Source organism: Vigna unguiculata, chromosome 7 (genome assembly GCF_037176805.1).
Source record: "Vigna unguiculata cultivar grain cowpea cultivar isolate G323 ecotype 2 chromosome 7, ASM3717680v1, whole genome shotgun sequence".
NCBI lineage: Eukaryota > Viridiplantae > Streptophyta > Magnoliopsida > Fabales > Fabaceae > Vigna > Vigna unguiculata.
This window is the reverse complement of record NC_140798.1, coordinates 13,493,852-13,565,940: the sequence shown is the minus strand read 5'-3', so window position 1 is coordinate 13,565,940 and position 72,089 is coordinate 13,493,852. Positions and strand designations below refer to the sequence as shown.

At 34.1% G+C, this 72,089-nt stretch overlaps 4 protein-coding genes across 10 annotated transcripts; 1 reads left to right on the top strand and 3 right to left on the bottom strand.

Annotated features, from left to right (window-relative positions):
* The first annotated feature begins 10,190 nt into the window (after nt 1-10,190).
* On the top strand, nt 10,191-15,699 carry LOC114191853 (transcription factor PIF1-like). 5 transcript variants are annotated; one of them, XR_003606028.2, is made up of 9 exons: nt 10,201-10,646; nt 10,737-11,457; nt 12,693-12,791; nt 12,869-12,934; nt 13,060-13,125; nt 13,584-13,976; nt 14,427-14,499; nt 15,143-15,243; nt 15,318-15,699. XR_003606028.2 is itself a non-coding variant. In XM_028081286.2 (9 exons), the coding sequence occupies exons 2-9, from the start codon at nt 10,564-10,566 to the stop codon at nt 15,151-15,153; spliced, it is 1,512 nt and encodes a 503-aa protein (XP_027937087.2). In that variant the 5' UTR covers nt 10,204-10,437; nt 10,557-10,563; the 3' UTR covers nt 15,154-15,699. The 5 variants fall into 5 exon arrangements, 4 of the variants coding, with proteins under 4 accessions (XP_027937086.2, XP_085532289.1, XP_027937085.2 ...); XM_028081286.2 differs by having other exon boundaries at nt 10,204-10,437; nt 10,557-10,646; nt 15,143-15,699; XM_028081285.2 differs by having other exon boundaries at nt 10,191-10,646; nt 13,584-13,955; nt 15,143-15,699.
* A 5,412-nt stretch (nt 15,700-21,111) lies between these two features.
* Nucleotides 21,112-28,302, bottom strand: LOC114190453 (HIT-type Zinc finger family protein). 2 transcript variants are annotated; one of them, XM_028079343.2, is made up of 9 exons: nt 28,114-28,302; nt 23,651-23,695; nt 23,090-23,192; nt 22,963-22,994; nt 22,684-22,725; nt 21,986-22,072; nt 21,791-21,879; nt 21,608-21,658; nt 21,112-21,506 (listed from the first exon to the last, which is right to left on the bottom strand). In XM_028079343.2, exons 3-9 carry the CDS (start codon nt 23,161-23,163, stop codon nt 21,483-21,485), a joined length of 399 nt encoding a protein of 132 aa, XP_027935144.2. In that variant the 5' UTR covers nt 23,164-23,192; nt 23,651-23,695; nt 28,114-28,302; the 3' UTR covers nt 21,112-21,482. The 2 variants fall into 2 exon arrangements, with proteins under 2 accessions (XP_027935144.2, XP_027935143.2); XM_028079342.2 differs by lacking the exon at nt 23,651-23,695 and having other exon boundaries at nt 28,114-28,301.
* Nucleotides 28,303-33,540: 5,238 nt separating this feature from the next.
* LOC114190820 (uncharacterized) lies at nt 33,541-36,634 on the bottom strand. Of its 2 annotated transcripts, XM_085675667.1 has the most exons (3): nt 36,396-36,634; nt 34,859-34,985; nt 33,541-34,535 (listed from the first exon to the last, which is right to left on the bottom strand). In XM_085675667.1, exons 1-3 carry the CDS (start codon nt 36,473-36,475, stop codon nt 33,729-33,731), a joined length of 1,014 nt encoding a protein of 337 aa, XP_085531793.1. In that variant the 5' UTR covers nt 36,476-36,634; the 3' UTR covers nt 33,541-33,728. The 2 variants fall into 2 exon arrangements, with proteins under 2 accessions (XP_085531793.1, XP_027935670.2); XM_028079869.2 differs by having other exon boundaries at nt 34,859-36,630.
* Nucleotides 36,635-39,036: 2,402 nt separating this feature from the next.
* Nucleotides 39,037-44,539, bottom strand: LOC114191713 (26S proteasome regulatory subunit 4 homolog A). Its single transcript, XM_028081071.2, has 6 exons — nt 43,954-44,539; nt 42,975-43,220; nt 41,360-41,529; nt 41,010-41,226; nt 40,267-40,407; nt 39,037-39,287 (listed from the first exon to the last, which is right to left on the bottom strand). The coding sequence occupies exons 1-6, from the start codon at nt 44,425-44,427 to the stop codon at nt 39,204-39,206; spliced, it is 1,332 nt and encodes a 443-aa protein (XP_027936872.1). The 5' UTR covers nt 44,428-44,539; the 3' UTR covers nt 39,037-39,203.
* Nucleotides 44,540-72,089: the final 27,550 nt, after the last annotated feature.

Below are 72,089 nucleotides of genomic sequence, written 5' to 3'. Positions count from 1 at the left end.
GATAATAAAAAATAATTAAATTATAATTTTTGTTATTATTTTAATTATAAAATTAAATATAAATATTTTTTATAATTTTACTATAATTAATTTTTATTTATAGTGATTAAGTTTTAAAAAATAATTAAATAAAAAGATGTTAAATTAAACAAATGATCACTTAAAAAATAATATTGAGAAAATAATTATTTTTATTTAAAAAATATTCAAAAGGTAAAATTGAAAAATAAATGTGGACAAGAAAAAATAACTTTTTCTTATGTATTGATATAGATATATAAATTTTTTTAGAATATCAAATATATAAAATATATTAAAAATATTAAATTTTAAAAAATATATTTAAAATTATATAATAAATTATATAAGTATAAAAAAATTTGGGGAGCCATGACCCCTTCATCATAACACGCACGTTCGCCAATGGTCTCTATAGTGAATTTGACCTTAAAAAGTAATATTAGGAGGAGTATGAGTCAATTTAATTTCTAACAATCTCTCATAGTTTAGGGTCTAAAACTTTAACTTCGTGTTCCATTTTCAATTAAACCATGTATAAATAACCAACATGGATCATTATGGTCTTTTGAAGGGTCATAATGTGGCTAGAATATAAAAAAACTTATTTTTTTTTATCACAAAGCTATTAAAAACTTGTTTTTTTATCACAAATTAATCATCAATCAAAATGGGAGCACAACATACATTTCTTAAACCTTACTCCTTTTTTGATATGGTATTTGAACACCTATCTTTTCTCCATTCCTTTCATTGTATGTGGTGTCCTTTTCTTATTTTCTTCACATAATTATGTGCATTCTTTTTAATCTTTGTTTCTTTTTCACTTTTGATGTCACTTGTGTCTTTTAATTTCTTTGTATAGTCCTAAACACCATTGCTTAAAACTATTTTGATACACATATTTCTCTCTCCTATTTTGGATAGGGAGGGTTAGAGTTCAATAATAGACTCGGGGTACATGATTTATTTATAGCTAAGGTTAAAAAAAAAAATAGCAAAGTACTTCTTTCCATATAGGTTAGCTTTTTGGCATTTGGTTAAATTTTGCAACACAAAAACATGTCTTAATCCATTCCATGCTTTTTATACATAATAGCAATAAAAACATCACACAAATGTAATTGAGAAAAACTTAACAAAGGCCTGTTCTCCCTATGCCATTTTTCAAATTTGTGTAAGTTCATGCATTTGCATTTTGAAATTATTGAAAGCTAAGAATGATCTCTTTTCCTGATTTTTAAGTCCTTATAGTTCATTTTAAGCATAGTTCATCAAGTTACATTTGGCCTTTAGTTCTTTTTCCAATTTTTTTTTAGAAATATTAGCATTAAACTCCAAAAAGATATGTACATAAATGCAAACAAATTCTATCATCAAAACATATGATTTAATCAAAACAATTTCATCACTTAAAAGCAAAATAAGTAAACTAAAATCATTTAACAACTATAATTTAAGAAATTAAAAACAAAATTTAAGGGGTAAACATTAAAATGCAACTCATTTTTTTTCTACTTTAGTCTTCATCCTCCTCATCTAACTTCCCTTTTGATTGAATTATAGAGCAAACTACTTGGTCAAAGAATTCTCTATCCCCTATTTCTGATGATTCACCATCCTCAGCTCCTTTTCCAGTCTATGTTCTTTCAGTATCCTCATCTCTTAAACTGATTTGAACATTGGTTGGTTGATCAATGTGAACATCACCTTCAAAAGTAGCTAGTTCCCTTCAAGAAAGATTGGAATGTCCCTTAACCAAAAAACTACTTGTTGGACATGTGCACAAGACATTAAAGGAAAAAGGTCAAAGGGTTGGTAGTGTTGATGAATGGTGAATTTGTAGAGACTATCAAACATGGTTATGTAAGCTCTATGATTGGTAGTCATTACTATTGAATATAAGCTAATTGGGTGACTTTTTTTGAGTAGTAACTTAAGAAGTGTTGTAGGTTACGGTTGTACGATCTGCGAAATTTAATTAATTAAATAAATAATTAATTAGGAAAGGCGGGTAGTGGGAGCCTTTATAACATTTAATACTGACAAGTATGATGTGGAAAAGTACTAGCTTAATTGGTTGAGAGTATTTAGTGGTGTTGAGAGGACTTGGGTTCAAGTTTTATGTATGCCATTTATATGCTATTTAATTTATTATTATTTTAATAATGTGTTGGATCATGATGAGTGATAATATAATCCTAGAATTTTAGAAATTATCACGAAATATGAATTGGTTGAATGGTTGTGCATTGATTTGGCATTGGCATGGTTATAGGTTCAAACCTTGGTAGATCTAAATTAAGCTTTCTTTTTGCTAAAATTAGTTTTGGCATGAATGTAAAAAGGCAGAGAAACCCTAGCTGACAATGGGCAGCCAAGAGGAGCTGGAAAAACAACCACTAATGAACTTTGAATGTTTAGGACTCAAAGATTTGCGCACTTTTAGAGCAAGGAACCCAAGTTAGGGGAGCTATAACTCGTTGTCTAGTGTTATAAACTCTAATTCTTGATATATAGTATCATTATGCATGAATATCCAATGTCTTTAATTAAATTTTGGGTTTTTGGAATTTTTCCAGAAATCACCGAGTTGGCGATGAACTGCCGCCAGGTGACACATGTCTTTCTACGTAATTCTAGGTTGCTGTAGAGGGACCGCTTGGCGGCATGATCTGGCCGACAGGCGACGCATGCTATTCAACCCAATTTTCTGGGTTTCTGGATGAAGGGCCTGGTGGTGACAAACACCCGCCAGGCGACGCAAGCCAAACTGGTTCGATTTTAATGTTTTGGGCTTTTTGGGCGATTTTTGATCGGTGGAAAGGGTGTTTAAGTCATTAATTGATTAAATGGAAGTGAATAATTGTGAAATCATGATGTGGTAAGGGGAAATTTGATGATTATGGCCTATTCTCGTTCTAAGGTTTGAATAATTGGGGATTCTTGGGTTTAGGAATCAATTACAATGTGAATTGGACTGAGAGTGATTTGTTGTATGTTAATTTAATACTCGAGTGCATTTAATTGTGTTATGATCTGCCTATTTGGCCAAATGAGGATGAGGGCAAGTTTAGGGTTTCGAGGTGCAAGAAATTCTGGAGATTTTCCAGAATTCGTATGCGCCGCCTAGCGGCACCATGTTTGCCACCAGGCGCCGGGCCAAAATCATGGCACTATGTTTTGGCGTGCAGTGGGGAAATTGGTAAAATTAACCTAGGACATTTGGAGTATTAAATGAAAATTTGGATATGCTGAATAGGGACTAAAAGGAGAGGTAATGCATGAGATGGGGTTGTGCAAGAATGTTAAGCTATTGATGTTTGGATTCATTTGGATGCTTTGATAGTGGACTTCAGGTTAACTAAACCAGAGTTAGGTTTGGTAGGAAGGCAGATTGAAATTGTAGAAAGCCAGGCTAATTGAGGTTGCCTAAGCTAGAAGTGTGGTGTGAATATGGTTATGTTATAATTGTTATGTTAGTTGAAAATTAGTAGAAGCTCATGTACTAATTGGGGTAAATGATAGAGTATAAGTATTATGAGATTAACAGTGGCAGATTGTGAATTCGAAAGGTTGAACTTAAGCAAGTCTAAGTATGGGTAATCTTGAATTGATGAACCTCAAGGGACATAAATACATTGGTAACAAGTTAAACACATGAGAATTGATGTAATTCACTTAGTGAAGTCAACGTGAGTTTTGATACCTAGCTTAGAGTGTGCAATCTGACCTATGTGCTTGGAAAACCAGTACTGCACGAATATTGGTGTATCACCTAACGATGAGGTTTGCTCTACTAGGCAATAGCTACGAAACAGAGAAAACTTGGAACGCGTGGCGCCTGGCGGTGGAGATCGTCCCACCAAGCGACACTTACGGACAGGGGCATCAGGGGCGCTTGGCGCTTGGCGGCATGTGTCCCCTGCCAGGCGATCTGGAAGCGTGTTGCGCTTGGCAACTCAGGAGCAGCGCCAGGCGATATTGCAGAGGTAGAAACTATGTTTTGCTTGCTTTGGATGTGTGTGGTTTACAAGGCTTTGATGATATCTCGAAGGCCGGCTTGCTGGTGTTCCTTAAGTTGTGGTTCAGAACGTATCTCTTGAGTTGTGGCTCGGGATAGGACTTAAGTACGTGGCATTCCTTGAGTTGTGGCTCAGAATGGCATCTATTGAGTTGTGGCTCGGGATGAAGGATGAACACAAAGAACTCTTGAGTTGTGGCTCGGGTTGGCGAGTGTTGTCAGTATAAGTGTGCGAGTTGTAGGTCGTACGGATGGGTCCAGATAGATTGCCCTCCCCAGTATGTGGCTGACAACTTTGGTAGTCTTGGGACATTACAAACTATGTTCGTATTGGGAACTCTACTTAGCGTTACAGAGTATGGTCTCTAGCTGGTTTCCCGCATGTGCTCTACAAGTTGTGGCTTGTAGGTGTGGCAGCAAGACATCTTGTGATATTCGTCTAAAGACGTAGACCATGGATGACATGGTGGTGGCCATGTGATATGGAATCAAAGGATAGAATTTCTTTGGTGTGGTTGTATGTATATATGTTATATATATATATATATATATATATATATATATATATATTGTTTATCTATTAGCTCATCCTATTTGTTTGTGTTTGGCGATGATCATGTACGTGGTACGCGGGAGAAGATAACGTTGCAAGTGGATCTGGTGAGGCATAGAGTTAGAATGGGGGCTAGACTGGGAGAAGTTTTTTATTAGAGCTTTTAATGTTTTTGAATAAATTTGTAAACACTTACGTGATTGACTTTATATTTTATTTGAGATTATACATTATGGATTTGGTTTATTACGATGTAATAACGATTTGAAATTTCTCATGTTTTTGGGAAATGGAATTATAATACATGAAGTTTTACTCTTATAATTTTATTTTATTATTTAAATTAGTAATATCCGATCGGGATGTTATAATGGTTGCTCTAGTTTGTATGTAGGTTGTGCTCTTGGATGTAATCGAGGTCTTGGAGCAAGACCTTGGACTTCATCCAAAACGTTGGTGTAGTGTGCTTCACAATGTATGATTTGATTAAAGGCAATTTAAACTTTTTCATTGGATGACTAGGGATGTCCACCCCTCTTAACAAGGCTTACGAATCCCAAGGATTTTGTTGTTCCCCTAGAGGCAGGAGAGAAGGGTGAATAAAGCCTAGATTCTTTTCGTACAAAATAAATTGAAATAATTCACAAAAAATAGTTCAGGCATAAAACAAAATTTTGATACTAGTTTATCAAAACTCAAGGGTTGCGTCCAGTTCTCTCTTAAGCACACAACTTAAGAGGTTCCATTAGTAAAATGAAATAGATTTCAAACGAGTATAAAAACCCCTACCAACTTACAAGTATCAACCTATTAAAGTATCATAAGTATAAATCTCTCCAGGTATCACAAGTATAAATGTCTCCAATTATCACAAGTATAAACCTCTTCAAGTATCCTTTTTAATCTCCCCTAACCCACTATTTTCTTAGTCTATACAATTTCCATAAACATTATCAACTTAGTATGTTGAATCATTGGTCTCAATTGCTTCTTGTTTTTCTTCCTATTCAAATTGATCTCAATTTGTATTTGTTGAAAAGATAACCATTGAGTGCTTTGTTATTACTGATATTCGTTTATTTATTTATTTATATTAGCATATTTTTATTCAGTATTTTGTAAGGAAAATCTTGATAGAATCTTCAATACCATCTTCAAAATTCCTTGCTCAAAAGCTTTTTTGTCTTGAAATATCTTCATTTGAAATATCTTCATTAAAACTCTACTTGATTACTTTCTTCTTTGAGATCAGAGAACACTTTGATATGGAATGGTTTCAAATATATTTTTCAACGTTCAAGCATTTTTCACTAGTAAAGGAAACTTTGCTATATATATATATATATATATATATATATATATATATATATATATATATATATATATATTATGTTAACAGTAAAATAAATTAATGATCAAAATAATATCAATCTTATATCAAAGCACATAGATATTGACATTTAAAGCAGTTTTTAGCTCGAGACAAATAATATTGTAAATGAAATATTTTTTATTTTTCTTTTATATTTCAAGATACGTTATTATCTTGCAGCTTTACTAGTTTTATTTAATTCATACATAGAACAAATTATAAATAATCAAAGTAAGAAAGCGAACAATGACACGTTAAACAAGGTCTCATTGTTTAATTGACTATCTATTTAATTTAACATGTAGTGTTTGATAAATTTATTTTTTTTGTTTGATTATTTCAACTTTTGAGTTGTCTTATCTTTATCAGGAATCACTAACACAAAAAAAGTTTTTTATGTGGTATTTTAAGTTTTTTACATCCGACTTAGGTCTGAAGAGGTAGATTCGGGAGACGTAAATTTATGTCTGGCTTATGTCAGATGTAGATTTAGGAGATGTAAATTTACATGTTTTAAGATAACAAATGTAAGTTCACATCTCAAGTATAAATTTTAGACATAAATTTACGTTTGGAGTAGAAAGGTCAAATGTAAATGTTAGCATATCTTTCCTCCAATTTTGTGCCAAATATTATGTGTTATGGCATGAACAAATGTAAATTTTCGTCTTTTTAGTATTGACATACATAAATTTATATTTGTTAATGCCATAACAAATGTATTTTTTTTAAAATTTAGTTGGTTTTGGCATGAAATCAAAACCTAAAAACCATAAAATTTTCCATAACAACATATATATCCAAATATAATGTTTATAGTATATTTTACAAAGTCATAATAAATATATAATGAATAAAAAAGCTAACTAACTTAAAAGAAAAAACTAATCAAAGCTTAATCTTATTCTACTAAATGTTTAAAAAGATAGCTTGTCCATTCCTTTCTTATTTCGAGCATGTCGTTCTTTAATATAGGTGAATGATCATCAAATACCTAAAACAATGATACAATGTTAGCATGTACGGAGTTCCTCAAACTTACAATTCATGAACAAGTTGTAAGTGTTTACACACCTCTATTCAATTTTGAATGATTCCTTCCCTAATGATAGTTTTGATCTAGTGCATGACATAATACCCACATTTGAAAGAATTATTCTGCATATTACACTAAATATCAAAAGGAAAAATTAATATCATATAACTTCTATACACAGTAATTATTTTAAGGTGCGATTTCTATCCTTAGAAGTTATAATTTGAATTGGTTTGTCACAACCACAACTCTGGTTAAATTGAAAACATGTTTGTCATAATTTTTATATACTAATTGAGTGTTATGAAATTTTTAACATCACCCTTGTATAAAGTTCTTCACTTCAAAGTTGAATTTCTTATGAATGGAACAAAACCATACAATTACGAACTCTTCAGTAATGAGGACATTAATTGCCAACGAGACCTACAATGAAGGAGAAATGGTTAGTTGAGTAATTACCATAAGCTAAAAAAAAGGCTAACTAAGTATGACTAACTCTTCAATATATAAAGCCAAGTAAATATGCCTTCGTATGTTGGCAATTCATTTTGTCATATATTTGGTGCCCTTGTGTTGCTAGACTTTTGAATGCTTTAGGGCTAAAAAAATTCATACACCTCTAACCAGCCTAGATCCACACTCATTGCATCCATATACCTAAGACAATAATTATATGTCAAATGCAATAATTTTAATATAGTAAATATATAAGACACATTACTACTTACGTGCACCAAAGATGGATAACAAAATGTTTAACATCTTGTCTCTATCATACACCTCCAATGCATTAGGAACGATAATGTAAGATGGGACATGACATTTGAGACCAAACGAAAGTCCTATTTTATGCCTATTGGTCTTCTCCTTATCTTAGGCAACTCGTCTCCTAGTCTTGAAAGTGGATCATCCCTTGCTTCTATCATTTCCTCATTTTCATCAGTAACAAGGTCTTGCACCTTCTTTTGATGACGAGGGACGTGAAATAAATATATGCGAAAAGTTTAGCTCATGTATCAATAAATTATCTAAAAAAAAAATTTAAAAGATAATGTACTACTTGTTGTTGTGCAACAAATGGCAAGGTTAGTCTTATAGGCCAAGCAACAAATGTGCCTAAGGCCTCTCCAATAAATTGAACCTTTGAAGTTGGTAAAGGCAATTGAGCATGCAGATCTCTAACATCATCAACCATCACATGTGCCTAGTCTAGATGTAGAGGAACACCATGGATGGTTGTGCCACCTTGCAATATTCGTCCTAAGGCGACCAAATGTAAGGAAACTTATTCAAAATATAACTTATAATGAATCACTTGTTTAGCATAATCCATAATAGATCATGAACCTTTTATGCTAATTCTATGTGATTAGGAAATTCATCGGCTTATGCTTCAGCCAGTTGTTTATTCCTAACTATGGATATGAGTTTTTCTTCAAACTTGTGCTCTAGAGATGTCTTCATCTGTTGTAATTCTAAGATATCTCCTAGTGGATTTTTAGATTCTGACTATGTAGGGTGAATATTAGATAGGAAAAGCATAAGTGGAACTTGTCACCTACTTGGCTCAAGCTTGATATCATGGACTAACATGAAGCAAGCTTGTGTGACACTCTCCATAGTTGAGACAAAGTATATAGTAGCTAGTCATGGTCATCACCTTTGCAGTTTTCACCTAACATCCCTAACCTATCAATCTTGTTAAGTCCCTTCATTCCTTTGGTCCTTAAGACTTGGGGACTGCTATAATAATATGTCATCCGAGAACTAAAGAAATGAAATTTTTCTTGTAAAATAAAACCTCAAGTAAAAGGGCTATAGTATAGTACAAAACCTATATGATGTTGTCAACACAAAATGACATCATCTTGAAACTTCTGCATAAGCTTGATCGACACTAAAATGAGATAAGGATTAGTTAATTAATGATTAGGAGACATACTTGAGTTTAAAATACCCTAAGATAACCTAGACTAGGTTTGACCTATCTAACCTAGATCATCCATAAAGAACCCATTAAAATACTATAAAAAGTATCATTGTTCATTAATTTCACTGCTTTTATTATTTCACACACATATCCTACTTAAGAGCAAGAGCATTAGAGTATCTTTGGAAATAGAGAATCCTACATACCTAGAAGATCTCAAACCAATAAGAGGAATCATGATCCAAAACGTTGACCAATAAACACGTGGATTTGACTTGTATATCTCGACTCAACAATAACATAATCAATTATTAAAAGAAGGTTAAAATTTATATTAGTTAAATATTATAACTTTACATTTTATTATTTAAAATGTATGATTTTACTCGTTCCATAAAATCAAATATTAGAAAAGATAACTAATATAATTTTAATGTAAAAGGAATGAAATAAACAATAAAATAATAACTCATATTTGCACGAAGTTCTTTTCTTTTACTTTTCATACCCTAATTCTACGAAAATCAATTAAACTTTAACCTATCTTTAAGTCAAGTTGAATTAATTTATTTAAAGAGCAAGGGTACTCTTAACTGTATATTTGTCCATAAATTTTAAATCTGAAATAGGTTAACACAATACAAGGTAGAAGTATCCCATTAATGTCTGCCACTAATCTGAAACAGGATGAATTGAAATTAATATTTATGAATCTGAACAAAATGGTTTTTCACTTATGTCAGTCACTAATCTCGATATTACCTCAATAAGTGAAAAAGCAAACCCAAAACTGAGACAAAATATAAACATATACTAGTGTATATGATATTATGAGTAAACCGTTACGCATTAACAAATATATATAAAGTTGTGGGGAGAAGAATAAAAAACTAAGAATGTAATATTATAGAAATAAATAAGTATGGGCCATATGTAACAACTCGTGTCCCCACAAAACGCACTCCAGAATCAATTCTCAATTCTCGTATCCAAACATACAAAAGTGTGTTTAAACAATGCTTATGTTCAAGTATATTTTTTAAACAATCCATTCTCTTAATTTGTTGGATTAGTGAATGGTACTACACTCCGTATCTTTAAGCCAGATTTTAAAATATATTAACTTTTAAACAAAAATGACTAATTATTGACTTTTTATTGTTTCTTTAACAGGATCATTGACTGTGTTTTCAAAAAAAGTGAAATAATGTAAACCGTCAAAAATCGCTTTCGTCGTTTAGCTTCTTCTCATTATTCGGAGAAACGCCTTATCTTTGCACAAAGGCAAACAAACAACAACAGCAACAACCCCAGCTCCAACCCAAACACACCGCATACTCTTCCCCACAATAATCTTAAACATTATTATTTTTCAAAACTAAAAAGAAAAAATAAAAAAAGAAGAAGATATACCAATTCATTTCAAGGACTCATTCATTCTCCACAAAAATTAAGTTCCAAACAAAGAAATCTTCACTTATTATGCTGAACTGCTTCAACAGTAAGTTGTCTTTTGCTTCTTCAGTTTCCATTAACAACACCTTCTTCATATTCCTCATCATTTTTAATTTTTATATTTTTCGGAAATGTTTCTAATTTTTTTATGCTTCAACTCAACAGAACCAAAATGAATCACTGTGTTCCAGATTTCGAAATCCAAATAGACGATGACGAAGAATTCCCAATTCCCGTCTCAAAGAAACCCTCAATGTAACTCTCTTCTCTTCGCTCTTATTTTCAATTCCTTTCATTTTTTTTTTTTCTGCGCCGAGTAAGTGAATGCGACGACAATTGAAACAGGCAAAACGACGAGATCATGGAACTGTTGTGGCAAAACGGCCAGGTTGTGATGCAGAGCCAAAACCATCGACCGGTCAGAAAACCGCCGAATACGTTGGTTTCCGGCGGAGTCACTCCGGCGAGGGAGATTCGATACTCTGAAGCAGAAAACTACGGTAACCAACACTTGTTCATGCAAGAAGACGAAATGGCTTCGTGGCTTCACTATCCAATCCAAGAAGATCCTCCTCCCTTCGATCACCACGATTTCTGTGCCGACATACTGAACCCGCCGACAAACGTAATAGCGAGTCAGAACCAAAACAGCGCCGCCGTGCAATCCTCCGTTCGCACCACGGAGCTCCGGCATCCGGCACCTCGGCCGCCGATTCCGCCGTCTCGGCGGCAGGTGCCGGCGGCAAACAGGATGCAGAATTTCGCACACTTCTCGAACCACGCCAATGCGTCGTCGAGTTCGAAGACAACGACGGCGCAGCCGACGGTGGTGGATTCGTGCGAGACGCCCGTCGCGACGGCGGAGCACGCTGAAACTGGTCGCGCAAGCGTGACCCCCGCTGATGCAGGTAAGGCGGCGGAGTCTGGAGGAAGGGAGACGGCGACGTGCGATGTGACGGTGACGTCGTCTCCTGGTGGTTCAAGCGGGAGCGCGGAACCAGTTCAGAGGGAAGTGGACCGGAACAGGAAGGGGAGAGAACCGGACGAATCGGAGTTTCAGAGCGAGGTGAGTGAGTCAACTCGTTTGTTTTATTTCTTCTCGAACTCTCACACGTTCCATATGCGTTAGTCTTGGCTATCGTGCACCGGGGGAGTGACGTGGGTTTACGTGAGCACGCTCCCCTGCATTCTATTCAACGTCTATCTCATTACTAATCATCAAACTTTCCGTGTATGGACATGACTTTGGTGTCGTTTCTCCATCGAAACCCTTAAACGCAACGCGGTTACACACGGTGGTGCCACGTGTATATTGGAAGATTCAAATCTTCATAACCGAGGAGCAGGGTGTGTTTGGTGAACGGAGACTCATGTGCATATTTTTACGATTTTACTATATTACTATATACTATATTCCTTTGATACTTTAAAAAACTGAGCCAAACGAAATATCTACCAGCTAGGTACGGAGGTCAAAATACAAAGGAATTAAGCTGTCATGATGCTGACTGAACGTGTGAGTTTGGTCAAAATATCTTTGTTTGCATAACAGTTACGCGGGAAAGTAGGGTAGAAAAACTAGACAAGCGAAAAACGTGTGAACATTAATTGATCTAGTGAGGGCATGAGGTATTTTCCACACTGAATGCTATCAATTGACGCCAATGTAAAACGAACAAAACGAGTAGAGATCACCAAACCAATGTTCAACACCCCTTGAACAAACTGTTTAATGGCGTCGTGCTTTAGTTATTATCTTTTGACATTGTTTGTTCGAGTTTGAGTTGTAATAGGTATATATAGACTTAAGTAATGGAATGTAAATGGGATGCAATTAAACATGAACTTTTTTCATATTGAAGATGGTACGATGGTTAACTAATTCCCCATCATGGACTTGCACATTACCTCCGTTTTGGAAAACTGTAAACCTTAATATTTCAATTGATCTTATTAAACAAGAATTGTCTTCTAATCTCTCACGATCGAGGAGACTCATAATTATGATTAAAAGATGACTTGGACATGGTTGTGAAGTTTGATGGGGGCAGGGAAAGCTTGGGTTTAAGTTGTGGTACTTTCCAATTTTACTATAAACAAGGGGGAATGAAAATTTGTACGTAAGATTTACAAGATGGTGGCTTCCCATGGAAGCAACGTTGGAACAGATGAGACGGATCGATAGTTTATTATTTAATAGATAATGGCATATTTGTTGACTCTTTTACATTATGTCATATGTATAAATTTATGGTATATGTTGCTTCTATATTCTTATCTCCATTGGTTTCACCGCAAAAGGATGTTGATTTTGAATCTCCGGAAGCTAAAAAACAAGGGCGTGGTTCTACATCTACTAAGAGATCCCGTGCTGCAGAAGTCCACAATCTCTCAGAGAGGGTATATACTTGCATAACTTTCCTTAAATTTCATTCTGTTTTTCTCATTTTCTGAAGTATCATTGCATTTTCATGCAGAGGCGTCGAGATAGAATTAATGAAAAAATGAAAGCTTTGCAAGAACTTATACCTCGATGTAACAAGGTCAACAGAATTATTAAATTTCCCAGTACTTCTTTTTCCTGTTTTTTTGCTTGACATTATTTTTGTTTTACTTGCTTTCTAATAGCTCTTAAATTTTTTTTTTTTTCATTTTCTGAATTTGATAGTCTGACAAAGCTTCAATGTTGGATGAAGCAATTGAATATTTGAAGTCACTGCAATTACAAGTGCAGGTAAATCTTATATATACAGTGAAATATTGAATGAGCATTCTAATTGGTGATAGTTATTTTCCTGTATCCATAATTTATAAAATCTCGTCAAGCTTAGAAAAGGATTAAGGAGGAAAGGCAAGAAAAATTAGGATGGAAAAACAAAGTAATAGACCATTTCATTCTTACTGAAAAGTTTTATTAGGGAAAACTTCACTCGTTTTAAGTGAAAGAGGCATGGTGATTTACAGAGCCAAAGAGATTGTATTTGGAATTATTTTACTTGGATGAAAATTTTAGTGTTGTTGATTGAAGTGTACGCTTGTTTTACAATTGTGTCTCTCTATTTATCACCCATATACTATATATCTATTGGTTATATTATATATTATATACTATTCATACCATACGTATTAACGCTGCATGATAATATACTATCATCATTTGTAACGAAAACTGAACGTAATTTATTCATGCAGATGATGTCCATGGGATGCGGCATGGTACCCATGATGTTTCCTGGAATCCAGCAGTATATGCCGCCAATGGGAATGGGAATTGGCATGGGTATGGGCATGGAAATGGGAATGAACAGACCGGTAATGCCATTTCCCAATATGTTAAGTAGTTCAACTTTGCCAGCAGCAACTGCAGCTGGTCATTTGGGACCGAGGTTTCCCCCTATGCCTCCTTTCCATATTCCCCATGTTTCTGCCCCTGATTCATCCAGAATGGCAGCACCAAGTCTGTCAGATAATAGTATGCTTAACGCACTTGGAACGCAAGGTCCAGATCAATCACGTATCCCAAACTTCACTGATCCTTATCAGCAATACGTCGGCCTCCAACAGGTGCAGTTACAATTAATGCAGGTAAACTTGTCCTTAATGCTATGTTTGATTTCCTCGGTTATTTTTACTTCGGGGCGAGGGTTCTTTGGTGCATCGTCCTAACGCAACGCGGTAGGAAAACTCGGCTGGTTCCCATGGCTCCATCCCAAAGATTCCAAGTATGATCGTAATACCCTTCTTGGGGTGAGATATACTTGGTAAAAATGTGTTGGTTTCCAGTGCAAATCACAAACAGGCCAAATTACTTATTGTACACTTCGTCAGAAAAGTGATATTTTTTATATTTCTGTCATCGACTCCCGATTTTGTTTCTTAGTACCCAAACTGGAAGGTTGAAAAAAAGAAAAGGTCAATAGGGTTGATAGTATACCTCTTTCTTTATATTTTGGTGAAGTCTTTTCGTGTTTTGCTTTTCGAATTTGTACAAAAGTACGAACATTAATGTTAACTTTTTTGCATACGTTGAATCAGGCAATGAACCAACCAAATGTGAGCAAGCCTACTACCAGTAGGGGTCAAGAGAATCCAGAAAAACATCAGTCAGGTAAATTACCATTCTAGTCTTCTAAATATAATTTGTTCTTAATATATTTATGAAAGATACATGCTATTTTTTGAAATCCAATTGGACCGCTCTTAAGCTTTTAGATCAATGTGGTAGTGCGATTTTACTTCATATGTCAGACTAGTCAAAATACTATTTGTCAATAAATTACCCTCTTTCCTTTAACATATCTTTAAATTATACATCTTTCTAATTTTAAAAAATGAACTCCCTTAGTAAAGAAAAATAAATATGAATTACACTTTAATCTGTAAAGAAAAACTTTGAAACAATGATAAATAATTATGTGTCCCAACAATATTCTGTCTATTCCTTCAACTTTCATTGTCATTACTAATTTTAATACTTTAGTGGAAAAATATAAGTTCCTCTACTATTGACTATAAAATTGTCTGTGAGTATTTCAAACAAGTTATTAATCAGAAATAAAAATCACAGCTAGAGAAAGAAAAAAAAAAACTTATAAACCAACCACTAATGTCTAAGGTCCGTTCTTTTTGAGAGAAAGTAATGTGAGTATTTTGAGAGAAATGTAATTTACTATATTTGTTATGTAACTCTTGATGGACATTATAAACCAACCACTAATGTCTAAGGTCCGTTCTTTTTTGTTGATATTCAGACGAAACATGATTGGTTGATATTTACAATCTAGAGTTGACAATTCAATTGTGCTGCTCACTGTTGGATCGCTGGCACAAGTAACTCTCACCTCAGGGGATTGTAAGTCTCTTTAGCGAGAAAATGCACAAGATAAGAATAACACTATCATTGAAACCAACTTGTGCACATTGCAGGTTAAGCTTCACCGGCCCTATCTATACAAAAGCAGCCAAGTGGTGTTTTAGGGAGAGCTAACATTTTAGCAGTTCTCAGTAACAAGTTAATCAAATAGCTAACATGTAAATTATTTTCATACTCTGCACTTTTACTCTGCACTTTTTCCTCCATTTAAACGTTCATACTATTTTAGAAATTATATGTTAGGGGAAGTCTAGTTCTTTATACAGTTTACAATAAACGTAGAAGGTCCTCTCTGTTTAGAAATTACTTGGATTCAGATCCTGTTCTGCTCCCTATTTTGTTTTGTATTGTCAATTTTCTACCGCTAGACATTCATCAGCATATGATGGTGATTATTTGTATGGAAAAATAAGTAAAAACAGTCCCTCCTTTTCATGCCTCTTGCCACTATTCTTCCTGGCCAAGCATGTATAAGCCAGACAAGAATCAACACTAATGAATATACGAGTAGTGAACACAGCAAAATTCTAAAATTTATAAGGTGAGCTATAATGTCAAATTTAAATAAATATTAGCGAAGAATATTTACTCTTTTACATATTAAACTTTGTTATAATTATAATGAAATTTAACATCTTTTAGTTATTATGATTTATTTGTATTGCTACACAAATTGAAAATAGAATAAAAAAGTATGTAAGAGGTATTTATTTGAAGCCTGATAAATGTCCACCATTTTTTGCTGAAATAGAAGGTACATTTTATATTCCTACTGTATTTGTTTCCGCTAATCGACCATTAGATAATATTGTGTTTGTTTTGAATGATATGATCATAAATGCAATGAGAAAAAACTGCACGTGTTTCAGTTTGGTCTGTCGGTGACATAAGAAGAAAGAAGGAGAAATACACGTGGAATATTAGCAATTAACATTCCTGTTTCTGTCTTCCTTATTACTAGCTTCGTGGTTGGTTGTGCTTGGCTCATTATTTTTTCTCATAATTGGTTTGCGAAAGTCATCATTGTTTCATCTGAACTTTGTTTTGCAAAGCTTCTATCTGTTGCTTAGGTGTCATTATTGTTTTTGGTAGTTAATGAGATTAGGGCAATTTTTCAAGAACATAATTGATTATGGGTGTAGGAGTAATCGATTATGTGATTTTTTTTGTCAATATCGATTATAGATTACCATAATGGATTATGATTACTGTGTTTGTTGTGTTTCGTTGGCCATAATGATGTATTGTGATAGTGTTAATGGTTTGCACTGATACTCAAATGGTATGCAACATGAAGGTTGAAGAAAGTTTTACTATATAATTGTGGTTGTCATATAACATAATAAAAATTATAAAGTAATAATAATAATAATAATAGTAAAATAAAAGGTAATTAAAAATAATAATAAAAGTAATTAAATGAAGAAAATACAGCAAAAATAATTAAAATAATAGTAAAATTATAATTTAATATTTAAGTAAAATTAATTTATAATAAGGATATTTTGGTCAATTTATTAAATATATCATTTTATATTTTTTTTCACATTTATTATATTAATTTTTTTTCTTTATTTTTCACTCTCATTCTCTTATCCAAACAACTTTTCTTAATTATCCTAAGCCAAATGAATCGAAAGATTCATGTTTGGTTTGGGAAGAAATCATAAATATTTTGAAATGGATGGAAAGAGAGTCTACTTGTAAGCCCCATTTTCTCAGCTCTAAAATCGTTTTGGGCCTGACCTTTTCGTGGGCACAAGGCCAGTCCATCAAGGGACCCTAATACCCCTTTCTTGCCCCACTCACTCTCACTTTACTCTTTTCCAAAATGTTCCTTTCCCTCACTCTCTCTACTACAACAGAAGCTTTGCTAGGGCACATACAGTTTCCTCATTGGAGTGAATCGAAACCACTTCCGTGTAAGTAGAATCGAAGTTCAAGCTCATTTGTGGTTCCTTTCTCCTTTTAAGCTTGATTTCGTGTGGGTCTCAATCACAATCTCTTTTTGTTCTTGTCTGCTATGTTTTCAACTTCTTAAAGTTGCTTCTGGTCTTGGAATTCCTCTTACTACGTGTTCTCTTTTCCTTAAGCTCAGCTTTACTCAAGGTAATCAAAGCTAGGTTTTTTGCTTTTTGTTGTATGTGATTGTTTTCACTTTGGTTTTATGCATAAAATGATTGGAAAATGCTTGTGCTCGTGTGAGATTGAACTACAATGTTTTGTGGGACTATTTCTGGCTTTGCATGCGTGGAATAGTGGCGAGAACTGATATTCTCGCCCAAGCGAGCTCGTCTTGTCTAGGCGAGAATAGCAGATATTCGCCCTAGTTCTGCTCAAGCATCTCGCTTAGGCAGAGAGTTCTTATTTTGAGCGACGCATCATCTCGCTCAGGCGAAAACAGCTCGCCCAAGCGAGCACTCGAGGAAACCAGTTGCATTCTCTGCGGGAGTCCTCATTTAGACGAGGGACTTCAGTTTTGGGCGAGTGGTAATCTCGCCCAAGCGAGACCTTGCAGAGTGCCACTGTAACGCGCTCGCTCATGCGAGAGAGCCTAGCTTAAGCGACACAGTCCTTGTTGCTTGGTCGGAGGCTTCTAGCCTAAGCGAGATTGTGTAGATTTGTGTTTTATTTTCCTGATTAACTCGTGGCTAGTTGTTTAACTTGAAAATTCATGAAGTATGTGAATATGCATGTGTTATTTGGTTTGTAAGAACTGAAAGTGGTATGCTTGGAATGAATTAAGGCATGAAATTGTTGGTTGGTGGTGTTTTGGCATGAGAATTGGATGTTTGAAATAAAAATGGTGGTTATGGCATGAGGAACATGAATTCGGTGTGAGATAGACGTAATTCCATGAGTCTTATGGGGAGATCTTATGGTGGTGAGTAGTGTATATAATTAAGATAAGAATTCAAGTAAGGATCATATCCCAAAACTCTAAAGGATCAATTAGTCTCACCTAGAGCAAACTAATCCAAGTGGTGAGAGTAGCGAGAGACCCTAGTCTTTGACAGGATAAGGACCTTAAATGCTTGAAGGCTAACCTTGTGTGTGGTAGGGTGAAACCCATTGGCAATGGCTCTGCAGAGTAGTAGAGGCCACCACAAGTGCAAGCGTCTAGTGAATCCGATCTTATTATATGTATCCGGATAATTGAGTCATAGTGTCTTGCTTGTTTGCTATAACATGATTTTGTGCCTACTAGGGTTGCATGCTTGCGAACTGTTTTAAGTATCGGCTTGCTATAACATGTTAAAAATCATTTTCCACTAGCTTACCCTTTCATCTCTGTCTGTTCTTGTTTTGCTTTCTCTTTTGCGATGATCACCTTATTGGTGGGAGCGGATGGGGGAAATACTGAAGGTAGATCTCATTGTGGTGGCAGTGCTATTTAGTTTGGACCGCTCTTATGAGCATCCTTAAGGCCCCTAGGCCTATGTAATTCCTTGCTCTATGAGCATCTCTTTTGCAAAACTATTAAAACTCTTTAGATTATGTTTTGTTCATGGCACCTTTAGTGTGCCTCGGTATCTTTTTAAGTTCATTCATAGATGACTATAATGGTGAATCCCTATATACTGTTCACCTAGTTGCTCTTTTAATATTATAATTTTGTGATGTTTTATTAAGTAGATTTATTCTATTTAAATGGGGTGTCACACTACTTTCATTACGTAATTTATTAGATAATCGAAAGCAAAAAATCTGGAGAACTATTCGAAACTCAAAAGAATTACAGAAAAACATCATTGAATAGGTCGAAAAAGCTTAGGCCCATTTAAGGAAAGTTGAAACAAAAACAAATATGTTTTGGATAAATGATTATTCTGAGATCAAACAAGAAAATTGAATTTAATTAATTCAATTTATATGACTTTGGAACAATTAAAAAATTATAAAAACGAAACTATTGATTTTCAACAATAAAGAATTATTAATCAAAAAGAAAAAAAAATAGCAACATTTATTACAAGATGTGATAAAATGTGATAAAATAGAAAGACATAAAAAAAAGGATGATTATAAAAAGAGATGGAAGATAAAATGTTCAACATTTTGGTTTAGTGGATAGTCACACGAAGTACCTGTGTTTTTTAGTAGATATTACGTTGTATCAGTTTAGTAGATATTATGTTGTATCAGTTTGGCACTTGAGTCGATTAAGGTAAGAAACCAAGTAAATTATTTTAATGGTGTTTTAAACTACATTACGACTTACGATGAATGTTTATCATGAGAGAGTATTGTTAAAGTGAGTGACATGATTCACGGCTCAAAAAATATTGAAAACCTTGTAATTTAATTTGACGCATAATGAGTTAATAAATTAAGTTCATTTAAACATATTTTTGCCTTTCCAAATTGTTTCATACGGTAAGTAAAAATCAAAATGATAACTTATATAATTTAACAAATAAATTAATAATTATAATAAAATAAATCTTAAAAAAAGTTATAATAGGTTTTTATTGATTACATATCAACTCATCTCCGATTCATTGAAACTTGTTTAACAAGTAAATTAAATAACTCGAATTTAATTTTTGACGTATATTAAAAAAAGAATCCAACTTATTTATGTTCAAACCAGTGATGAACAAAAGTTACACATTGGTGGGATGGATACCTTGAACAAACAGTATCATTTGGTGTAAAAAAATATGTGAATCTCTTTAAATAAATTTCACATAAAATATAAATCTAAATAAAATGAATCTCTTTATAAAAAATTTTAATTTCATAGATCTCAATAAATAAGCATAATTCTACTCAAATTTTAAAAAATTATTCAATTATTAACGTTTTTATAAACAAATTTATTTTGATTGGTTGATTCTAAAATATTATTCCAATAAAAATTACAAATAATTTAAAAATATTACCATTAAATTTTAAAATAAATTATAAGCTGACAAAAAAACATAAATTATATACATATGGTAATATCAACATGTAACAAATATTCAAAAATATGGATAGCATAATAATATATATTTTTTAAACTTATTAACATATATATATATATATATATATATATATATATATGGAAGTTTTTTGTATCCGTGCATATTTTCGATTACAAATAAATAAATAAGAATGATAAAAACTTTATGGATATTATTCGAAACCGTACTCATTTTAATAAAAAGATCTTTATATTGACTGAATACAGTAGTAGAAGTATAGTTACTGAGTATATATATACACATCTTCTGTCCTAATACTTATCGTCACATTTACATTTGTTTTAAATTATATACACTTTTAGTTTATTAGATAATCTATCAAATTTATATAATTATCCTAAATCTTATAGTTTATTTACTCTATTATATAATTAGTTGATATTTATACAATTATGATTTTTTTCTTTGATATTCAAAAAAATCTTTCAAGATAGTATCATCTTTATTCCATTGTTATTTTTATTTTATGTTTTAATTGTTTAATTAATATTTGAAACCTTACAATACAAAGACAGGTCCAAGTATGTTTGTTCCTCAATACAAATGAAGACAGGGCAAAAATTTGATATCCAGGACCAAAATACATGAAGATGAGAATAAATTTGTAATTTGAAATAAAAATGACAGTAAAAAAAGAGATAGTGAAACCAGCATCCACATTCACATCGTTATGGAGAGAAAAATTTAAGAAAGCTCTTACAAGAGCTATAATGAACAACTTAATTTTGTTTTTTGGAAAAGGTAACGTAGTACATCTGAGATGGTATCAATCATATGTTTCACTATAATATATCTGAATTCTGAATACCACTTGCTAAATCCACCTCAGCTCAATCAGTTAACTCTTGATTACCAAAATTAACTAAAAGCTTTAAAATTTAAAATTAAAATTAAATCTTATTATTATACTAAATCGTATAATTTTCTCCATCTCCAATTATTAAATAACCAACTTGGTTCACGTAACACATGTCATTATCAATACAAACACTAATTCACCGGGACTTGAAATTCAGTTAAATGAAAACGTTACACGAGATCTCAAGGGAGCCAAAGGAAAATCAATCTTTTTATCAACACAGTGCCACAATGAAGATTCAACATTTTTCATATATTGACGGCTGAATCACAGCGAAAAACTGTGCAAATGAAAAAGAAATATTAACCAAAACCAGCAAAATTGGGGAGGCCTTATCTGCGGTTCCTTTCAGATTGACAAATTCTCCTTTCAGCAACCGGTGCTTGCAGTTAGGGATTGATGGTTGATAAAATCTGGAAATCAATGGAACAAAAGGAAAGGTATTTGACAACTTGAATTTATCTAACATGACTCAACCCTATAGAGATTGTTCAGAAGCAACATATAACAGTACCTTGTCAATGAACAAGCGAAATGCCTCCTCTGCCATAGCCTTATCAAGTTCCTAACAGAGAAACACAAAATTTAAATAAAATTTTTCTATAACTTCTCCTCGATGAGTATTAAAACTAACACATTCAACACAGGTGAAAATTTTAAGAAAATATAATGAGATGGGAAAAAAGGAATTTCTTACATCCTCTGCATTTGAGGAAGAATCAATTCGACAAATTAAATCCTGAAGTGCTTTATCATTCAAAGAATCACGAATCTCACTGGAAGAGGCTGCAGCAAAAATACAATCATAATCATTATAAATATTTAACAAATATGAAGGATCCACCACTGCATTTTGGTACTTTGATCCTGCAAGTTGGGCATTCTTATATACCTATGGCCTCCAGTTGGAATTTTTGCAACACCTCACTTGTTTCACCAACTACTACTGCCTTTTCTACAAGTGATTCTGAAACAGCGGCTGATGAACAATAAGAAACGTTAGTATCAGATCCCCAAAATGCTTACCAACACTGAAAATGAATTATTACATGGACTCTAGTTTCCGAAAACAACAAGAAGTTTATTCCATACTTTAAACATTGCTGATTGCTTTAGTTTGACGTCAAAGTGCAGTGCACTTCCAAGAATAACAAAATTTCAGGAAACTACAAGGAAGATGTCTAAAGAGCAGATATTACACGCCACTTAAGTTTCTGCCGCATGTCAAACTGAAATTTTTGCATAATACTTTAGCATATGAAAGGTAAGGTTGTCATGGAGTTAGCATCTTGCTAATTCCATCACAAGATAAGGCTTCCTAGCATGGACCTTGTGATGGGTTCAACCTTTCCCCAAACCCCATCTATCCGTTGAGCATTACACCACAAGGATGCCCTTCACTTCAACATACACAATCGATAAGGCAGGTAAGAAGAAAACATGAAAAGAGAATCCTCCTCTTAAATGATGCAATGGAATGACATGAACCTATCGATACAAAACTACAAATCCCAATATCTGCTATGGGAGAGGTGACAAGGAAAATCAATCATAATATAGAGACTACCTCGGGAGGTGAATAAAACTTACTTGTTAAGGCCTCCAAAGGTTGCGGCTTGACACATGGCAATTCTGCAACATTGAAGTATGTCTGATCAATTCCAGAATCGAGTATCAAATGCCAATAAAGATCGATATGTAAAAGTAAATAATAAAGAACCATGGAAGTCAGAATCTAGTACTCAAGCAGCACAAGAAGATAGAATAAGATATTTTCCATTCCATTGACTTGGGAACCCTTCCCGCATTACATCAAACATGAAACGTGCATGCAACCAACATGAGGAGCCCATAAATTAAAGGCCATACCTTTGTGTTTCTTGTAACAGACCAGAGAACAACTGCAAGAAGAAGGAACAACCCAAGAATTCTCAAAAGCAAAATTAACAACAATAAGCTTGAAGGAAGAAACTAAAGGTTGGGTTTTTTTGCTTACTAAGGTAAGTAGCATGAAGGGCACTTGTACTTGGACGGAGCTTCGTTGCAGACTTGACACTGTCGAGGACCCATTGTGAAGGAAAATAAAAGGGTCCCTGAAACTGAAAAAGAAGCGTTTATTTATGCTTTCTGTGCAACTGAACCCCACAAAATAGACTGGACCATTTCAATGGAAAAGGTAAAGATTGATGCTATCACTCCTTCATCAGTATGAAAGAAGAGAAAGACGAAAGCGCTAGGTTGCTCAGTGTATATAAATAATTACACGGTTTTGGTTTGGGAATTCAAAGACGAAAGCGCTTCAACCAAACCAACTGCAAAATAACCGATTTAGTTATATTTTACAAATATTTTGCAAGTACTAAAATTATATAAATATTTTTTTAAAGTATTTCAATGTCTATCAATTTTATTTTGAGTACGACTTTTCTTAATCGTCTATACAATAATGAAATTATATATGTAGGTGACAAAGTATTTAATATCTATCAATGAATTTCCAACACTAATTATCTTATTTACTTAATTTTATTCATGGACATTGTTTTAGTTACTTAACTGATACTGGATGATGTTCACGGCTGGTGTAGCAATACATGTGTCCCTGATTAGGGCAAGATGACAAAATTTTATCGTAAGAGGTCAAATTAACATTATAAAACATTAGTGGCAAAATATATGAAAAATAATAAATAATTAAAATGTTCTTGGAGATAATATTATTATTATTTTCTATTTACAAAATTCAACAAACCATTTGACTTATTTACTTGATAAATATTTTAAGGTTTAACAATATTTCAAATTCACGATAAATTTAAGTATTAGAATTAAATTTCTATTAATTTCTTTTATTTATTGAGTTTAAAAAAAATTTATATAATTGTTTTCTTAGTCTCAACATAATTTTATAGGTAACATAACATGGTGACTTTTATTGTTGAATGAAAATAAAGGAAAACAACAGGAAAGAAACAAAAGCTTAAATATAGTGTTGAAAATTTGTAAAACGAGTGTGTAATATCTAAGCTATTACACTTCCCTCTCACTCAATCTCTCTTCAGAAAACTCAGACCACTCTCACCTAACTCCAAGATCACTCTATAGCAATATTCACTCACAAATTCAAAGGAAGATTATAAAGGGTTACACCAAATTAAAAAACTCTCATTATTCTTTAAAAGCATATACAAGATCTATTTATAATTCTGATTCAACAAACATCAGCAGAACAAACACGAATGAGATTGGAAAGGAATTGAAATCGAAAACGTGTTGAAGGAGGATGAGAAAAGAAAAACGAAAACGATATTGGAAGACACTATTTACTCTTCATATATTAAATTAATCAAAACACATGTTCAACGTCTCATTTGAATGCATGTTTTAAAAACTGATTTTTGGTATAGTGCTTACTCTTAGCGAGGCCATGATAATTTGGAATTCGATACATCATATGATTTAGTACAATGGGAGAGAATATATGTTTTTACAAAGAACCAATAATTAATAACTAAGGTTATTAAATTCGAGAGTTAAGGTAAACAACTCATGAGTTCGGTAAATTCAAATCGTAAACTCGTAAGAATTTACTTTAGATAAAAAATATTAAAATATTTATAAATAATATAATAATATATTTTTATCTGATATTATAAATATTTTTTATTGAAATATTATTAATATTATTATTAGTTGAACATATTGTATTTTTAAATATTTTTTAACTATTTTTTATAATAAATTTAAATAATTATATATATTATATTTAATATTTAATATTTAATATTTAATATTTAACATAATACAAAGAAAGTGCCTTGGTATTATAAAGATTTTGAGCCCAAAGGTCACCAGAAGTCCTAACTTTCATGACTCCCTAACTTACCAAAGCACATCAACCTTATGTTATGAGCACAACAACCTTCGAGGACAACATCTAGTAGCAACCTTATGTGCAGCAGGAAGGAAGCAACATAGGAAGGTTGTAGGCCGCGAACACCACCACAGACGTGAGCAATCATGAACTCAAGCTCCCATGTGCGACAAGAAAGGGTTGAACAAATGCACGATGCAGAGTACTTTAGAAGAAGAAATGAAGAAGGAGCTGAATGAGAAAACACTTAAATCCTAATCCCAAAAGAGTTTTCTTCACAAATGCGCACCACCAAGGGACTCTTTCGTTTAAACTTTTTACTCTCATCGAACTCGCCAAATCGTTCCAAACTCGCGAGTTTGACTGAGTCAACAACCAATTTTACCAAGTTCACTTGAAAAACGAGTTTGCTTCCGAGTTAACTCGAAAGTCGTGACTAGAAACGTAAACTCGTCCGAGTTAACGAGTTAGCTCGCAAGTTTGATAACCATGGTAATTACTACTATTGTATTATACTTTAATTAATTCATGTTACCAACTTCATGTCCATATGCAGGATTGGCCATCTATGTTGAGTTGTCGAGGAAATCAACAACCAAATTGTTTCCAACCTTGTTACTGGGGTAAACACTCGTCGTAGTCTATTCCTTCCTTCTACTTGTATCCCTTCACCATAGGTCGAGCTTTATATTGCTCAACTATTCCTTCAACATTTGTTTTCTTCTTATACATCCATTTTATGCCAATAGGTCGAGCTCCTTTTGGCAGATCAGTCAATTCCCATGTATAGTTGCGTTCAGTAATGCATATCTTCCATAACCTTTTGCTATTTCTCCTCCTACACGGCCTCTTCAAAGCACACCTGATTAGGGCTTCGATCTTTTGATATTAAGCCCTTTTCTTCTTTGTTCTTTTGAGCTTCTTCGTTCTCCTGAGCTACATCACCCACTTGCCATCAAGTCATTCTCTCTCGTCGTTACACTCGCCGTCGATCATCATCTCATAGTCGTCCTAATGTCACTCTATGTGGAGCTCCCAAACAGAGCCATTGTCGACGTCGGCGTTGTTGGGTCGCGTGAGCTTCTTCTCCTTTCCACAAACTACGTTTTTCTCCCAGTAGAAGAGGTGTCGGCCAAGATTGTACCTCAACCTTATACCGCTACTTTAGATGCATCTCCAAACGACATGTGCCTGACCTTAACTTTAGATAATTCCCTAAAAAAGTTCACATCTTTGCACATGTGATTACTTGCTCTTGTATCAAGGTACCAAACTGAGTTGTCAAAACAGTTCGAACTTGGCTCGGTACCCGAACTGCTTGATATCATCATTACCCCTTCTTCTTCCTTAACATCATTTGAGAGAAAGTTAGTTTCTTTATGTTTTTTAGATCAACAATCCTTTGTGAAATGTCTGACCTTGCCACAACTGTAGCGCTTCTCCGACTTGCAATCTTTTGCGTAATGACCATGCTTTCTATATTTAAAGCACTGTATGCTTAAGTTGCTTGACTAATCTCCTCTCCATTGACCTCAACCTCGGCCACACAAATTTTATTGACCGAATTGTTCTTTACCTTTTTCATATCCTCCTCTACCTCTACCACTACGACCTTGAGTTTTCTAAGTATAGGGTGCCTTCTTCTCCTTTATGGTTGCCTTTGGTTAAAGTACTTGATTGAGAGACTCATATTTCTTCTTCCTTCTTTGCTGCTCTTACGCCTCAAATGACCTGACAAACTCTTCAACTGAGAGCGCTGACAAGTCCCTAGACTACTCAATAGCGCATACTTGTGATAATTAGTAATCTCTAAAATTATTATGAAATCTTAATTCATTCAAATCTAAGAGTCATGATAATCAATTTTTCTTAACACAAATAAAAATTTTAATTATCAAGTAAGTATTAAACTTAACTTGATAATTAAATTTTAAAATTTTAAAGAAATAAAAATTTTAATTATCAACTTAGCATGATAACTAAATTTTTTTAGTTTTAAATAAGTGACAATTCTAATTATAAATCTCAATAAGATACTTAAAAATTTTCCATATTATTATACAAAGTTTATAATAACAATTTTACTTTTAAAGAAATTAGTATTTATGAAAAAATAAGCATTGCTACTAAAATTGCTGCGTGAAAGAAAAGATTATAAGCCGGGTATTATGAGAATTGAGAACAAAAAGGGGTGTATGTATGATAAAAAGGGGTAAAAAATGAATTGGAGTGGGCAGGCTCATATCCATCTTTTTCTATTTTATTATTTAAAAAAACAATATTCATATTATATTTTTATTATCTTTTAATTCTGTTTTATTTTTATTTTTTTGTTTACTATTATTCTTTAACATGCATCTCAATATAACCCTAATCATCTCCTTCTTCCGACAATATTAGGGATTATAGGAGATTTCGCCGCCGCTTGTCCTGGCCTCGCTCAAGCCACGCCACTTTCAATTCGTAGCTACACCTCGTTTCACCTCCTTTAAAAGGCGCGAGACACCATGGGAGTAAACCTGAGACCCGCTAATGCGCCAGCCTGGACCACAGCCAACTCCGATGAAGCGCTCGATCGGAACCGGCGCCGGTGAAAGAATCGCCATCGAATCGGAGTTCGCCGCAAACCTGGAGACTGGAGAGTGACCCAAGCCGCCGCGAGAAGCATCATCTCTCTTCCTCTTCTATCATGCGTCATTCAGTTCCTTACTCAAACGCCAATCCTAACCAAACTCCGTTTAACCATATTGAAATGTCATCCAGTTCTCTGTTCTCTCTTTTTATTTTACTTTTACACCAATCACATTGAATAGACGAAGAGGATAAAATGGAGGCGAATGAAAGAAGTTTGAAACTAAGTTTTATTTCTAATACAAGGTAAAACAGTTTAAGTCTTATTCGTGATTGTTTTCTCTACATTTCCTATTTCCGTAATTCATGATCTGTTATGTTATGTGTTTCTAAGTTTGTTCCGTAACTGTAAATCGGCAGAAAGGTGCAATAGAGGTAAACAAGAACACAGTAATGAAGACAAGGAAATATGCGGCAGAGTTGTAGGAGAAATGCACGGAAACTAAATAAAATTCTATCAATCATAGCATTAAGAAAAAGAATTCAGAAAAGGAGATGAAGAATTGAGTAAAAACCTTCGTCGTGTATTCTTCTTTCAGCTTCGACTTCTCTTCTCTTTGCTCCTTTTTGCTCTCAATTTTCTTTACTTTGTGTTCGTTCCTCTTTCTCACTTGCTCTCTCCTTGTTCCTCTTCCCGATTTTCCCCATACCACTCTGGTTTTTCGTATTCCAGCACCAATCCCCAAATCATCTAAACTTTGAGATTTATATAGTATCCCCCAGCGTCCCTTCCCTCCCCCGTATTTCACATTAACGTATTGTCAAAAACAAATACGTGGACAGGTATGACGAGTTTGACTGTCACGTGGCACGAGATAATAGCAGAGGATTTTGAGTGAGTGTGAAGAGAAAATGCATATGTGTGAGTATGAAAAGAAAGTATAAAAATAGGGTGTGAGCAAATTGGGTCTAATGAAGAAACAAAAACAACTATAAGAAATGTGTAAAAAGAATAAAAGAAAAGAAAGGTGATGTAAAAGTAATTTGGGCTTTGGATTCTTTTTTTTTCTCCTTTTTTTTATCATCATAACCTTAAAAAAATGGTAATTTTACTAAAATTAAAATATTTAATTAATTTTTTTATTTTTTATTTTTTTAAGAAACTTTTATTTTCATTTTTCTAAAAAAATGTGTAGAAACACGGTTTCTAATTCTTTCATCACCACTCCATTGCGTGAAGAGTCAGTCATGAACGTAGTTGTCCAAAATGATTAGAATGTAATGGAAAGATCAACCATAAAAGCCATGGCTAAAAGGATCCAAGAAGATTAGGCTTCACTAGTAGGCTCAAGTTAATGTTCACTTGGGCTAAGGAGGGTGTGAAGACCTAGTGTAGGATTCCTTATTGTAATATTACAATAGGATATTTTGAGCCTTGTATTATGGACCAAGTAATATATAATTTCATTTCCTTAGGTTCTGTGAGATCATACTTACCAACTCCAGTTTTAGCTATGGACAATTGTACATTGTTGTTTCTAGGTTCATAGTACATCAGAATTAAAGATCTTAATCCATGATAATGAAAAAAGACCTCTAACTTCTACAACAAATGTTGCATTCAAATAAGTGTTCCACCTATGAACATCATCTTCGTAGAATAATGTTAAATAACAATTTCAACTGAAAATCATATCCAACAACTGATACATTTTTATAAATTTTGAAAAAAAAAACTCAAATAATAATTATAAGCATTTCATTCAATTTAATAAAGAATCCCACGAAATTTAAATTAATTACACAACATATAAACTAAAATAACACTTACTTTCAAAATTCCAAGCAAAATCAAAATTAAAAAACTACGGTTTCTTCAGAGCTTACCTACACAACAACAATATTCTTCCTTGCCCACCTTCCCTACTATGCCATTCTAATATTACATACTGTGTATTATATTCTTAACAAAAAAGTAATTTATTGTTTAAAACAAAACTAACCAACACCCCAACAAACAAAATAATAGTAAATAAATGATTTCTGGACCCCACTAACAAATTATGTTTTTCTATCTACACCTCTATAATTCAATTCTAAATTTGTCTAACTGAATCTAGTCACCAATAACTTTGATACATACATATGCTCAATTTTCATTTTTTATAAAGAAAACAACTTTAATATAATGCAATTTTCCCAAATCCCGATCAACACAAGATACCTAACCTAACAATAGCTTCATCGACCCGATTATTTTTACATGTTAACTAATGACACTACTAAAATCATCTTCTTATATACGTCATGTATTGTTCTTACTAAATGATAACGCCATCAATATGTTTTAATTCAAAAAAAGTAATTAAAAATACTTAACGTATGTCATTAATACATAACCATTATACGAGTGAAATAATTACAATTTAATTCAATTATAAATAACGAACAAAATAATTAATACATGAAACATATGTATTCATAGGAATCAAATTCAATTCTTTGATGTATTAATTTGATTTAAATAACGATATTTTTCCTAATATTATAATTTTGTAATGAATTTTATATAATAACTTACATTTTTTGACATTCTTATAATGCATTATTCTATGATTCTCAACATTCATTATTATAAAACATTGTTCAAAGCAAGATAAAAATAAAAGAAAATAAATTATATCGACATTTTATAACAAATTAACATACGTTTCAAATATAGTACTTATCAAACCATAAAAGTCATAATAATATCCTTAATATATGGTTTTCACCTCAAATACTACGGACATTTTCATAATTGAAAGGGGAAAATAAACAAACATTCCCACAACAAAAAAACACAATCTTCTGACTACAGAAAATTACAAACATTCTAAACTTTGTTAACATGGATAATCTTTCTATACTCTTTATCAACCTCTAACTTTATGGAATCTCCATCAACTAATAAGTTATCCTTCACGAATCTTTTCCATCCAGAGCTGAGATAACATTCAATTGGAGTTCTTCCAGACCATTTGATTGAGCATGGTCAATACATTGCATTCCAAACACAAAGTAGGTAATTCTTCCTTGACTTCGAAAATGCAGTAGCAACAAAGCACGATTTCAGGTACTAAAATTGAAAAAAAAAATAGTTAATCAACCAAACATTACAATATAATCGATACACAAATTACCAAAAATACAATTAAAAGAAAAAGACAATTACTAGCGAGGAACCTTCAACATCACAAGGACTTAATTGTTTAATCAATGAAACATCAATGTCATTCTCAATGGTGTTTGTAGGATAATTCACAACACCAGAAGAAGATCATGTACCACCAACATAATCCAACACCATACCTTCTAAAGAAAATATCTTATATAAGAATACATTCTCGGAAACATAGTTCAAATGTAAGTAAACTTCATTCCTCAAATTATAGTAGTTAATCATCTCTTTAAAAGCACCACTTAAATGAAGTCTACCACTAGGCTTTACAAAATACTAAAACTTAAACCTTTTCATAGTAGGATCAATCAATTCCATCTTCCTACCATTTAGAACCTTCTTCTCCCAGAATAAGTAAAAAAATGCATCCAGTTTGATAAATAAATGTTTTGAGAAAAAACACTCAACATTACATTCATAGCAAACAAACTATGCAATAGGAAAAAGTCAATAAAAATCAATTTCAAAAACTAACCTTTGTTGGACATAACTTCACCCTCAATGAAGACAAAAATTGAGACCATACCAAATTTTCCTCAACAACAATAGCACTTGCTAAGCCAGGATATCAGATTTCATCCCAACCCATATTAAAAATCCTTAATCGAAACTATCGATCTCCACAAAATAGAATACATATATAATGCACGTCATTCAGGTCATAGAACTCTTCAAAATTAGACGATATACGAAACAATTTGTTACTAATCAACCCTTCCTCAAACTCCATATAAAAAACATTCTCCATTGGATCTGTAAACTAGTTCATCCCAAATGACAATTTTGACCCCCATTCAACCATAAAATCTTCTTCGAAAAGCTAGATATTCCTATACACATTTACACACAAAGATCACTAGAAATAAATTACATGCAATCAAAGATATAAAATTTCTTATCCAAAACACAAATATCTGAGGTAAAAAATTACCATAACAGTAAGTGGAATCAAAATCAAGAAAAAAACCGTATCACAAAACAAATGAATGAATGACATAAACAACACCATTAAGTAGAATAAAGAAGGATTTTAGATTACCTCACCGGGATGTAGTAAGAAAATTGAATTCTGAAACAGATTCTTAAAACTATATTTACCACTCAAAAAAAAAGGACATCTTCCTTTCTAGAAAAGGATTAACTTTTGTTTATTATACCAAAAAAAACAGAACCAAGGAATGAAGGTAGAAAATGTTTTTACACACTATATATAACCTGACAATAAACTTTTACACAACCCAAAATCTTTATTTTGATATCCGAAAAAATATTCTGCATCAGCTGTTACATAGATATTTTATATTTCAATTCTAAAACAATAAATCAATACTAAAATAATAATTAAATAATAAGGCTACCTAACGATCAAGTATTAACTGATTAAATAATTACATGTCTAACTAAAAAAGAGCAAAACCGTGTCAAAACCCAATTTAATATTAACACAAAATAATAAGTAGAATCAACTAAATAAGGTAACGAAGTAAAATAGCAGTCACATTACCGGTTAATAGAAAACATAGATTGAAAAATATAAAATTATTTAGAATTCAATAGAAAAATAATAATAAATACTCAATTAAAAATACTCAAATTTATTAGGAATTTAAAATGTAATTAAGTCATTTTAAATATAAATTAAGCTAATTACTTTTAAAATTGTGAGATTACATTTTTTTTTTCTTTTTACTATTACAATGACATCTATTTGTCTATGAAAATTCAGTGATCTTGTGGAAAGAATATGTTAATCTGGTGAGAAATGAGTGTGTCTGCATCAAATGAAGGTTGCGAATTTGAATGGAAATGAATATGTGGACTGCAGTGGAAATATAGATGTGTGTGGTTCAACTATTAAAAGTTAGAGATAAGATATAATCCATTATGTGGGTAAGATAATTGGTTACGCTCAAAGTGCCACATAATCTATTATGTGGGTAGGATAATTGGTTATGGTCAAAGTGCCACATAATCTACCATTGTTGAGTATAATGTCAATCACATAATTAATCATGTTTTATGGTGGTCGGTTCCTTGAAACACTTATTTAGGTGTGAATGAGATAATTTTTCTAATCAAAGAAAACTTAGCAATAAAAGCTCATGAAATGCATAATTTATGATAGATCAGATTATATTAGCTTTGTCTTAGAAATTACATTGTATGAATGAGTATAAGTATAAGTTGTTAAAGAATAACATGGGATTAATTTGTGTTGTGGATTGTAGTTTAATAAATAAGATTGTAGTTTTCTGTTTCTGTATCTACTTATAACACTTGACTTGTATTTTAAGTATGATGGAACATTCTTTTAATGTATTTACAGAAATAAATATATTTTAAATTAACATAAAAAAATCAATTTTAAAACACTTGACTTGTATTTTAAGTATGACATACCATTCTTTTATTTATACCATAGAAACACAAAAAGCGGCGATTGACGAAAAAAAGCTCACATTTCAAAATAAAAAAACATGTTAATCAAAACAAATTTTGTTCTAAAACTTTCTTCGCATAAATACAAAAGTTTACAACAAAATAATATATATATATATATATATATATATATATTATAGTGATATATAATTATATATAAATTATAATAATTATAGATATGTATTTTATAATAATTCTATATATATAATTAATTTTTATTTTTTAATAATAATTATTATTATTAAATTTAATCTATTAAAAAAAACTGTAATTTCTAATAGAAATCATAACGCAAAGTTTTACAAGTGTAAAAATGTAATTTTTATTTTATTTGAAATGAAAATAATTGAAAGAAAGCTCTGCATATGATCTGATCAGAAATGTTGCTTTTATCGGGAACGTATTACATAGTGAAACAAATTAATTATGTGAATAATAAGTTGAAGGAATAGTTTAAAGTATTCATTCATTCATTCATCAATCTGATCCCGTGAACAGTGGTAGCTGGTTTGAGCTAGATAGCGGCTTCACTCAGAACTTCTTGACACATAAGATGAGCAAGTGAAGGAAGTGAAACAAAACCACAATCGCAATTATGATTTTCCAAACCGTAGAGAAAGACGCGTTCACGGTACCAACTTTGTGGGCAAGGTGATGTGGTGTCACCAATCGCTGTGCAGAAATGTAGGTGTTACCGATTGAAGAGAGTGCCAAGAACAACACAATGGTCAAAATCCACATCATGGGCTTGTTGTCAACCCGAAGCCCGCTAAGGAGAATCATCACCACATAAAGAGAAGAAAAGAATGAGACACTGTTGAAGGTGGCAAATCTTAGAAACCCATCATGTGCCAAATCATAAGCCAAAACTGCAGTGCCTGCTTTACATGTGCCATAAGAACTGCAACTGAGTCCACCAGAGTGTGTGTCTTCTTGCCAAACCCCACCTGGTGGATTAATTGCTGACTGAAAAGTCATGGAGGCTATCACAGTCGCCACCACCATCAAACTTCCACGTTTCTCTTCGATCCAGTTTGGCCGGTATTGCAGGTACTTTAGCCATAGGGTCTCCCAGAGTTTCATTCTCTTTGATTCTTGTGCTGGTTGAGTAGGGATGATGCTTGGTGATGCTGATGATGCTGATGATGATGATGATGACCCTTGTTGTTTTGCGTTGATGATTTGAACTCCAGCTTCAGTTAGCATGTTTTGGATTTTTAGGGTTATGAAATCTCTTGGATCACTCTCTTCTAACACCTCAAAATTTGTTAAACCTGCCTCGTTTAAAGCTCTAGCTGCTGTTCTCATTTCTGGTAGCGTGAGTAAGTATTTTATGGTCTGCAAAAATTATGGAACAACCTGAGATATAGTATTTTTAATATACTTTGATACATCAAAATCTGTTTATCATTGTATTTTAAAGTACAGCAAAAGTAAAAAAACAGAGGAGAAAAACTTAGGGGAGAATTCAAATTGTGAACATAACATACTAAGTGAGATAGAAAGAGAAAAATAGAGGTTTGTGCCTCATTTTTCACTATTGAATCTGTTGACTTTTAAAACTTATTTTAATGAGCTTTTGGGTCTAATTCATGAATCAACTCAGAATATGTGGTTAATGATCTATTTATCTGAGACGCTTTAGATACTAAATGGTGTACCTTAATTTGTTTGAGCTTCACTGCTAAATGCAGAAGTGTGTTACCCTCTTTGTCTTTGGCAAGCAGAAAGTCTTGGTTCATTGTTGCTGATTGCACAAAGAATCTCAAGGCCTCCAAATGATTAAACCTAACACAAAAGTGCAAAACAGATCCATTGTGAGTGATACGATGAATGGAGTCTGGTCTTGTTTTGATCAACTCCTGAATAGTTCCTACGCGTCCTCTCATTGCAGCAAAGTGGAGAGGAAGCATGTCATCTTTGTCCACAGCATAACAAAGATCAGGGTTTGTGAGCAAAAGTGATTTCACAACCTCAGTGTGGCCTTCAGCAGAAGCCAGATGAAGAGGGAAACGTCCTTCGGAGTCAGCTTCACTAACTAAACTGGGTTTTCTCTTGACAAGAGCCTCACAGAATTCCAAATGTCCAAGCAAAGAGGCTATGTGTAATGGAGTTTCGGTGAAGGGAGAGAGTGAAACTCTATTCAGAATTAGAGGGTTCCTTTGGATCAGGGTGTGTAGGGTACTTACACAACCCTTTAGTGATGCTTCATAGAGTGTTGCTATTGTGTGATCCTCTACAGTTTGAGTTGCCTTCACCTCCATTATTATTACAAGGGTAACCAAATGAAAGATCTTTCTTAGGAAAGCCAAAGAATTTGTTGATATATATAGAAGGTAAGAAGTATCACACAGAAGAAGCAACAACCAACCCAGTATGCAATCCATGAGACGTGACCAAGAAATAGTCTCCGACGTTGACATTATCAATCAATGGAAAGACTCGAACACGAAAAGCACTAATATTGTAGAAAGATTCAACACAGCTAGTCAAGGTATTTTGTTAGCAAATCAAGTAAAGTTGTTCATAATTTTTTTGTCTCCCGAAAATGTTTATTATTCGGTTTTATTACATACATGGGATAGATTTGTCTCGTAACTGGGCAAGTAAAAGAAAACGGGTTACCGTGTTTTGAGTCGTGATGATTTCAAAAACAAAGTCGTCTGGACCAATTTCTATGTAAACAGACAAAAAGGTGTAGTCGATAAGAATCTTGACAAGAAGGTCTAAATAAGCAGTGACAAATTTTCAACAAATATTTTAGGAGTGTCAAATTCCTTTTATAGATGTATAAAAATTTTAGGAGATACCAAATATATTAAAATTAAAAAAAAATAGTTTAAATTGTAGAGGGGGGCAAGGTCCCTGTCATGATGAAGGTTCGTCATTGTAAATAAAGGAAAGGAAGTAGTAAAATTCAAATAAATAAGATTGTGTTGATGACCATACACAAAAGTTTATATTACATAATACTTGAAATACATTTATTTGTGACCTTTGATGCCACGTGTAGGTCTTTTCTTGGACTCTTAGGTTGTCTTTGTGGTTGCTGCTTAATGTGTTAGAAGAGGAGCACGACAGGCAAGTGTTGTTGAGCACGACAACGAGCTTTGGTTCGCAAAAAGCTATAGTTCGATTGAGAACGAAGCGAAGAAAAAGATTTTGTGTGAAATTGGAGTTAGGGTTTATAGATAATACCTTGGGGATGAGGGATTCAGCGAAAATTCTTCTATCGAACAAGGGTTTGACGATGCTAGGGTTCCACAATGTGTTGGCATGAGGGTTGCACGACAATAGGTTTGCCGACGACTGGATTCACGATGGCCATTAGAGAAGGTGTCAAAGGTGATTAGAGAAGGTGGTGAAGGTGACAAAGAAGGTGAAAAGGGAGATAAGAGAATGTCGTGAAGATGTGTAAGCAGAGTTCAAATAAAACCTAAGGCTAGTAGGTGAAAAAATGTTATCTACGAAATTTTTAAACGTAGATAACATATTATTTTTAATTAAAAAATATATATAATTGTTACATACGAAATTTATTTTCGTATATAATATTTTTTATTTTATTTTTTATAATATTTATTTTCCATGATTTCTTTCGTAGTTAAATTTTTGTATGAAAATTTTTTGTTAAAGTTATTTATCTTTATGTACGAAATTTTATAAATAATTATTTTTTTTGTGTTACCTACCAATATAGTTGTTATCTACGAAATATTTTTGTAGATAAAACAAAATTATCCAGGAAAAAAATTTCATAGATAATCAACGATTTTCTTGTAGTGCTTGGAGGGTTCATTATCTTCATCACTCTATTTAGTTTGAGGAAAGTGAACAACATCTTGTGAACCTTGAAAATACATTCTTAGGGGATTAAAAGACATTGATGAAGATTTGAGATTGTGCGCAGATGGTGATGCCATGCTTGAGGTTGCAAAACATGTGTGCTCTTTTTCCCATTTAGACTTCACGATATACATTCATCTTGTATACAACCTTCGTACCATTAATAAGACATATGAAGTCTAATTTCATCTGATTAAAAATAAAGATTACTGGTCCATCAATACAGTGTCAAATATTATACAAGACCCTTGCATGCGGTTAGGGCATCAGGACGATCATCAATTACTCATATCCACAACAAAATGGATCAACAAATCCTGATAAGGCAAAAAAATGTTCTTATTGTCACAATGAAAGTCATCACAGGGAACTTGTCCCTTTCATAATTAAGTATTCATATTTTGTACTTTTCAAAATCTTAATTATGAATTACACTTCATCTTCATCTTGTTCTACTAAATATATATCTTAAATTATGAATAATGTGTCATCTTTCTGAAAAGAACAAAACTAATTTTCACAACTTAAACAAGCATCACAGCAACACGCCAATTATAAAAAAATCTAAAATAAAAATCATTATGACTCTTGGCGACTTTTGTACAAGAGAAGTCGTCGTGACTGTGCATGTAAAGTCATTATGAATCATGACGTTTTAATTTCCCGAACGCAATTGGAAGTCGTCACCTTGCCAACTTCAATGCAAAATTGTTTACAAATAAATCGTCACCAGTCTTGATGACTTCACTTTTTTATCTATTTACATATAAATCATCATGAATCTAGATAATTTTGTTTTCAAAATCATCATGACTCAGCACGACTTAACTCATGTCTAATTTTTTTTTTTATCTGCTCATTTCCGAGACAAATCTGCCCCATGTAAAAAAAAAAAAAAAACCTTATTATTCAATCAAAGATCTTTAGATGAAAAAGAGAGCATCAGGAAAACCATAACAAAACTTGCATAATAAGGAAAAGGAAGCATCTTCGTGTTTTACTTTGCGTTTTTGAAATCGATTGTAAACAACGCGGCACGTAAATATGACGTCTAGGGTAGAAGTGTGGGTGAAGGGAAGGAAGCAAGGTCATGTTGTACTTAGACAATGATGGTCAAAAAATGGGATGTAGGACGTGTGTGTGGGTTTGCTGAACTATGCTCCATCGAGGGGTTTGATTGTTGACAACTGAGCTTGGTTGAAGACCAAGGATCTCGATGTCCCAAGTATCAAGATCAATAATTTATCATTTCATCTTTTCAGTAATTAAAATTTTTTTATGTTGTATTTACCTTTTATTTCCTTTTCAATTTCGTTATTCGGTAAATGGTTTCAGTTCATGGACATGGTTAATTCCGCACGATGGGATCAAAATGTCAACATTTAACTAAAATTGTTTTAATTAATATTCGATAACTTAATGTGAATCTAAAATTCGCTTCTTCCATAGGGCTCCAAGTTGAAACTTGAAAAGTGTGATCTCCTTTCGCCAGAAAACCAAATATGTTTCCCTCATGGTGTTTGCCGAATTTTTAATGATCAAATCCTGCTTTCAGCATAAAAAAAAAAAAATCCAGCTCATTGGACCCTTTAAAAGTTAAGACAAGCCCCTTTTCATTACCAAACAAACATCTTGAAATGTTTCCAGAATACTTTCCAAAAGGAAGGAGAATGTGTTGATTTTTATTTTGATAATCGTATACATGTTATCAAACAGGGAAATTCTCTCTCTCAATAACTAATTCTTGTGGTTATGCAGTTTTCTTCCTTTTCTTATACCCAGAGACCAAGCGGAGTGAGAGTTAAAGCTAAAAGCATCGTTCCCCAAGCAATAGTCGAAGGATGTAAATTTCTGAAAGTAACGATCAGACTGTCCCTCCAAGAGTTTAAACATCAGATTCTCGTCAATTGAGCTTTATAATTCAACAGCAGTGAAGCATGGTCATCGTTAACATGACTAAACAGAATATGGATCGATTTCCAAATCAATGAAATTGGTAGAAAAACTATATATTGAATTAAAATCAATCATAGTTCGAGACTCAAAGCCCCCAAAATATAAATGACATTTGTTTGCATAATACAAATGAATTGACATTTGTTCCCGTGACTAGTACATTAAAAAAAGGACGAGAGGACTGGGGATAATATAGGAACTATTTCACATATACAGCCCTTCAGGCACCCCTTCCTTCTTCTTAAACATCACTTTATCCTTGGCCTTCTTAAAGTCGGCATGAGTCACCTAAACGAGCCAACAGAACAAATATTAGCAATTATATATCATAAATTAGGGAGAGAACACTTCAAATGTTTTATAGATATAGATATAGATATACAATACAAACCAAAGAGAATACAAACAAATACATTAAAAAGAGGAGGTGCGAAAATCTCTGCCTTTTACAGAAAGGTATACTCAAATTTCATTTCATCCCAATTAATCCTCAAACTCCTACTACTATTATTAACTTAAAAATAATAGTTTAAAAACTGTTAGATTCAAAAAAATATATTCGAGATAAACTGCGAAATCTCAAGTTTATTTGCAAGGCATAAAATTTAGGATCATTGTATACTGTTTCGCTTATAAAATAAAACTAAAAGAGGTTTAGTTTTGTTTATCATTAGTAACTTAACCCCAAGTTAGTAGAAGGGTTCATTATATAAAAAGAGTAGAAGTCTGCAGACTGGTTAAAACTAAAACGAAGTTCAAGGAATCTATATTTGCAAAAAAAAAAATAGTTTAGGATGGTTACGAGTTCTTTTCTCTTCTTTTTCCAACTTATTTCTAGCTTCGTTTTCTTTTCGTACTACAGGATTAAAGGATGCCATGCACATTCTTACATTTCCTAACAAAAAAAACATTGATAAATAGAGCTGCAACAAAAATACACAAAATCAACTCTACAGGTACAGCATTATTCAATCCTGCACATTCATCGAGATAGAGTTGAGGAATATTCTTTTACATTTCCTCGGAAAGATTTCTAGCATTATAATTTATAACCCACCCCCCCCCGCCCTCCTCTTTTCACAGCTACCCATTCCCTGAGAAAGATTTCTAGAATTGCAACTTTTGAAGAAATCCACCAAAGCAATAGTCAGTTCTACTTGGCTTAACATAGCCTAATCAAAATGAGCTTGTAAAAACTAGAAACCTCCAAACATTCAAGACTATTTTTATATCACATAAACAATAGAGCCACGATGAGATTTCTCACCTTCATTCGACGTTCTCGCAGAGCAAGTAAACCAGCTTCAGTACATATTGCCTTTATATCAGCTCCAGAGAATTCATCTTTAGTCATAACAAATTCTTCCAAGTTGACATCATCAGCTAATGTCATCCTCGAAGTGTGTATCTTAATTTAAAAGTATGAAAACTTTAGGTATGGTTGAACAGAGCATGCATATTAAGATATCACACAAATTCCAAAGAAATAACATTGTGTGAATTTGGATTAGTTTATTTAGGAAAATAATAGTTTTTTTAAATAGCTTCCTAAGAGACATTTGAGAAAAAAAAATATAATTTTATTTCCCATGATTGACCATTTATAAAGGTAATTCTGCAAAACAGCTTTTTCAGATCATTTTGCAACTACTGAATTTTTTATAAGAACAGTGATAGTTTCTCGTAATTTATTGGTACCGAAACATATTACATATTTAGTTCATGCAGAAAAGGAATAATACAGAATTCCTTTAATATTTTACTTTTTCAAAAAAATAACACAATTATTATAAATTTTTGAACACACAATTATCATGCCTACCTGAAAAACCATCTAGCTAGATGGACCACGATAAAGCATTACCAAAAACATAGTGTGCGTATTGCCTCAAAATTAATATGATTTTTTGAACACATGTTGTAATTAAAAAACAAAAAACAAAGAGCACACGATAAAGCACAACCAAAAACATAGTGTGCGTATTGCCTCACAAAATTAATCATGCCTACCTGAAAAATACGTCTCCTAGTTTTGATATCAGGAAGAGGAAATTCTATCTTCCTATCAATTCGACCAGGTCGCAGCAAAGCTGGATCAAGACTTTCAATTCTATTGGTTGCCAGAATCACTTTTACATCTCCTCTTGAATCAAAACCATCTAGCTGGTTCAACAACTCTAACATGGTCCTTTGGATTTCACGTTCTCCACCTGAGTGAGCATCGTACCTGTAAAAACAGTGTACTGGTAAGCTAATGAATATAGGAAAAGAATCCTATAGGAGCTCATGGAGTGATACAATACATCACTCTTCCACCTCCACCCTATCATGACTGTTGAAGTTGGGGTGGTTAAAATTACCTCTTTGTACCAACAGCATCAATTTCATCAATGAATACAATAGAAGGAGAAAGATCATCAGCAACTCTGAAAAGTTCCCTCACAAGTTTTGGGCCATCTCCCAAATATTTTTGTATCAATTCACTACCAACAACACGTAAGAATGTAGCTGATGTTGAGTTTGCCACAGCCTGAATACACAAAAGGCATTATCTTATTAAAAGAAATAGCATTACAGACAATCATGCATTAGAAGACCCAGGTCAGTAATGCTTATAACTGCCTAGGTCAAGTTTGTTTTAAGAGATCAAAGAATATATACACTCTAGGATTATTGAATAAAAGTAACTTGTCAGTTTCTTCTTTCCATACAAATAGTTCCATTCATTCCTAAAAGAGTCTATAAATTGCAAGGACAATATTACAGTAATTTCTACCAACCAGAAAGATTAAACAACTTTGACATTGCATGCACCTTTAGAATCTATAGTAATCAATACACTCAATTGCATGGCAGTGAAAAGAACATGGAATGGAAGTATTTAAAAGACATCACATAAGAGTGAACACGGGATGAAAACATCTTGTAGCATAAGTCTTCAATATCAATACATTACTAGATTGGTCATACTTAACAGTGTCAGTTGTGCATGCAGGTATTTCAAATCCAACAGAGAAATTTTCATTGTGACATCCAATAACCACTTCCTTATGCCATCAGTAACTTCTGAAAAGCATGACAGTAATCTTGGGCTGGACATAAGGGATTTAGAGGAAGACAAATTGTTAGGCCTAGGTCCAAAAAAAAGCCACCCTACGGAAGGTATATTCGAGGAGGGTGGCTGGGTTCACGTGAGGGATAAATAGCCATCATTCTAGGGAAGCAAAGGGGAGTGCGGAAGGCAGGTGTGAAGTATTAGGTTTTAGTAGCAGTGAATAGTTTCAGAATTCCAATAATACAATGAACCTCAGTAATTCTGTGTTTGTATTCTCTTTTTCCTACTGGTGATCATCAAAGCCACAAACAATAGCTAGCAAACAACTAGAGAATTCCTTAAAGTACCATTTAACAAGTCAGACACAGACTATGATTTCCACGCAGTACAAACAAGACAATGACACAATCTCTTTTTGTCCATATACATTAGAGCAAATTATTCAAAACCACATAGCATTAACTTATCATGGAGCATTCTCAGCACTTTGGAACTGTGAATCTTTTATTCCCCACTAAATCAGTTTCCTGAAAATGAATTCCCAGAAATAGGATTCCCAGGAAAGTTTATAAAATATAGTTTATTATTATTGAACTTTTCTGGGAATAGTATAGTTATTACCAATTACTAAGAGAAAGTTCAATAACTTTGTAGTCAACTATCACAGGAAAGTTTTATTCCCATTTATTGACATATTAAGGTTCCCAATAATCTTTTATGTCTTGCAAATATTTTTATTCTCTTCTGCCAAACATGGTAAACTTTTATTTGCATGTCACTTTCCCAAGTATTAAAACATTCCTTAAATCAAAAACACCACCTAAATATAAAGGTAGTGAAAAGGAGAAAATAAGAGACAGAAAAGACAATGCCGAAACTCCATTGAAAAGGCACTATAAGAAGCAAAGGTTAATGCAAACCTTCGCAAGTAATGTCTTCCCAGTTCCAGGTTCTCCGTATAATATGACTCCCTTAGGAGGCTTAATACCAATGTCTTCATATAGTTCAGGATGCGTCAAGGGTAGCTCAACTGCTTCCTTAATTTCCTGTATCTGGGCATCTAAACCACCAATGTCAGCATAAGATTCCAGAGGAGCCTTCTCAACCTTCATTACAGAGACCATAGGATCAACTTCATCTTGAAGAAGCCCAACAACAGAGAGAACCTGATAAAAAAAACAGAACACAATCATTAAACCACCAGCATCTAACCACCTGAACCACACCAAGATACTTGACCAATTCGATTAAGGAAACAATAATCAAGTCAAAATCAAAGATCACGTTATGCTTCAAAAGAATATTTAAATCACAACTTCTCCTACTCTCTTATCAGCTTCGGATACTCCGAAATCACACAAATTAAACTCATTACTTCAGAAAAGATAGGACTGCTCTTTACTTATACGTAGTGTAAATGTCAGACAATTTACCATGACTCCTATTCAAAAACTATCTACTCCAACATCCTACTGTCAACAGCCTCATACACACACACATAAAAACTTGAACAATCTAAGGATACATATTCCATGACTTCCTAGTTAAAGTCCATTGAAATAACATAGATATAAGATTTTAAAAAATAAATCTGCGAGTGCAGTCTTGGCTACAAAAGAGGCTTTTGGGATCTCAGTGACCGCAATCGTGGCCACATAAGCCATTTTTGTCTGCAATTTCCAACAATACCATGAAAAAGCAACAAAACCTAGCCTGGAAATAAAAGCTCCACACAAGAAAATTTTTTGTTCAAAAAATTAATATAAGCTTCACGCACGCAGACGAACTAGTGATTCTTATCGATCACAAAGTCAAACCCTAGGCAACGAGCTTCCAATAATTTCACACATTTCATTTCCACAAGTAAAGCAAAAAAGCGTAAAGCGAGTAAAATAAAACCTTATTATGCATCAAAATAGCACAACCAGGCTCCAACTGATCCTTATCAACGAAAGACAAGATTCCGACGTAGTACTCCGGGCCAACGGAGGAGGAAACAATGGCGTGGTTCTCGTCGATGAGTTCTTCGAGATTACCGACGCTCATGGGAGAGCCTCGAAGATCGTCGACCTTGGATCTGTCTTCCTCCGCCTTCTCCTCCTGAGGCTTGAGGCGCTCCTGATTCGCCACGAACTCCTCCTCCATCAACAGGTAGTCTTTGATTCGCTCCAGCTTCAGTAGCCTCAGCTTGCACTTCGTCACCGGAGTCACCGTAGGCAGACGCGCCGCCGCCTCCGGACCCTTTTGCTTCCGTTGTTTCCGCCCGACGCGGGTCGGCGGCGCCGCAGGCTCAAACTTCTTCTCCTTCTTGTCGCCGCCATCCGGCTTCCGGTCGCCCTGCCGGTTCATGCCGCCCGGAGTTCCCTGACCCATGGATTCCAAAATTCAAAAGGTGAAGAAGGCGTAGACACACCCCAACGAGGGTTCACTCCAAGTCACCGGTAGAGAAGCTCAAAATTGTGTGATGTGGTCTTCTGTCAAGTCTATCTACCTAATAGACTCTTTAGTTGGTTCCAATTTTCTTAAAATAATAAAAAAAATGTCATGCTAAATTAATTTTATTAAAAATTTAATTCATCAAATTTTAACTTCTTATAAATTTAAATATTTCTAATTTAAATTTTATTAAAAAATTATTAAGTAATTAAAAATTTTATATTTAATATGTTTTTAATAAAACTCAAAAATTATTGTAAAATTATTTTATATTAATTACAAAATGTAACATCACATACACTAGATAATAGGCTTAAATATACATTTGGTTCCTATTTTTGTTAAAATTATTCAATTTGGTCTCTATTTTCGTTGGTTGTTCAATTTGGTCCTTATTTTTGTAAAATCGCATTCAATCGAGTCCTTTTGACAAACAGTGTTAAAATTGTTAACGTTAACGGAATAGTGACACGTGGAATTGTTTGGGTTACGTGTCAAAATTTTTAATATATGATGACACATGTTGGCACAGTGTTTTCGTTGAAAAGAAATTGGAGAAAAAAGTTTGAATTACATAAAAAGATAAAACATGGTAAAGTTAAAAAAACTAAAAAATTTGAATTGAGGGTTTACTGTAGCGAGAGTTCGAGAGGAAATTGGGCATTTGAGAGTTCGAGAGTTCGTTGAGTGAAAAATTGAAATTGGGCATTCGAGAGGTCGAGAGATAGGGAAAAATTAGGGTTGGTGAGAAAGGGAAAAATTAGGGTTCTTGGGTGGTGGAGTTTCTTGTTCATCAATTAGGGTTTGCGAAGAGGGGAATTTGCGCTTGGAGAGTGATTTGCGATTGAAGCTTCGAGATTGTGCTTGGAGGTTGTCAAGCAAGAGGAGACATACCTCTCAAACACGAATTTTGAATCACCAACTGGATTATGCACAAGTTTCTTGCTGGGCACAATTTTGCTTGAAACCTTTCGAACCCTAATTTCTTCCCCAAATCAATTTCACTAACTTTTAAACCTACAACGGCCATAAAATTTCACTATGCCAACGTCACTGCCAAAAATTTGACACGTAACCCAAACAGTTCCACCGTGTCACTATTCCGTTAACAATTTTAACACCATTTGCCAAAAGGACTCGATTGAATGCGATTTTACAAAAATGAGGACCAAATTGAACAAACAACGAAAATAGGGACCAAATTGAATAATTTTAACAAAAATAGGAACCAAATGTATATTTAAGCCCTAGATAATAATCATAATGGCTTTTAAATTGAATTTACTAAGTCTATCTCACTTCTCTTCTGAAATCTTAAACTACTTATTTTTCTTCCAAAAATCTTCCTTTTTCTTTTAATGGACAAGTTATTCAAAATTTTCAAAACGAGTCAATTACTCAATTTTCAAAACGAGTCAATTACTCAAAATTTTCAAAATGAGCCAACCACTATGAATTCTTTGGATTTTCATAACTTTATTTTCGTTCTGTAATAATATCATTTTCACATCAACACAATTCCTCGGAGCAATTTCGAACACTTTTGCCTAACGAGTTATGGTTTGTCCATTAAGTCTATAGTCTAAAACTCTATTTAGAATTTTAATTTTTCACTCTCGTTCTACAATTGTCTAGCTCGTTCAACGAGTGTATTGTTTAAAACTCTCTCTAGAATTTAAATTTTCACTCTCGCTCAACGGCTAGTTAGCTTATCCATCGTTGGTATCGTCTAGCAAGTTATTATCTGCATAACATAGAAAACTAATAAATATATCAATTTGTTATTATTAGCTCCAACCGGTGTTTTTCTCTCTTTTATAAGTCATAAAAGGTATTATTCAATTCTAAAACCTTAAACCAAATAATCTAAACTAATATATATAGCTTATAATCTACCGTTCTCATTACATAATTGCAAAAATCTAATAGATATATTAGTTGATCCCTTTGATCTATTTAAGTGATCTTACTAATTTCTTATTACATTCAATTATCTCAATTAGAACTAGTTGACTCAGTTGATATTTCTCAATGATTTATAATCGTACAACAACTAAAATATCCCATAAATCATAATTCAATAACAATATCTCAACCATACAAAACACCACATAATCACATTCAACAACAAATCTCAATTAGTATTCAACAATCATATTTACTATACATATTTCATCAAATTCTCATTCACCTTACTCAACCAGTTAATATACTAAAAGAATAAACAAAATAGTTAGTTTCTCTTACTTATATTGAGTGTCTAACTCAACTTTGCTCCAAACACTCCAACACAAGATGTTCTACCTACACAAAGAAAACTCAAATCAATGATTTGAACATATCTTAATGGTCATAAACAAGCAATCTTGAACTCTTTTTTAGCCACTGCAATCACAAAAGTGTAGAAAACAAAGAACAAAGAAATATATGGATAAGGGAATTATGTATTATTGAGTGTGTATTAAAACATTACAAGAGATGTCTTATATATACACATAAAGGTAACCCTAAGAGCAATAAGTAAATGGGCCTATGCTACCATCCCCAAACTCATAATGCTACATCTAAATACATTAAGAGTTTGTCAAATAAAAACAAAAAACAACGAAAGTGTAAAGCAGAAAATTTTGTCAGTTTACAACCACTACAATTAGAAACATCATGACGGTCCAAAGTACTTAAGACTCCAGTAGACCGCTAAAAAACTTTAAATGAGATGCAAACACATGACCCGAACGAGAATGCCAAAATTGCGAAAGGTCCAAATACCAAATGCTAAAATTACGAAAGGTCCAAATACCAAATGCCAAAATTGCAAAAGGTAGATCCAAATACCAAATGTCAAAATTGTGAAAGATTCAAATACCAAATGCCAAAATTGTGAAAGATCCAAATACCAAATGCCAAAATTGTGAAAGATCCAAATACCAAATTTCAAAATTGTGAAAGATCCAAAAACCAAATTCCAAAATTACGAAAGATCCAAATACCAAATTCAAAAATTGTGAAAGGTCCAAATACCAAATGTCAAAATTATGAAAATTTCAAATACCATATGCCAAAATTGCGAAAGATTCAAATACCAAATGCAAAAATTGCAATACATCCAAATATCAAATGCCAAAATTGCGAAAAATCCAAATACTGAATGTTGAGGTGCTTGTGGCACCACCAAATGCAAGTTGTAACATCCTAGCCGAAAATTACTTATTTAAAATTAAAATAATAAAAATATTAATAAATTGTATTTATTAATGAAATCCTTTTCCCAAACCGCGAGAAAAAGTAAAACTTTATCTCAAACGAGCCAAAAACAAAATCCATAAAAATGTTCACCTCTTACAAAAATAAAACGATTCATAATACTGATTACAAAAATAATTCATAAATCCATAAAAGTATTTCTATGTAAAAACTCTCATGTTGGTCCCACTCCAGCTCTAAGTATCCATGTGCTCCACATGCATCAACATCTGCTTCCATGTAACGAGTTACATGATCATCGCCAAACACACACAAATAGGATGAGCTCAAAAATAAAATATACATCATAAGGTACATTATAATAACAAATTAAAACCCCTGACACTACTGATACACTCCAATCTCAGACCCAAACTTTCACATTTTCCTCTAGACGCCTCTTGATTCTACACCCATTGATGATTACTTTGATTGATCCTTACTGCCACGAGTGTCTACTCGCTCCTCCGACTACAAGCCACCACCTATAATCCACATGCGGAAATAAAATTGTTACAGCCACAATCCGCAACACCAAGTGGAGTTCCCTGATACGACCACAGTTCGTATTTGTCCCAAGACTACCAAACTCGTCGAATAACACTGAGGAGGGCATTCTTCCAAAATCCATCCGTACGAGCCACGATCTCGCACACTCCACTGGATTTCCAAAACCACTAGACTACAACCTCGAGTGGCCACGTGTTACCCCAATACAAGTTTCACTCGTAATTGGCCCCCAGAAAAGCATCGCCTCAAGACCTCCATCTAAAGTTGTGTAGAATCCTCCACGCGATCCAGCTCGAGACCTGAAATCGCCTGGCGCATCACACACATCGCTTGGCGCTGTCTGGTTCCAGATCGCTTGGTAGGACACTTGGCGTCGCCGAGTCCAAGCCCATTGTCCAAGCCTAGTTCTACAACACACCGCCTGGCAGGACCACTTACATCGCCAAGCGCCAAATGTAAGACCCAATAAATTCATCCAAATGATAAGTAATAAGGTACGAGGAATGAGAGGTTAAGAATAACCTAAGGGAGTTTCTTGATAAGCCCTAAACAAGGAATAATGTTTGCTCAAGTGGTTGAGAGTACTCAAGTATGTAGAGAGGGCTTGAGTTCGAGTCTTGTGTGTATTGTTGAAACAGATCTGTCTAAAAATCTTAACCAAGAAGGGGATCTAAATTGGTTAATGAGTCATTCACTTAGTTAGATTGAAACTTGAAATTATCTTTAAGTCTTACAACCCAATTAACCAATTTTATAGTTCTATGTTAATGGAATGTGTAAAGCAATCAAGAAAGATTGTAAGAGAAGAGAGAAACCAAGAACACAACAGTTTATACTGGTTCGATTCAAGATGAATCTACGTCCAATCTTCTCCTAAGGAGCTTGATCTACAAATCAAGAACTCCCCCTAGGAGCAATGCATCCACACAATTGCCTCTAGACCTTCACTTTACACAATGAATCAACTGTAAACAAAAATACAATCATAAAGAATCAAGAAACAAATACACCTTTTGTTGTGCAGATTTGTCAATTTGCTCCTAGATTCAAGCTAGACCCATCAAGGTTGAATCAACCATCAATCTCCTTGAATCTTCACTAGAATGATCTCTCAAGAATGCTTTAGAACTTTGTAAATCTTAGAGGACAGTTTCTCAGAATGTTTCACAGGGATTTTGTAATTTTTCCACACTTAAAACTGATTTCAGAAACTGCTTTTATACAGAGTTCTCTACTGTCATTAATGGATTAGGAATTTACCTAATAGATTATCGCGAGTGTGTTTTAACTTCCTTAGTGCAGTACCCTCAGTTAATCTATTAATTAAATAGCCAATCGATTTATGAATGCACATGCAAGAGTTTGATGGTTAATACAACTTAATGCAAGCTTGTTTTACATATGATATTTTTACTCTAACACTCTAGTGCACAATCTAACAAAACAGGACTAATTCTATATTGGTAGACATCATCCAAACCATCTTCATATAGGTTGAAGAAGCTCCCCCTTTCAACAATCTCCCTCTTTTTTATGATGGCCAAAAATTGTCCTATAATCACAGCAACATTGGGTGTCCTGCAATATAAAAAACAGCTTTCTCCCCTTTTAGCTATTAGCAAAAAAAACATTATTAAGCAGCAATTGATATAAGTAGTGATAGAATCCACAGCAGAAGACAACAAATTGGGATGAGTAGTGATAGCAATTGAGAATTAAACTTATAGGGTGGATAGTATATGGTAGATAAGCACAAAGAAATACATCAAAGTAGCATTTAAATAGCACGAAGGTAATTGAGATGTATATATGCAGCAAGTAATAATGTCAAGCATTAAGCATTCATCAAGTAAGCACAGTAAGAGAGCTAAATAGAGTGCATATGCAGTACAGGCCAAAAGAGAGGAATCCCTATCTAAAGAACTATGTGAGGATAACTAAAATTAACACACACCTCCTCACAAGAGGCTAAAGGAAAGACTAAGGCTAAAAGGCACAAAATGTAAGCCTAAAGGATGGTTAGACAAAAGCGAGTGTGTGCGGGAATCAGACTGAGTTATTCATCATCAGTGGCATCTTCAAACTGCTCGCTATCACTTCCTTCTGCAGAGTCTACAGTAGCTACTGGGTTGGGAGGATCACGACCAGTATTGAGCAGGGCAAGTTGTTCTTGAACATAGGAGAGTTAATGCTCAATAGAATCCAGCTTGGACATCCAAGTGTGATGATAATCGAGAAGCGTAGTGACCATGCGCAGCATTTCCTTCTCATATGGAGTTTGGGAAGCAGTAGAGGAGGGTTCAGCAGTATCAACTGGTTTGACAATATCAACTAGTTTTGCATCAGGTTCATTATTGAAGCCCCAGATATTTCCCCGAAACGCCATTCCCATGTGATGAAGAGCATTGACACCAATCAGACTAGTATGATTCTAAGTATAGGAAGCTTCTCCAGAGAAATCAATCTTATAATGTTCAAAGACTTTACACCAGAAAACATATGGCAGGGGGTAGTTGGGTAGCTTGATAGGTTTTTGCATCGTATCATAGACGACTTCAGACCAATCGATGAGAATGTTGGATTTGAAGGCGTGGATGAGGAAGACATCCTCAGTTGTGAGTTGAGCGTGATTACCATTGCGTGGAACCAGAATCCAAGCGATGATGAACGCGAGCACCCTTTCGTCCTTCTTCATCCCGCCGGCCCGAAAGATGTTGTAATTGCGTTTGGCAGTGGGATCCCTCAAACAGGATTGGTGGATGTCTAAGCGATTTGTCCTAGGAAACCTTCGATGTGCTGAAATGCCAACTATCCGGAAACCAGCAATAGAGGTCCAAATTTCTGGGGTTAAGACTATATTTACCCCTTTGACTCGCGAAGTAAGAAGATCCTCTCTACACTGTAAGTTGGCGTAGAAAACCCTAACCAGATCTGGGTAGACATTACCCTTGAGTTGGACGAAGGTCTCCAAGTTCTAAAAGGAAAGAAGCTCGAGAAAGGCAAAATCATGAGTGCGGAAGAAGGAAAGTTCAACGTGCTTGTGGTTGCGAAAGGAACTGCTAAAGTTGTCTTGGGCTTCGGGGTCACTGATCCAGCCATCAATGTCGGGATCACATTGCTTGGTTGCAACCCTCTTAAGGCGTTTTCGAGAGGAGGAAGAAGATGCCATGACAGATGGGTGATTGGTGCTAACAAGTAAAGGAACAGAGATGGAAAGGGAAAGGTGGAAGCCTAGGGTTTCAGAGGGTTTGGTCAAGACAGGGGGGCTTGGGTGCAGGGAGTTAGAGAAGCATTAGGTGCAGAAAGGTACTAACCTAATGGATTAGCAGGGTCCTCTTTAGAAATTATGAAGCAAGTAATTAGTGAGAAACCTTACTGAATGGGGCACGATAATGGATTAAAGCTAGAGTTAGGCTACCAACTACGCAGACTGCACACAAAATGCACACCAGCAGATGCAGAAACAAAATGAACCAGGTATGGACGGATTTATGCTAGCTATATATGCAATATGCATGTGACTGGAAATGAAACATAACAACATACATAGTAAGTAATTGACAAGCAAAACACACAAACAAAGCAATAAAGAGAAAATTAAAACAGAATAGAAGTTTGCTAAGTATGTTTAATGAGAGCAAGTGATGTCTAAAATACCTAACTCATTTCTAAGAGTGTAAAACCTTTCTCTGGCAAGGGGTTTGGTAAAGATATCTGCTAGTTGATTTTTGCGTGTCAATGTACTCAACCTTGTAGTCTCCCTTTGACACATGATCTCTAATAAAATGGTGCTGGATCTCAATGTGCTTGGTCTTAGAGTGCAGAACATGATTTTTAGTGAGATTTATAGCACTTGTATTGTCACATTTCAGAGGAATGTGATCAAGATAGATGCGATAGTCCTCAAGTTGATTTTTAATCCAGATGGATTGGGCACAGCAGCTGCCAATAGCTATATATTCTGCCTCAGTAGTGGAAAAAGCAACACAGGCTTGCTTCTTGGAGTGCCATGAGATTAGGGAGCAACCTAAGAGATGGCAGATTCCACTGGTGCTCTTCTTATCACTTTTACAGCCCCCAAAGTTTGAATCACTATATCCTACCAGAGATATAGTGGAACCATGAGGATACCATAAACCTAAGTTTCTAATGCCTTTTAGATATTTGAGGATGCGTATAACAACACTTAAGTGGGACTCTTTGGAGCAGGACTGAAATCTGGCACATACACACACGTTGTGCATAATGTCTGGACGACTTGTAGTGAGGTAGAGTAGTGATCCGATCATTCCTCGATATTTAGTTTGGTCCACTGCAGAGCATGTCTCATCAGTATCTAGATAACAGTTTGTAGCCATAGGAGTTGAAGATTCCTTGCAGGTTTCCATGTTGAACTTTTTCAACAGTTCAATACAGTATTTAGATTGATGAATGAAGAGACCATGCTTTCCTTGTTTGATTTGGAGACCAAGAAAGAAGTGTAGCTACCCCATCATGGACATTTCAAACTCATCTTGCATGCTCTTAGAGAATTCTTGACATAAGAGAGTGTTAGTGGAGCCAAAAATGATGTCATCCGCATAGATTTGAACAAATAGTAGATCATTTTTAGCTTTCTTGATGAAGAGAGTAGAGTCTACTTTCATACCATGATCGAGGTGCTTGCTTAAGTCCGTAGAGTGCCTTTTTTAGTTTATACACATGGTTTAGAAACTCATAGTCTGTGAATTCAGGTGGTTGTGCTACATAGACTTCTTCCTTGATGAAATCATTTAGAAAGACATTTTTCATATCCATTTGGAAAAGCTTGAATTGTCGTAATGAAGAAATAGCAAGGAGAATCTGGATGGCCTCAAGTCGTGCTACAAGGGCATAGGTCTCATCATAGTCAATCCCTTCTTCTTGACAGTACCCTTTGGCTACCAATCTAGCTTTATTTTTGATAATCATACCAGAATCATCCAACTTGTTGCGAAAGACCCACTTGGTGCCTATAATTTGTTGAGTTTTAGTTCTTGGAACTAGATCCCAGACATCATTTCTCTTGAACTGATTCAGCTCGTCCTGTATTGCTAGGAACCAATGGTCATCCTTGAGAGCATCACTCACTGATTTTGGCTCAAGTTGAGATACAAACGCCACGTTCATGCAGAATTGGCTCAGCTGACTTCGAGTGGAAACACCTTTAGAGATATCTCCTATAATGTTGTCAAGAGACATATTTTTAGGCACAGTCCAGTCAGTAGGCAGTTCTACTACATAAGATAAGGTTGCAGTTGCACCAGATGATTGATCTGCTGCTATTTCAGATTTAGGTTGTGTAAATTTGCACTTGTGCTAATTAAATCTGCATTGTTTCTTGGACCAGAGGAGTTAGCTTGACTTTCAATAAATTCATCAAATGTAACATGAATGGATTCCTCTATGGTTAATGTTCGTTTATTAAAGACTCGATAAGCTTTACTAGTCAAGGAATAACCTAGGAAGATTCCTTCATCAGCTTTAGAATGAAACTTGCCAAGATTGGATTTACCATTATTTAATATGAAACACTTGCAAGCAAAGGCTTTGAAATAAGACACATTTGGTTTTCTATCTTTGAAGATTTCATATGGTGTGAGTTTCTAAACATGTCTGATTAAGACCCTGTTCAACACATAACAAGTTGTGCTTACAACATCTGCCCAAAAATATTTTGGCAAAGAGTTGTCATTGAGCATTGTTCTTGCCAACTCTTCTAAAGATCGATTTTTTCTTTCAACAACACCATTTTGCTGTGGTGTTCTAGGGGCTGAGAAATTATGAGAGATGCCATGATGTTCACAAAATTTTTCAAAGGATTCATTTTGAAACTCACCCCCATGATCACTTCTAATAGACTTGATTTTCAAATCTTTCTCATTTGGAACAACTTTGGCAAATTTTCTAAAGACTTGGAAGGTGTCACTCTTAGATGGGATAAAAAAGGTCCAGGTAAAACGAGAATAGTCATCAACAAGTACAAGTGCATAGTAATTTCCACCTAAGCTTCTAGTTCTGGATGGCCCAAACAGATCCATATGTATCAGTTCTAATGGATTAGAAGTGGAAATATGATGTTTTGACTTGAAGGATGTCTTTACTTGTTTACCTTTTTGGCATGCATCACACAATTTATCTGGTTTAAATTTTATGTCAGGCAAACCAGTGACTAAATGCTTTGACACGAGCTTATTTAGGTGCCCCATGTGTATGTGTGCAAGTCTTTTATGCCAAATCTAAGGTTCATCATTTTTAGCAAATAGACAAGCAATATAATCAAATGAAGTGTTTTCAAAATCTACCAAGTATATGTTCTGAATCCTTTTTCCAACAAACACCAGTTCATTTGTGGATGCATGACAGATTAAACAATGATTAGCTTCAAAGGTTACTTTTAGATTCTTATCACACAATTGACTAATAGTAAGCAAGTTGTGCTTAAGTCCATCAACTAGCAATACATCCTCAATTTCTACAGTTGATGAGGACCTTACTTTACCTGTACCTGGAATCTTACCTCTGTTATTGTCGCCATATGTAACATGTCCATTTACCTTGTGAGAGATTTTGCCGAATTTTTTGCTATCACCTGTCATGTGTCTTGAACAACCATTGTCCAGATACCACATTGACTGCTTAGCTTCAGCATGTTTCTGCAAAACATATTATTTTGATGAAGCAGGTACCCAGGTAAACATGGGTCCTTTTATGTTAGACTATTTTGCAGTGCCTTTGGGTACCCATTTAAATTTCCCTTTAGGAACCCCGCTGTATTTAAAGTAGCAAGAGTTAGAAAAATGGCCAGGTTCAGAACAGGAGGTGCAAATGATAGAGGATGGTTTACTGATGTTAAGGAAATTTCTGGAGCCTAATCGATTAGAGTCGCCACTGTAACGAATTCCCTCTTTATTAAGCACACTCCTTTGAGATCCTAGTACAACATCTAGGTTTGATCTTCCTAGGGTGAATTTTGAGAGGGTTTTCATCAAATACTCTATCTTTTCTAGCTGCCCTTGGCAGTGCTCACATCTGGACCTAGGATACTTTTAAGATTTTTCTAGTTTCTCCAAGCAAGTTATCAAATTCTCATTTTCCTCTTCTAACTATTTTACTCTACCTTTAAGCCATTTAATTTCTCCTCTGCGCTTGCTATTTGACTTTTGCAAGCTTCCTTATGCAATTCATTAAAAGCATCAAGCAGTTCATAGTAATTATTTTCTTCATGTTCAGATTTGAAACTACTCACGCTACTTTTGGATGATCATGTTCCAGCCATCAAACACAGATTATTTTCTTCCTCAGTGCTGTCATCAGATTCACTGGATGTGCTAGAATCATTTTCTTCCCAGGCAATGTATGCTTTCTTTTTCTTCATGTGCTTTTCTGCCTCATTTTTCTCTTCCAGTTTCTGCTTCATCTTCAGCACAGGGCAGTCTGCCTTGATGTGTCTTGTTTTGCCACACTCATAACAGGTTTGAGTGTCAGAGCGTTCCTGTTTTCTGGACTGATTCTTGTTTCCTACATAGTTGTTGTTAGTTTTATTCTTAAACTTCAAGAATTTAGAGAACTTTTTCACCATTAAACTCAAGGCTTCACTGTCAGAGTTTCCATCATTAGAGTCATCTGCAGAATCAGCTTTCTTCAGTTTTGCTGCAGATTTTATAGCACTCTTTAAGGCTATTGTGTGCCTCTTTTCTCCATCCTCTTCTGTCTTGAGTCTTCCAAGCTCTAGTTCGTGTTCTCTTAGCTTCCCAAAGAGTGTTGTTATGTTCATGCTAGTGAGGTCTTTGGATTCTGAAATTGCAGTGACTTTGGGCTGCCATGTCCTGTTTAAGCTCTTCAAGATCTTGATATTCAGTTCTTCTTTGTCAAAAGTCTTGCCAAGAGCTAAGAGGTGATTTACTATATGTAAATATCTTCTTTACATCACATATGTTTTCCCCAGCTTCATTGTGAACATCTCATACTCCTGAATAAGAGTATTCTTCCTTGCTCTTTTAACCTCATCTGTGCCCTCATGGGTAACTTCCAAGACATCCCACATCTCTTTGGCTGATTCACACATAGATATCCTGTAAAATTCATCCAATTTTAGTGTAGAGTATATAATATTTTTGGCTTTAACATCATAGTGTGCCCTCTTATTCTCATCAAAGGTCCATTGTGAGAATTCTTTGGGAAAATTTTCTCCTTCCACTATTTTAATTGGTTTAAAGGGTCCATTCACCACAACATCCTATACCCCTTTGTCCACTGATTCAAGAAAAAATTTCATTCTAATCTTCCAAAAAGGGTAATTTACACTAGCAAACAGAGGGGGCCTGTTAATGGATGTCCCTTCAGCAAAGGTTTGAGATGTATTAGACATATCATGATCTTTCTAATCGATTATCTTGCGATTGACTAGCTCTGGTGCCAATTGTTGAAACAGATATGTCTAAAAATCTTAACCAAGAAGGGGATCTGAATTGGATAATGAGTCTTTCACTTAGTTAGATTGAAACTTGAAATTATCTTTAAGTCTTATAACCCAATTAACCAATTTTACAGTTCTGGGTTAATGGACTGTGTAAAGCAATCAAGAAAGATTGTAAGAGAGGAGAGAAACCATGAACACAGTAGTTTATACTGGTTTGATTCAAGATGAATCTACGTCCAGTCTTTTCTTAAGTAAACCCATTTAGGAGGATTCCACTAACTCAATAGAGATCCAAGAATTACAAGAGCATCTATATAATTCAAGACCCTAAAGACTAAGGAGCTTGATCTACAAATCAAGAACTCCCCCTAGGAGCAATGCATTCACACAATTGCCCCTAGACCTTCACTTCACACAGTGAATCAACTGTAAACAAAAATACAATCATAAAGAATCAAGAAATGAATACACCTTTTGTTGTGCAAATTTGTCAATTTGCTCCTAGATTCAGGCTAGACCCATCAAGGTTGAATCAACCATCAATCTCTTTGAATCTTCACTAGAATGATCTCTCAAGAATGCTTAAGAACTTTGTAAATCTCAAAGGACAGTTTCTCAGAATGTTTCACAGGGACTTTGTAATTTTTCCACACTTACAATTGATTTCAGAAACTGCTTTTATACCGAGTTCTCTACTGTCATTAATAGATTAGGAATTTACCTAATAGATTATCGCGAGTGTGTTTTAACTTCCTTAGTGCAGTACCCTCAGTTAATCTATTAGTTAAATAGCCAATCGATTTATGAATGCACAAGCAAGAGTTTGATGGTTAATACAACTTAATGCAAGCTTGTTTTACATATGATATTTTCACTCTAACACCCTAATGCACAATCTAACAAAACAGGACTAATTCTATACTAGTAGACATCACCAAAACCATCTTCATATAGGTTGAAATAGCTACCCCTTTCAACATGTATGTCATTTGTATGTTTATTTAATTGTGTTTTATTTTACAAATATACTGTGAATGCGGAGGTAGGACTTAACATGATATATATATATATATATATATATATATATATATATATATATATATATATATATATATATATATATATATATATATATATATATATATATATATATGTGTGTGTGTGTGTGTGTGTGTGTGTATGTGTGTGTGTGTGTGTGTGTGAATTAAACATGAAATATATGATAGTTTGATGGTTATGGTTATGCTTGAAGGGGGAGGATGTGAGTTCGAACCTTGGTTAGCATAAGTTATTTTTTTTTATGTTTAATGTTTTTGCTAAAGAAGGAAAAACCTAGAAACTCTAGAGCTACTGTGAGAAACTAGAGGGGCAACGTAGAGGAACTGTTAAGGGAAGTAAGGCACAATTTAAATGACCATTGATGTTTACATTGTTAATTAATTTTGTGTTAATGAGTTTTTTTATTAATTTGGACTGGAAAATTAGGGGAAAAGGAGAGGTTGAGTGGGAATACAGAGGTGCGTGAGTGTGACAGTAAGAGAGAGAAACGAAATTGACAAGCGAGGGAGAGAAAGGGAGTGCTGGAAAAGAGTGCTAGAGCAGGAACAAGGGTTGAGGCGTTGGGGAAGAGAAAGGATCATTAATAGTGCACTAGGAGCGAGAAAACCAGGTAAAGGGAGTTGCCTTATGTGTTTTATTTTCGTTTAACTATGTATTGAAAGATATCTGGTATGAATGTGTGAATCATCTTTTGAACTGCGTTATTTTTCGTATATTATGGGTTTTGCCCAGAAACCGCCTGGCGACACGTCTATATCACCAAGTGACACAATCATTTCCTCTTGGTTTTCTGGGTCCTGACGACAATGAAGAACTGTTAGGCGATATGCACTGGAATCGCATAGTTCTATACATTTTTGGTGTTTTTGTGATGTGTTGGACGTTCTGCAATTATGTGAGCTTGATCATATGTTTCTTAGCATAATTGAATGGTGATAAATGCTTTTAAATGGTAATTTGATGAATTGGGGTTTGGGTGCAAGTGAGGGATAAATATGGATTTGGTTTTGATTGCAAATTATAATGTGTAAGAAGTTGGAAATTGATTATTGTATGATTGGATTGGATGAATAGAAATTTGAATGCATGTTGAACGTGTAATTGTTGTGATAGAATTGTAACTAAAACTTGATTTAAGGATTGGGTATATTATCGTTTTCAGCAGGTGCAAGGAAATTGGAAATTTTAGTATCCTGATGCACCGCCTGGTGGTATAAAGCGTGCCGCTAGACGATACTGAGTGGCCAGTAGTGGTTTTAGTGTGCTCAGTGGAAAATTTAGACTTGTGATTACTAGGATGGTTTTTGGGTACGAGAATGAGTGTGATTGTATAATGTATAGGTGTACATTTAGTGATATTGATGCATGAGTTTAAGTTATATACTTAATATGGAACTTGTATTAGTATGAGTCATGGATTGAGAAGTAGAGTAGAAAAACACTATTGATTTTGATAAACTGATTTTATGTCTTAAGAATCTAGAAATGAAAAATTGGAGGTCTTCCACTTGTATATGAAAGCTACTAAGTGAATAAAATAATTATTGAGATATTTAAGCATGTCTTGGTTGATGATAGAGTTGTATGAATTGTGAAATGAAGCATGATGTTTATGGATGCAGGAGTAGTATTGATTTTGTGATGGTGAAATTGTATGCTTTATGGTACTACTGGACTTAAGAGCACATGTTTTCTCTATATATGCTTGACTAATTGCAAGTTATGTAGCATCTTAAGTTAAAAGGCTTAAGTGCTTATGCTTCATCAGTGCTAAAGAATGGTGATGATGAATTATGTGGCATGTGAACTGTAATAATATGAATTTGATATTCTGATTGTATGATTGGTATGCTTGAATGTGCTAGAAAATGTGTGGTTGTGCCTAAACTAGTAGAAATATGATTTACTGGTGTGGCGTTTGTCGGTAAGGGATGCTCCACCAAGCGATAAGCCACAAACAGAAGGGTCACTTGAAGCGTGGCGCTTGGCGGCAGGGAGTTACCGTCAGGCGGTCTGGAGCATGTTTTCCCTTGGCGACACTTAGGCAGCGCCAGACGATAGTGTAGGGGCAGGGGTCCGGTGCAGATGGATTTGAATGGATGATCTTGATGGCTTGGCCAGGGATATGTTGGATTAGTTACGAGCAGGGAGGTTCTTAATGGAGATGTGAGATGCGTGATTGATGCGTATCTTTTGTACTCTTGTGTGGGATTACAAACGGGTAGGTTCGTGGGAGCATGATAATCCCGGAAGACCAAGGTTGTATATGGATCTTTCTCATATAGGTTATGAGATTGTGGTGGGAACAAATATAGAGAAGTCAATAAATTAATTGGCTAAGATAGATTGGGTGAGGGGTAATTGTTATTATTCATTGAATATATTATATTTTCTTTCTCAACTCACCCTTTCTGTTTGTGTTTGACGATGATCGTGTGACTTGTCATGCGGGAGTAGATGTAAATCTAGGTGAGAATGCCGATGCATAGAGACGGAGCGGGAGAAACGATGGGGGATTTTTCTCTATGTTTTACTTCCATGCATTTTGTAATAAAGTTTATGATGCTTTTCTCTATTATGAACATGTAATAAAGATGGAGTATTGTGATTGAATTGCAGCGAGACAAATTTTAAATCCTCCTACATTTGGAAATCTTATTTGATATTTTACTTCCAAGAGAAATTTTATAATATATGTTTTATCTAGTAATATCCATCGAGGGTGTTACACCAACTCTCGGGTTTTGTTCCAAAGTTCACTTTGTTGCCTATCTCCTAGCGGTTTACACCGTTCCACCAGACGCCACACCAATAACTGGTAATTTATTGGTTTTTTGGCACTCTAGAACAGGTTCCAATGAGCCTATTTACATAAGACACTCAATTCACGCAAAACATGCATCCATGACAAGTAAATATACTTTCATATCATTAAGTTGAACTCAAGTACACAATATCACATGGTCATACATAAAACACAACCATATCATTGCTTTCATACGTCCTAGAGAATCACAATAAATTCACATAAAATCATAAAAAAAAGTGTATACCCAACACACAATCTTGGACAACCAAACAATATACAAACCAGAAGTAACACATAATCATTGCTCCAAAATATCACATGGACAATAAAATAGTAATAATGATGATAAAATAAAACAACAATACTAATAAGATAAAATAATAATAATAATAATAATAATAATAATAAAACAATAATACTAATAAAATAATAATAATAATAAAATAAAGCAATAATAATAAAACAATAAAATCATAAATAAAATAAAACAATGATAATTATAACAATAATAATAAAATAATAAGAAAATAAAATAATAATAATAATAATAATAATAATAAAATAATAATAGTAATAATAATAATAATACAAATAATACTAATAACAATAATAAAAATAATAATAAATAATAATAATAGTAAAATAAAATAGAAATAATAATAATAATAATAATAATAATAATAATAATAATAATAGTAATAGTAATAGTAATAATAAAATTAATAATAATAAAATAAAAATAGAAATAATAAGAATAAGAGTAATAATAGTAGTAATAATAATAATAATAGTAATAATGAAAATAATAATAATAAGTGTGCCGCATTTAGAAGAAAAACTTTAAACATCACGGCAAGTCAAAAAAAGAATAATCATAATAATCACAGCAGTGATGGAGTCACATAGAGAACTCAATACAACGAAAACCACAAGCACACACATACTCTCTCTAAAACCACATACAACAAACATCAAGAGGTTAAAAGCTCCCCTAACCTGGTTGCCTTGTTCCAAGATTTCTTCTAAGCTTCCCTCTTGATCCAGAATCGCTATAACTTCAAGTCCTCTCTAGCATAGCAAAACCAAAAATATAATAGAGCCCACATCCTCCTAATTACTAAGCAAAGGCACAACCAAACATCCAAGGGGAATAATAAAATAATTGAATTAATTCACTAATGGTATACACAAGAATCAAACCCAAGTTTCCTCAACATGCCTAAGTTCTCTCAACAACTTAAGCTAGTATTGTTCCATGTCTTCTCTCTCCACATTAATTAACTTAGGGATTCCATCCCTCTCTTGCATTTATATTAAATAAATATTTATGTATTTATTTAATTTTCTCGGGTCTTACACAAGTTGAGGAAGCATAAGACAAGCAAAACGAAGATAAATCCATACTAGAAGCTGCAATTGTTGATTCCTTGAACTAATTTAAGACATAGAGTCCACCTTGCCTACTCCCCATCCCAATCACCTAAAACATAATCCCACATGGATTTTCCACGAAGAAAGTTTTTTATAACATAACTTCTGTAGGAATAATTTTTACCATCCAATTGCACACTAATAGACTGAAGAAAATCATCTTTACGAGTTGCCATAATAAATTGAATACAAAACATGCAAATCACAGCGGAAGCAACGAACAAAACAAAACCTAATATTAGAGGATTGAAAATACCTTAAAATGACATAAATAACATGGGGCATAACTTCCAAGAATGCCTCAAAGCAAACAATAACATTGCAATCAAGTGAAACTTGAAAAATTGTGAAAGAGGCTTAAGGCTTAAGGCTTAGAAAAAAGGAACTACTGCAAGGATCCCTTCTCAATCATAAAATTTTTGAAAAGGGACTTAGGACTTAGGGCTAAGGGTTTAGGAAAGAAGAACTACTGCAAGGACCCCTTTTCAATCATGAATCGTTTAAGGCTATTGATACCATGTAGAAAACAAAGAACAAAAAAATATATGGAAAAGGAAATTGTGCATTATTGAGTGTGTATTAAAAGGTTACCAGAGATGTGTTATATACACACAAGGTAACCCTAACAGCAAGGAGTAAATAGGCCTAAAACATGGGCCTAAAGTAACTAAAACATTGGCCTATGCTAACAAAAATCCCCAAGTGCATGCAAAACTTAAAATGGCTTGACAAAAGAGGACAATAAAAGCTTACTTCTTTGGAGATTCTGATTGGAAAAAAATTGTTGTGCTCTACACCAGGACTCATATGCCAGTTTATAATCTTCAAATATGAGTAAAGATGTCAAAAATCTTGAGAAAATGTAAAGAAAGGGAAGAGAATAGTCTTCTAGAGATATATAGGCTTTCAAATAAAATGAAACTCGATTAAATGATTTTTCTATTTATAGTTCAACCTTTTAATAATGAAATACTTTAGTTTCATTTATAAAAGTTTATTTCTACTCTTTAGTTATTTTTTCAGTTTTTACACAAAACTTTACATTTATTAATATGTGGAGACAAATAAGCAAGATAACAACTAAATCATCCCAGATAACAAAACAATTAAATGAATTCCATCTGTTAGAGTTCACAAAGTTTCAAACAAAGTCAATTAAGAGTGCATTTCAAACTAAGGAAAAAAATGTTATTTTTTTTATCTTCCATTAAGTTTTGACTAGAGTTTCAAGGTAAGTTACATTTTTGTAAGATGCTTTAAAGACATAGTAGATAATAGCTAATGAATCATAGTACATGTAGTCATCACACTTGATAATGTCCAACTTTACTTTCATATCCAAATTTCCAATACAATATATATATATATATATATATATATATATATATATATATATATATATATATATATATATATATATATATATAATTTTATGCCTTTCAATCCGAAAACTTATTTGGAAAAGTTTTTTCTAGTATTGTATTCCACATTCCTATTATGATATATTATTTCAGGCTTGCACCTCCTCATTACCGATTTGTCATTCTGGTGGCTTTCCAAATAACCCATTTCGGAAAGAAAGAAAAAAAACCTTATCTACAAGGCAATGCCCAAACTTCCTGTGCAATGCTTTAAATGCATGACCAAGTGAAGATGTGGGAGGAGATGAATGCGCAACATGATAAGTTCAAGGCAGAACCAAAATATGCAGCGTGAAGAAGAAGGGTGAAAAAATTAGGGTTAAATTAAAGGCTTAATTAGTTGGAACATACCCAGTTTCGTTCCAAAGTTTCAAAATGGTACCAACAATTAGATAAGAAATACATCTTGCAGGTTCAAAATCTTTAAAAATAACCAATCATGGCTTCCAAACTGCTCCCCTTCTATATGGCATTTTATTCTTCTCAAAGTTCTTGCAGATGGTCTTTGTGGTGGATGTGTTTGTTGTGTAGAAGCCGAATGAGTTTGGTTGGTGTGTTGTAGTTTGGGATCATGTGGTGGTTGTGAAATTGTCTCATTAGGTGGTTGTGGAGCTATCTCAGATGGTGGTTGCGAAAGTCTCTCATATAGTAGTTGTGGAATTGTTTCACTTACCATCTTAGTTGCTGACTGTGGAAGTGTCTCAGTTGGTGGCTATAAAATTGTCTCGCTTGTTGTCTCTATTGGTGGGGCACTTGGTGGGTCATTTGTTGGCTTATTTGTGGTTCACTTGGTGCCTGACTTAGGGTCTCTATTCCATGTAGAATTGGTGTCTCTATTCCAGGTTGACTTGGTGCCCGACATGGTGGTTGTGTATGAGGGGCTTGGACGCAAACATTTCTTGTATGGACAATTTTTCTACATATCCCGCATCTCTTTCGTGTCCCACCTTGTCTGAGTTGTGTGGCATCTTTTCTTAACTCCTAAGACTCTAGTCTTCATTTCTTTTTGGGTCTCCCTAGCCAGATCTGTTTTGATGGTGGGATAACTTCAATGTTTGAATTCATCTCCCATACATTTGGACCGTTTACTGGGTATATGAGTGGAATGTACATTTCTTCATAGGTTGATCTCTTAAACCAGTGTGGGATAGTTTGTTCCACATTTAGATTGAGAAACCTCATGGTAGTTAGGGAGTGGCAACATGGTATTCTCGTAATTGTCCACTTCCTGCAGGTATATTCAAATTGATCAAGGTTGACCATGAACTTGTTACCAACCATGGACATGTGCCTGACCTCAAACAATTTTTCTCCAGCCCAACTATCAAAACAAATCAATTAATATTAGGCCTATGAAACAAGTCAATTAAAAAAACTAGACAAAATTGAAAAACCACAAACCATGGTATCTAGTATTTGGTCTTCTCTAATTCTTTGTCCAATCTTTTCTTTATTTTGGGGCAAATGGATCCCTCAATGCTCTTGATGTTAGTCCTATTTCTTGTACATCTCTTCATAAGATATATTATTATCTCTTCCATCATTGTGATTATTGGCTTACTTCTTACATTGACGATTACATTGTTGAAGGCCTCGCTCATATGATTCACAAGTGTGTCACATACAACCTTTCCTATGAACCTAGACCTTGACCAAAATCGAGTGGAAAAGATCAAAATCAAAGGCATTAGTTAGTACTTTAGTAGTTGTTAGTAGTTGACAAATTACTAGAAAAATGTCTGGAAAACCTGCCTTGGTGGAATAGCTAACAAATGCTTAGAGGCATTTTCATTCAGATCTTTCATGTCTCTCATGACTACCTCCCAAGCTTGAGGGTGAGTACATGTTGTTGCCTTCCATAACATTTGTTTGAGATTTTTTCTAGGAAATTTTTTCCTGAAATTTGCATATATGTGGGGCACACAATATCATTGCTCTACCCCAAGAAATAATTGTTGTAATGTTGGCAATAGACTCTGTTGTCAACACTCAATTTCATTCGGGTAAGAAATAAAATTTTAATTTAAAAATTAATTAAAAAATACAAAAAGTGAATATTGAATTGAGTATACACACACACATATATATATATATATATATATATATATATATATATATATATATATTAATATTTATCTTATTTTTTTCTTTTATTTCTTTTTACTTTTATTTTATGGTTTTTATCTTTATTTTATTTTTTATATTATTTTTATTATTGTTATTATTTTTATTTTTATCTTATTCTAGTTTTATATTATTTGAACTTATTTTTTAATTTCAATTTTCGTCTAATTTTTTTTCTTTATTTTCTTATTTTGTTTTGTTTTTATTCTTTTAATATATATATATATATATATATATATATATATATATATATATATAATGAAAAATGAAAAAATGTAAATGAAATGAAAAAAAGTGGAAATCAAGTCAATGTAATTGCAGCTCTGCTAGCCCTTCTTCTCTTATCAAGAAAAAATTGACAACCTTCATTTTTTGTTTCCTTTACGAGTTGTTTCATGAAAAAGGAAACACCAGAACTATATCACAATTGCACCATGACAACGCTGGTGCTGGAATGGCTGAAGGAAACTTGCATCTTGCTTTTGGTCATTTTCAAAAGTTCACATAGAATATGGATGAAATGGGAAAGATGTCATGGTAATAAGAGGAGCAATCTGAAAAGAAAAAAAAGGACAACTTCCAAGCATCATAAAGGCACAACAGTACGATATGGGAGAGGGAACAAAGAAGGAGAAAAAATAGAGGAAGGAAGCCAGCCAACTTGGAGGAAGGGATCATCTGAGATGTGAAGCCACCAACACAACTTATAGGGTTATAAGTTCAAAATTTTGCCCTCATTTAATGTTTAAATTTGGGAATTTAATAAAACTTTTGTGCTTAAAGATTGATTTAATTAGGATTTGTAATTATTGAATTTATTGAGTACGTAAGTTAAAAATGGCATAAAAATTGATTTTAGTTGCATAAAATATTATTGGATATTCTAACGTTTGTTAATGCAACTGAAGTTTAATTTGGGTCATTAAAAGTTGTGATTTGAAATATTCAAAGTTACAAAATAAGTCCAAAATTAACAAATTCTGGAAAGAAATAGTCAGAAGCTAAATGCACCCCTAGTTTTTATTTATACACTCATTCTGCAAGTGGACCACCTAAAAACTTGTTCTGCACCCCTGGTTTCTACTAAGTTACACCCATCCTACCACTTAAACCCATCTCAACTAGATTATGCCATGTGACAATCCCCACCTTTCAAATCAGGCCAACGATATGCTGACACGTGTCATAATCCTCCACTCACTAAACTGGCCAACCATACACTACCACATCATCATCTTCCTCCATCTCACACATGAAATTCTAACCCTAATTTTTCTTCATCACCTGCCATTGAACCACCATCTCTGAAGCAACCATCATGGCAGAGCAGAACGACACTATTCCACGCACCTGCACCATGCTCGAGCAAGTGCCATGAGCGAACCAGATCTACAATGCGTCAGAGTCCACCATGGAAGCGTGAACCATCACGCTTGGAATAGTTACAGCAGCGGAAGTGCCTCCATGCACCAACAGCAACGTGAGTGCAGCACCGAGTCAGACCAGCCATGCACCTTGCAGAAACCATAATTATAGCGCGCCTCCACACCATTCTTGCATCGCACCACCTCCACGCCATTCCTGCATCGCACCACCTCCACGCAACACTGCCTGCACCTGCGAGCAACCACCACCCGCTCTAGTCACGCCAGCCATTGAAGCAAGTAGCATCGCCGAAAAACACAAAGCAGCAGTGAACACAGCCTCCACGCTCACCGTTCCGACAGCGGACCACATTTGCGCGACCAAAGCACGATCCAGCAACCACCATTGCACTACAGCAGCAAACGGAACGCTAGCACCATGTTTATGCGAAAAGCAGCCACCTCCGTTCACCTTATCAGAACTGCAGTTGCACCGCACCACTGCGTCGCACACCGTGAGCAGCACCTGCAGCTGCATCGCACCACTGTGTCGGAGAAGGTGAGAAGATCTTCAAGAACCACGCATCTGCACCAGCAAGCATGGCAGCATCATCATCCGCTGCACCAGTTCGAACTTGCAGCAATGTCGCACTTTGAAGCCTTCATTCTCGCACCTGACGTTGAACACCATTGATGACCAGATTGGAGCAACAGCGTGAGCGAACCATTCTACACCGTGAAGCCATTGCAGCAACCGCAATCCATGATGGAGATGGAATCTAATGCAGAAATCGCAACCATCATTGCATTTGCACCTCAAACCTGCAAAAACCCTAATTTTGGAGAGAAAAAGTACTCTGCCACATCAGGTCAACTGGTTAAAGCAGCCATCAACTGTGGTCAATATTGTAAAAATGGTTAAACAAGAGAGGCAAAATTGGAAATTGGACAGAAATTAAGTTGCTAATTATTTAAATATTGATAAAAAAATTTAGCAACCGAGCATATAAAGTCTAAGTCCAGTTGAAGCCTATATAAAGAGACCTAAGGGAGCAGAACTCTCTGGTTTTGGTAGATACCGTCATCCACCACACTCTCATTCTTCCTTTCCTTTTATATTTCTTTCCTTCATCATATTATCATGTATTCCATCCAACCCATGGAGGGCTAAGCTTTTAGGGTTGACTCCACTGTAACTTCTTAACTGGATTCTGAGGTTAGATGAATTTATGCATTTGTTATTTTGATTATTGTTGTGGTTTTTGTTTATCTATGTCCTTTGCTTCTTAATTGAATAGAAAATAATGATTTTAAATCTACAAGCATGCTAATCATATGAGTGAAAGAGTTTTTAAATTCAATTGAGACTTTACTTTGATTTTATTTAAAAACTTTCATGTGATTAAATAAGTTTTTCTTGATAATTGAGACTTTACTTTGATTAAAGGTAATCACTTTAACTAAATTTAGTCAAGACTTTACTTTGATTAATTAAGTTTTCTATTTGGTGAGGAAATAAAGGAATATACATGATTAGGCATAGTAAAATTTAATTGAGACTGTATTTTGGTTGAATTTACTATGGATAATCTAAAAATTCTCACTTTTAATTGAGACTGAACTTTGATTAAAAGTGAGAATGCCAACAAATGAATTGAGACTTTATATTGATTGATTTGTAAATCAACAACAATAATTAATTTAACAATAATCTCTAGATAACTGATGAAGAATTCTATTTAGAAAAAGTAGTGGAATTGACCTATTTACTATTACTGTGTTTACAATCTTTTATTTGCGTGTCATTTATTCTTTGCATATCAAAACCCCATATTTCTATACTTACTAGTTTTAATTGCATTTAGGATAGATTTTTATAAAACTCAAATATTTGAAATCAATTTCTTATTCATTGAGAGACGACTCAGGGTTAGTTTAACCCTAACTAGTTTGTTCACTACTATCTTGGGAATACTGAAGTTGCTAAAGTTAAGTAGTGGTAATTTGATCACTTAACGACAACGTTATCAAATTTGGCGATGTTACCGAGGAATACGGTTAGTATTTCTTATATTTTAATTTTATTTATTTTTTATTTTTTTAATTTTTAATTTTTTTAATTTTATTTTTAATTTTTTTACGCATATACGTTTAATAGAGTTTGTGTTTTTTTTTTGTAGTCTTTAGTTTTCTTTTTATATATTTCAAGCAAAGTTCTATTCTTGTTTTGATTAAGAATTTCTTTTAAGAAATTTTTTGAGACTAGTTAGGAAAACTCTGGCTAGGAAAAACTTGGTATTTAAGTTGTCCATTATGACACACCTCTCTTTCCTGAGGATAGACCCAACAACATCTTAACTTATTTATTTCTTGAAATCTTTCTCCAAAACAAGAATAAGAAGAAAAAAAACAGAGGAACACTTTCAGGTGGACTGCGTAGTGCATGACTCGGGCCAACCTAGGTCAATTCTATCAATTTGATCCAGAACTTGAAAGGAACTTGCGTAAATCACGCAGGAGACTTGAACTTGGGTGTTCTACTGAAGGAGCATCGTCATCATCTGAACCTACCATTGATAGTGTACCGCTAGAATCACCTCCGATGATTAACATATCTTCTGATCCATCACCTGAACCAGAAATTCAAGAAGATAGAATGGAAGAAAGAACAATAAGAGAGATGGTTGCACCAGATGCAACAATAACACAAAATATGTGCATCCAATATCCAGATGGAGAATGTGAGCTTAAGTCTGGGTTAATCCATCTTCTACCAAAATTCCATGCATTAGAAGGAGAAGACCCGTACCATCACTTGAAGGAATTTCTTGTTGTTTGTTCATCCATGAGACCTACAACAGTGACTGAGGAACACATTAAGCTTAAGGTTTTTCCATTTTCGTTGCAAGATGTCGCTAAAAATTGGTTATACTGCCTTCCACCAGGATCCATTAATACTTGGGAGACTCTGAACAGATTATTTCTGGAAAAGTTTTTTCCAACATCTAGAGTTGATGTTATTCGCAAAGATATTTATAGGATAAGGCAACCAGAAAGAGAAAGTATTCATGAGTATTGCGAAAGATTCAAAAATTTATGTGTTTCTTGTCCTCATCACCAAATAAATGAGCATCCCCTCATTCAGTACTTTTATGAGGGATTGAGTATCATTGATAGACAAATGATAGATGCTGCAAGTGGAGGGGCATTGGTGGACAAAACGCCAAAAAATGCGAGAGAATTGATTGAGAATATGGCGTCGAACCATCAAAAATTTACTACCAAGAGTAATTCTACAACTTTAGTGAAGGGAATCCATGGAGTAGAAGCTTCATATCTTGCAAATAACAAGAAAATACAAGGGAAGTTGGATGATTTAGCTGCCATGGTAAGGACCTTGGCAGACTTATAGAAAATGCCTACCCCTTCTACCTTATGTGGAATTTGTGCTTCTACTAATCATCCTACAGAGGCTTGTTCTATGTTAAAAGAGACAAGGACGTTAGACAGTGAACAACCTCAGGCATATGCTGCAAACATCTATGGCAATAATAGACCACCTCAACAGCAATACAACCATGATTTGTCCTCTAACAAGTACAACCCAGGTTGGAAGGAATATCCCAGCCAAAAATAGGGAAATTAGTAGTCTCAACACCAACAAGTCTATGTTCCACCTCAATAGAGGAAACAACCACAACCAACTACAACCTCTGGTGACTCAAACATGGAAATAATGATGGCTAACATGATGAAGGGACAAATCAATGAGTTGAAACAGACGATGGAAGCAACTAATCAAAATTTGCATAACCAGATTGGATAAATGGCAAATGAGTTGAACCAGATGAAGTCTGAACAACGCTCGAGCGATTGGCCTACACAAACTGTAATCAACCCACGAAATGTAAGTGCTATTACTTTAAGATCAGGTAAGTAAATACAAGGCCTTGAGGATGCCCTAGAAGATGAAGATAAAGACAATGAAGTTGTACCTAATAATGAAAGTGGAAGATCAGATGAAGCAACACAAGCAACATCTGAAACACCTGAACCCAATGATAACTCCAGGTTAGTATCCCCTAATACTTCCTCTGAAAATTCTTCACCTTATTCTCCTCCGCCTCCCTATCCAAATCGTTTGAAACCAAAAACTAAAAAAGATGGAGGTTTAGACAAAGAAATCTTGAATACTTTCAAGAAAGTGGAGATAAACATCCCTTTGTTGGATGTTGTAAGACAAATTCCTAAATACGCCAAGTTTCATAAAGAATTATGCCCATATAAAAGGCGTGTTATGGAAAAAGAGGTAGTGAACATGGGAAGTTTTACTACCCATGTTCACTACCTCTTTGTCCATAACATGCCTTTTATGTGGGCATAATTCTTTAAGAAACTTGGCGTATTTAGGAATTTGTCTTACAACATCCAACAAAGGGATGTTTATCTCCACTTTCTTGAAAGTATTCAAGATTTCTTTGTCCAAATCCTCCATCTTTTTAGTTTTTGGTTTCAAACGATTTGGATAGGGAGGCGGAGGAGAATAAGGTGAAGAATTTTCAGAGGAAGTATTAGGGGATACTAACCTGGAGTTATCATTGGGTTCAGGTGTTTCAGATGTTTCTTGTGTTGCTTCATCTGATCTTCCACTTTCATTATCAGGTACAACTTCATTGTCTTTATCTTCATCTTCTAGGGCATCCTCAAGGCCTTGTATTTACTTACCTGATCTTAAAGTAATAGCACTTACATTTCGTGGGTTGATTACAGTTTGTGCAGGCCAATCGCTCGAGCGTTGTTGAGACTTCATCTGGTTCAACTCATTTGCCATTTATCCAATCTGGTTATGCAAATTTTGATTAGTTGCTTCCATCGTCTGTTTCAACTCATTGATTTGTCCCTTCATCATGTCAGTCATCATTGTTTCCATGTTTGAGTCACTAGAGGTTGTAGTTGGTTGTGGTTGTTGCTTCTGTTGAGGTGGAACATAGACTTGTTGGTGTTGAGACTATTGATTTCCCTGTTTTTGGCTGGGATGTTCCTTCCAACCTGGTTTGTACTTGTTAGAGGACAAATCATGGTTGTATTACTGCTGAGGTGGTCTATTATTGCCATAGATGTTTGCAGCATATGCCTGAGGTTGTTCACTGTCTAACGTCCCTGTCTCTTTTAACATAGAACAAGCCTATGTAGGATGA

Coding starts and splice junctions, on each gene's coding strand:
- LOC114191713 (XM_028081071.2), bottom strand. CDS start 44,427: ATGGGTCAGGGAACTCCGGGCGGCATGAACCGGCAGGGCGACCGGAAG. Junction 43,221..43,953: donor CTATTTTGATGCATAATAAG/GTTTTATTTTAC, acceptor TTTTTTTATCAG/GTTCTCTCTGTTGTTGGGCT. Junction 41,227..41,359: donor GATGCTGTTGGTACAAAGAG/GTAATTTTAACC, acceptor CTGTTTTTACAG/GTACGATGCTCACTCAGGTG.
- LOC114190820 (XM_028079869.2), bottom strand. CDS start 35,620: ATGTCAACGTCGGAGACTATTTCTTGGTCACGTCTCATGGATTGCATA. Junction 34,536..34,858: donor TGAAGCTCAAACAAATTAAG/GTACACCATTTA, acceptor TAATTTTTGCAG/ACCATAAAATACTTACTCAC.
- LOC114191853 (XM_085676163.1), top strand. CDS start 10,540: ATGCTTCAACTCAACAGAACCAAAATGAATCACTGTGTTCCAGATTTC. Junction 12,792..12,868: donor TCCACAATCTCTCAGAGAGG/GTATATACTTGC, acceptor ATTTTCATGCAG/AGGCGTCGAGATAGAATTAA. Junction 13,977..14,426: donor TGCAGTTACAATTAATGCAG/GTAAACTTGTCC, acceptor ACGTTGAATCAG/GCAATGAACCAACCAAATGT.
- LOC114190453 (XM_028079343.2), bottom strand. CDS start 23,163: ATGGGTCCTCGACAGTGTCAAGTCTGCAACGAAGCTCCGTCCAAGTAC. Junction 22,995..23,089: donor CCTTCATGCTACTTACCTTA/GTAAGCAAAAAA, acceptor TTCTTCTTGCAG/TTGTTCTCTGGTCTGTTACA. Junction 21,659..21,790: donor CTTCCTCAAATGCAGAGGAT/GTAAGAAATTCC, acceptor TTTCTCTGTTAG/GAACTTGATAAGGCTATGGC.